The following is a 72,089-nucleotide window of genomic DNA, read 5'->3' as shown; positions in this document are numbered from 1 at the left end:
AGTGGGTTTTACTTGCTTTGTATTAAAGACAAATTTTGTTCAATTAAATTTCTTTATAAGTCTTTGATTAAAAATTTTTATGTATTACTCATTTAACGTAGCTCAGGGTTCGTGAGAATATCTCTTTAAATTAGTTTATTTGTCGACATTTTATTAATACATAACTAATAATGAACGTATATTATTCGTATAGCTTCATTAGTTTTATACTTGAATAACAACTTGACTATACGTTAAGAGCACTTATAAAGTGAAATATTATTTTTTAAAAAAACTCTTAAAAAAATTAATAACAATAATACCTACGTTCAATGGTATTGTATAAAACTAATTGAAGTGTCAATTAAGTGGTATAAAATATTGAAAAAAAAGCTAAAAAGTCTAATATGTACAAAATATTATAACAAACAAATATATAGGAGACAAAAATTACATATAAGTTTACTATATGCATTAGCTATAGATAATATGTTAATTTTTTCAATTGACTCACACAGTTTTAAATTCTATCCAAAAGCAAAACAACATACTTACTTATATCTATACTTTTTTGATAAGGTGCTTTTCATAATATAATTACTTTTTTAATCTAAAATTAAACAAGACTTAAGTATAAAACAGTTTTTAATGAATATTTTGAAAACTTTTAGCATTACTTTTTTTGTTTATAGTTTAAACAAGTTTGTTTCCCTAAAGTACAATTATTAAAACAAACGTCTTAAAACAAAGCTACAAAACCTTGATTTTATTAAAACTATAAAGTTTTAGACTAGTTATGCACTTTAAGTTTGTATATAGACTCTTTGTATTTAACTTTTTTACGAAATCAATTAGAATTTTGAAAACACTAGATTACCCTAATCGCATTTGAAGCAGTTTTGAAGGTTTTTAGTACTTCTTTTATACAGATTAAGAGTTATGGAATTTACGCAGCTATATGCACAAAATGTAATAGCAACTATGTAGGGCAAACTAAAAAAAGCTTTAGTACAAGATGGACGTCACATAGATTTAGTTGGAATAGATCAAAGTCAAATTTTAACCCAAAAGATATAACAGATGAAAATGCCTTATATAGACACTACTATTTTAAACACAAGAACGATCTACAGAGAGTTGGTTTTGATGAAGCGTATGAAGTTGCTTTTTTGGAAGAACCAGATTTTAAGAATCTTGACTATAAAGAATATTTTTGGATAAATAAACTCAAATCAAATATTAATTTAGCTAAAACACAATACAGTGATTTATAGGGGTAGAATAGTTAAAGTACATATTGTTAGATGCATCTTTTTCGTATTTTTTTGTATATATTTGTGTTATTTAGTAGATCATAACATACATTTATATATTAATTACATATGTAATTTTATAAAACAAAACTCTTTTTAATATTATAGGAATAAAGTAAATGTGTTTTTTATTTAGTAAAAAAATCTTTATATAAAATGTTTTGTTTGCTTTTAATAGATGTCATTTTATCAATTAAAAAAATTATCTTATATATAAATTATATACTTTAATTTTAATTTTTGTTTTTACAGCCGTATTTTTGCATTGAAAATGTTCTAAATAAAGGACGAAAGCTTTGCAACTAAAGTGTTTTGGTTATTGTTTTATTAGACAGCTATTTAAGGGCTATTTTTTAGCTTTTTTGTATTTGAAAATTTTAGTATAGCTCTATCTGAAACAATAGTCTATTGGATTTTTTTTTGGACCCCGGAGTACGGCTTACCTGTTTTCTTCTTTTATAGATATATAATTTCTTATTGATATTAAAATATATTTTGATACTAGTGACAAGTTTTCTTGCTAAAAAGTTTAAAATATTTTCTACTAACAGATTTTTATATAAAACTTGAGCCACAAACGTCTTTAAAATAAATATAAACCAAACAATTTATAGCTTTAAAAGTAAAAGGCTAAACATCAGCAACATGATGGCTTAAACTTTGTATTAAAGGTGAAATATAGTATAAGGTAGTTTTAAAAAAATAAATTTATCTCGAACTTTGAACTCGTAAATACATAAACTAATTTGAAATCGTTATAACTATTGTTTTCCAAGTATTTAGCTATAAATTCAAAATCGCTATGCAACTTTTTAAAACTTAATATTTCGAAACTTTATTTACAATTTAAGACAGTTTTTAAACAAAAGAAAAATAAAACATGAATGCTTCGATTTAAACTTTGTAGTAATTTTTAAATAAAAATACAAACTAGTTAAACATGAGTGAGCAGAGAAAATAAGAAGTGTTTTAATAATAAAGTCGTAAGTGTAATATACTCCATGATACAAATCAGATTTTTAATTTTTGTACTATATTTGATTTTTTCAATGGTACACCTTTTTTACATTTTTTTTTTCAGTATTTAAAACTTGTTATCGAATTTTTATTTAAGAAAATATAAAGGCTACTAAAAAATAAAATGATGTTTCGGAAAATGAAAAAAATTAAATTCTTAAACATTAATAAAGTTAATGTTTTTGTTTTATTGTATACGAATACATTTGTCTTATTATCCAATAAAACGCCAATGTGAAAAACTTGTTTTATGATTTTGAAGCATATCTAACATAAAAAGTGTTATTAACGACTTTCACTAGCTTAATAATACTTTTCAGTTTACTTTGCTTTAGTACTTGAGATAAAATTTTCTAATTTTTGTAGATTAATAGCTGTTTTATAGTCGTTAATCAAAATCTGTGTCATCGTTGTTTTAAATTTCAAAACTTGAGTTGTCGTACTTTTACATATGTATAACTTGATTTGTTGTAACTTAACAAGCATATCTAACATAAAAAGTGTTATTAACGACTTTCACTAGCTTAATAATACTTTTCAGTTTACTTTGCTTTAGTACTTGAGATAAAATTTTCTAATTTTTGTAGATTAATAGCTGTTTTATAGTCGTTAATCAAAATCTGTGTCATCGTTGTTTTAAATTTCAAAACTTGAGTTGTCGTACTTTTACATATGTATAACTTGATTTGTTGTAACTTAAAGTTTTGGAGTTCAAGTTATCGTAACTTTTTAAGTCTGACAGTTTAAATGTCACAAACTAATGTATCAAAAGTTCTGTTCCATTGTTTTAAAGTTTTGACACTTGAGTTGACTGGACTTAATATTTCAAAATCTGTCGTGATATGAAATTGGAAAATTTTGAAACTCCTGTTATAGCAAAAATAGTTTAAGCAACTTGGTTACAACTTTCTGAACAGGATTTCATGGTAATCAATTATTGATGCAGGGAATTTATTGAGTACTATTTGTTTGAGCTTAATTATGTAATGTAAACAAAACCTAACCATGTTTTGTGTTTATTTTAAACAAATAAAAAACCGTTGTACTACTTTTGTTTGAAATAATAACTTACTATTTTGGTTCTTGCTAGTTTTCGATATAAACATGCTATAAACTCTATTTTAAAACTAAAATTTTGTTTTTAGGTATTTTCAAAGCTAATCAAAAATAAAAAAGATTTTTTTTCATCGATCTCGACTTGCATCAATCGTTCAATAATCAAAATTGAAGAAATTTTTCTAGTTTTTTTCCAAAAGTGTCGTTATTAAACACTTAACATGTTTAATAAGTAAGTATGATTAAAATAATGTTTTTTAATAACTATTTTTTTAAGTTTTAATAAATGTTATTTACTGATAAGAAAAACAAATAAACTTAAATGAATTGCATTACGTTTATTGGCAGTGAAAATTAAAAAAACAAATGTGAAATCAAAAATTTATGAAAAATTTGAAAACAAATGAAAAAAATAGAAATCAAAAGTGTAAACATGTTATTCAATAATAAAATAGTGAAGGAAAGTAACGTTTTCTGTATGATTAGCTATCTATTATTTAATGTTCTAGATGTATTACAAAACACAACACAACAATAACACAGTTAAGTAAATTAAAAATTGTTAAAGTATAATTAAGGTTAGTCTTTATTGTTAGATTTTAATCCATCAGGTTTCAGCAAAGAAACATTTTCGCTGAATTTCTCATTATTGTTGTAGTACGTATCGGTACGAGGTAATATCTTCCTCTTCTGAAATTCCAGGTCTTTGATATTGCTGTCCTGTTTTGAAATGTTTTGCTTGGTTAAAACCATAATGATGGTATTGTTGTCTTGTGTTAAATGTTTGCTGTTTTATGTTTTAACACAAACAATTTTTTTTTATGTTATAGAGTTTGTTTAAGTTAATCCTAGAGTAGCTTATCAATGTTTAGAAACATTGATTATTAGCAAAAAAAAATCTAAGCAACTCGTTGTAAAAAAGTACTCAATTACTACATTAATGTTTACAAAGACGTGTGCAAGGAACAATATCCTTAACTTTTACAACTTAATTTGAGCTTTTGATTTATTGTTTTAGTTTTTTTTTCTACATTTTCGTTTACATCAATTTTTACAGCATGAGTAATATTTTATAATATATCTTATACTTGTTACCTGTTTCACGTAATTTCTAATAAGTATTTACTAATATAACAATTTTAATCTTTTTAATTTTCACCTGTTTCGCGTAATTTCTAATAAGTATTTACTAATATAACAATTTTAATCTTTTTAATTTTCACCTGTTTCGCGTAATTTCTAATAAGTATTTACTAATATAACAATTTTAATCTTTTTAATTTTCACCTGTTTCGCGTAATTTCTAATAAGTATTTACTAATATAACAATTTTAATCTTTTTAATTTTCACCTGTTTCGCGTAATTTCTAATAAGTATTGGTGATTTCTTGTGAAACACTTCTTCCAAGCTTGTGGGATGTCTCTTCCTCCAGGAATCTCTCTTCGGAGTTGGCGCTCTGTTGGGAGCCGATTGAGTTCTTTTCTGTGAAAACATTTATTTGTTTGTTAACTATCTTTACTTTTTTCTAAATTGAAAATAAAACAGATTTTTTTACGAAAAGCAGTTTGCTAAAACCAATAGTTAAAAGAAAGAAATGAACAAACAAAAAATATAACAAAACATCGAATTAGTAAAAGAATCTGAATTTTTTAAAAAGTAAAAATTATTAGTTTTAAAAATTTCGTTTTGTTTTTCTATTTTAAAGATAAGTAATCAACAAAAACATGAAGTTTCAAATTTCGCGTAAAGTTGTTTTAATCATGTTTGCTTTAGACATACTACACCTTAAAATTTGAACAAACTTTAGCTTAAGGTAAAAGCTAAGTTATCAACTTTGTAGTCAATTTTTTTACACAACTAAAACAATAGAAATTTAAAATATTACTTACTTTAATGTTAATATTAGGTGAGTTTGTTCTTGATTTCATACTGGCGCGAGACTTAATACTCTGGTGTCTACTCTGTGAATAAAAAATATACATAATATAAATTTATGATCGTTTGAACAAAATAACATAAACTCAAGTATCCTAAACAATTAAACAATAATTTTTAAAATATCATATCATTACGTATTTGTGAATACACTTAAACATTATCAGCTGTGTACACATGTATGCAAAAGCATTTAGTAATGTTTTATGTAAGTTACAAATACATTATAAAAATTCCAACCACTTGGTTGTACAACGGAGAAGACGGAGATTTTCTGCTTGAAATGCTGGAAACTTTTCTCGAATAAAATGAATTCCTGTGAAAATAGTGTTCAGTTATACTTGAGCTTGAGAGAGTGTTAAAACTTCTCAAAAACTTGAACATCTTGTTTTAGAAATACTCCATGTTGACCATATTTGAAAGAAGTATATAGAAAAAATAAATTAATTAATAGTTTAAAACTGAAATTTTTATGAATATGATTAACATATTACATACTAATATTAAAATTTTATTACCAAACTAGTATGAACTATTTATACACAATCATATTTACAAAACTTATAAAGATTAGTGCGCTTAAGTGCATATGTATACTTATTTTTTGAAGAATGGCAATTTAAGCTGTCACTCGAGAAAATAATTGCAACATTTCAAAATGCGTTGAAACATATGCGCTTACGTGAGTTGACTATTAAAAAAATATTTTTTATTTTTATCAAAAAAATAAAATCAGTAAAAATAAAATAAAAGTTTTAGAAAATACTTTTTCACTTTTTTTTATTAACGTAAGCGCGTAAAAAAACACTTAGAAAAAACAACAAAGTTAACATCAAATATAAACATGACGTGGTTTGAGTTTGAGAAAATAATTAAATTGGGTATTTATTTTAAACATGTTCACTTAGAATTCAATGGGTAGTTTTTGAATAAAAGTTTCTAAACTATGTTTAAAGTTTTAAATAAGCAGTTGTGTTATTAAACGCTATACTTAAAAATGCTTAATCTACAACTATGCTTGAAAGTGATTTTGTTTAACTAAAAAATATATATTATACATGAAAGTTAAATACACTCATTACAGTTCACATTTGGAATAATTTAACCATACATTTATTACGGTTCAGAACTTACTATACTACAAAAATAAATCTAAGAAATAATTTATTACATTTAATGAAATAAAATAGCCCTTATCTAAACTGCCATGTTTTACGAACCTGTTAGATAGGGATCCAGATATTTTGTTATGAATCTGATCAGAATCGAACTGTCTCAACTTATCCCTTCCTGAGCATCTGAAAATAATATAGTATATTTATAAAAAAAAATGTTAACTAATATTTGAGTTATATTTTTGTATAATATATATAAAAATTTAAATTAAATTATAAAAAAACAACGTCAGTAAATCTTTTGTTTAAAAGATACAATAAAAGATAAATCTAATTAAAAACAGTTTAAATTTTTTTATTAGTTTGAGATTTAAAATTTAATCAGTTTTCACAAAATATCAGAACTAAATAAGCATATTTATTACATCAGTGCTTATTTATATTCAACCTAACAGACTATTATTATTATTATTCACAAAAAACATTAATTATTAATGTAACTGAGTATAAGATAAGTAAATAGTTTTGACAACTGTTAAAGTTTCTACATTCAAATTGTATTTTTTAAGTTTTTCATGCGTAAATTTAAATGCTTACAGAATTGCTTATTATATTGCTTATTAAATTATAAATTAAGTAGAGAAAAAAAAAATTAACTATTTGCAAATCCAAAACGTTCGATTATTATTATTTATTATTATTTTTTCTATTTAAAACTTAAAATCTCGTACAGAGCAGCTAAATTATTGCAGATTTTTACAACATACTTAAGTACTAAATGGTTTTTTGTATTATAAATATGTTCATTTTATGTATATTGTAACTGTTTAATTTTTAAGTTCTCATCTATTTGCAATTATCTTCGGAATTCGAGTTTATTTGTAATTAATATTTTTTCTGTTTTTTAAAGTTTTTTCATTGCAATTACTTTTTCAAACAAGGAACCTTAAATATCTAACTATTGAAAATTATGGTTAGTAGTACCAATAGTAAAACTGTTTAAGTTTGTTTACACAAATTTTGAAAGATAGTTGAGTTTTAATCATTTATTTAAAAAATACTTAAATCTAAACTTTGAATGTTTTTAAATATTTACAGATATGATTATCAATTAAGTTACATTTTATACAATTGTAAAAGTATATGTTGACTAAAGCTAAACACAACAAAATATACTTTTTACCTTCGAGTAAATTAAACATACATAAACCAACACGGAAGTAACATATAAAAAAAGTATAATAACAAAAGCTAATTTAAAAACATTTTTGTTTTAGTACAACATATGATCTATAAATACGTATGTTTATGTTTACACAGAGAAACATTCAAGCGCTATCAAGTATATAATCAGTACAAGCGAATACTTAACAAGTGGGGACGTAGCTCAGTGGTAGAGCGCAAGCCTTGCATTTTTGAGGCCCCGGGTTAGATCCCCGGCGTCTCCACATTTATGTCATGTTTTATAGTTAATTATTAACCAAATAAGTTTTAACTATTATTGATTAATGTAATTAAAACATATACTTCTATATTATGTACTTAAAAAAAGTAAGCAAACGTTTTATACAAGTTATTAGTAGCCAAATACTACATAGTTGTTATTAATTTATCAACATACGGTTAGTTATATTGAACTGTGTGACTAAAACATTTTATAATATATTATCCTGAATTTATGATAGTTTTATAGTTCATCAATGAAAAAATTGTTCCAAAAACAACTTAAGGCAGTGCTTCTGAAATGGGGTTCCGCGAAGCCTTTCGAAATTTAAAAAAGAAATTTTAAAGAAAAAAAATAAATAAATTATAAAACTTCAAAAAAAAATAGTACACATAAAATGGAAAACATATATAATTATAGCATTCATTGATCTGCTTAGTGTGTATCTAGTGGTAGAAATTTTAATAGGTATTCATTATTAATAGGTGTCCTGATTGCGCAAATTTTTTAAATTTTTTGAATTTCTATTTTTAGTGAAGTCATTAAAATACTGGTGTTATCACAAAAGCAAACAATGTAGGAGCGATCAAAACAAATTCTAAATGTTTACACAGTAAAACTAAATAAAAGATCTTTATCGGAAACTTATTACTGGTATATTATATTGTTTCAAATGCTGTAAAAATGTTTAAAAAGATGTCTATTAGCTTGATTTAAAATTTAATATGTATAAAAGCTTATTTTCTACTTAAAAAATGTTACTATAATGAAATGAAATGTGTCGAAAATTATTTCATCAGCAAGGGTTTAGAGTGGAATAAATGTGTGGGCATTTGTACTGACGGTGCAGCGTCTATGACTGGGTCCAAAAATGGTGTAGTGAGGAAAATAAAGGATAAAGCAGTTGAAGCTAAATGGATACATTGTTTTTTACATAGAGAAAATTTGGCAACAAAACATCTTCCTTCTTGATTACAAGAATTTCTCTCAGCGTCGATTAAAACTGGTAATTTTATAAAGAAAAGTGACACAAAGGCCAGATGTTTCAAAAACTCATGTGAAAGTCTAGATGCTGACCATCTGCGACTTCTTTATCACAACGAAGTTCGCTGGCTGTCGAAGGGGCAGACGCTGGTTCGTCTCGTTGAATTAAAGAAGCAGGTGTTCACCCAGTAAGCAATGGTTAGCAAAGGTTAGCAATGGTAATTTTGCGATGTTTCACCGGTTTGATGAGGTCCATGAAAAATGCATAGAATTCAACTTCTCTGACGAAGTATACAACCATCTTGATCTTTTGTCTATAAAGTTTCAAAGTTATTTTCCTGAAGATGTACGCATCGGAAATTTATGGATTTTGAATCCTTTTATGTGTGATATTGCTTCAGAAGAAGTAAATCTTCCTACAGATACAGAAAACGAATTGCTGCAACTATCTGAAGATAGCAATTTAAAATTGAGTTTCAAAGGGAAGGAGTTTTTAGATTTTTGGATATGTGCAATTTCAAAGTACCCCGTCTTAGCAAAGCGTGTAGTAAAATTTATTTTACCATTCATCACCACTTATCTTTGCGAGTCCGTCTATTCCGCATGTAACAGACATTAAAAAGAAGCAAATAAACTTAATGCTGACTCCAACCTTATCTGTCTGTCTCCGTCCCACTCTATCCAAAATCCAGCCACACATTGACATGCTTGTTGCTAAGAGACAAGTTCAAACTTCGCACTAAATGTTTTTTATTTATTTTTTGTTAGGCATCTTACCCGTTTATTACAGTAATCTGTGAATTTGATTAGGTTCATGTTCATTTCGTTATTGTTTGTAGCTCTCATTTTGTTTTTAGTATGCAAGGAAAGATTTTTATGACGTTGCGATATTATCATGTTTGTTTTCGTTTACTTATTATAGAATCATAAAATACCTAATGCCTCTGGCGCACTTTGAGTTTGACTCGACTTAATACTATTACAATCGGTATGATTTCTAACAATGATATAGTTTTGCTGAAAAACTAGTTTTTCACTGAAATTCTATTGTTTTCTGTAGGTAATATTATATTAAACATTTTATGTAAAATTAAATTAGGGGTTCCGCGGAAAAGTTGAACTTTGGAAAAGGGTTCCGCCACTAGAAAAAGGTTCAGAAGCACTGACTTAAGGTATAACTTTTATAATTAAAACGAAGTATCACTCATTAATATCTTTTATAGTTTTTTATAGCAAAAATTAAAAGTAAAACTAAATATGAAACATATTTTTTAAAAGTTTGTTATAGTATTATTAGCACTTGTAACAAACTATAAAATCTATAAATTACAACGTATGTTTACTATTTATATATTTTGAAGGATGCAAGGTAAGGAAAGTTTTTAATAAAGTTTTGTAAACAATGCTTTAAAAATTAAAAGATTAATTTAACAAAGTTATAAAATTTTCAAGCGTTTTAGACTATGATTTGCATTTAACCAAAGCATGAGACCAGTAGATTAAAAAACACGAGCTAGAAAATGAAATATAAGATAACATAAATAAACAAAATCGTGATCAGTTAAGGAAATACAAAAGCAGTTAAATAAAAAAAAACAGTTAAGTGAAATACTATACCCGAAAAATGAAAAAAAAACGTAATAACTAAAGGAAACATAAACTATTTAAATAATTAAAAAACCCTTAGTTGAAATATGAGACCACTAAAAAAATTTAAAACGTGACTAGTTTTAGTATATACGAGCAGTAAAATTATCAAATAAACGCCAAATATAATACAAGCTAAAAACTTACCATAACTTTTGTGGTTGACTTTAACTTTTATTTTAAACATTCCTTTAAGCAAAAACACTTGAAAAATGCGAAACTTAAGTAAACAGTAAAAAAAAAATATTAGTTCATTCACTGCAACAATTAAATTCATTGTAGTACTTTTTACCCTAAACACTCAACTGTTACTAACTTAAGATATATGGACAATGGTTGATTTTTATAATGTCAAGTTTTCAAACAACTCGAAACTTTATGATTTTAATAGTTATAATACATTTGCGTAAGTTTATTTTTTATGGTTTAGTTTTTTTTCAACCTCGTAAAATAAAGGTAGAGTTTTCAAAAAAAAAAAAAATTATAAGTAACTTAGAAAACTTTATTTTGGCCACGTATGAAGTGTTTCTTTAGCTCGATTTGATTAAATTGTAGTCTAGATTTTTGTTATGTGTTTTTATTAGAAAATTATTTTTTAAAATCAGAACTTGACTTTAAAACTTTAAAAAGTTTAAAAAATAAACTTAGTGTATTACCTATGTAAAAAAACAACTGCTACTTTATAATTTATAGTTTTAGTAGTAACAGCTTTTACAAAAACAATTTATTTATAGATTTAATGGTACACTTATAACAGTTAAAGTTTCAAAATTAAAAATCAACTTTTAAGTTTCATTATTCTTTGGTCAAAACATTAACTTTGTAACAAACTTTTAATTAACGACAATAACATAAAATAAGTGTTGCACATAAAAAAGTTTTTCGTTAACTTTTTTTTTCGAACAAAAAGTTTTTGCTCATGAGTTAAATTAAATTCAGTGGATTATTATAGAAACAAAATTAGCATATAAAATCTTCTTGCAATATAATAAAAAATAGTTCATATCATCTTGGTTGTTTTCTATGTGTCGTATAAATGTATATCTAATTGCCTGTATGAGTTATCATGAACTTTATGTTGTACTTTTTGCAATCAGTTTTCATACTTACTTGCTTTGAATAAAAAAAAGACTATGGTATTTAATTTTATTTTTTTACTAGTTTTCTTTGACAAACTAACAAATTAATGCAAAATTTACATAATGAGGTTTTATTAAAAAAATAGTTATCCAAAAAGATTTTTTTTATTTTAGTCGTTTAACTTTATTCTACTTTGTGAAAAAAAAACTTTTAATTCAAGTTTAAAAACGTTTAAAGTTTATTGTTTTATGCTTACTACGTTTCTATAATAAAAAAATAAAAATTCTATGTATTTAACAAATACTTAGTTGATCCAGAACTTGTATATAAAATTTAGCTTTATATATATATATATATATATATATATAATAAGGTTAATGTTTAAACTTAAACACTTTCAACTGAGCCCACTTGAAGGGCTTTTAAATAATTTATTGAAATGGCGATTTTAAAAATTCTGGAACATATGTTTCATAAAGCTTTAATTTTTCATAAAGCTTTAATCATCAGCCAGTTAAATTCAAAATAAAAAGCACTGTACTAAACAAAGATACAAAAGTTATGCAAAAAAAAAAAAACAGTATGACGTAATATTGTACATTACAAATATTCAGTACAAAAATCGATCTACCTTCTAACTAATGAAACAACTAAAATTAACGAAAACAACAGTTAATTGACTATAAAATGCTTCAAAATTTGTTGTGTTTTAAGAGAAGCTTTTTTATATGTCGACAAGACGATATAAATTCGCTCCTCTTATTTAAACAACCTTCCTTTTTTAACGCATACATAACGGCTGTTGATTCTTTTAAGCACAGCCTACAAACAGGGTTGTTACCATCTGCTATTGGCTGTGCTCTTTTTATCACCTCCCAAGTTAATTTAAAATCAATGTTTTTGCGCTTAAGGCCGCAAACATACTTCGAAAGCTCAGTTTCATTTTCGTATACACCACCTTTAAAGGATTTTTTATGGTTGGCATACCGAAATCTGAATTGAGTGGAACATAAGCTGATGTAGAACTTCTTTTCAAAGTCAGAGTTAACTGTTGCCTTGTAAATAATGTTCTCTGACCGGCAATTGCCCCCCTTCAAATTGTATTTACAGCCACCGGCGCAATTACACTGATTTTTGATTGAATTACTTTTGTTTAAAATCCTTTGATTATGTGACTTAATTAATCTCTCCAAATTCGCCATACATGAATAACTGATTCGCATATTATGTTTGTTAAATATCTTTGATAATGGGTTATTTTTGTTGAAATGTTTTTTTACTAGATTTATAAATTCTCTGCCGATGTTTGTTTTAACTGAAGTACAGAATGGGGGATTATACCAAATTATATTTCGCTTTCTTTTACTTTTTTTGGTCGTTTTGTTTTTTTGCTCCGTTGTTTCAAAATTAAGTTTATCATTGTAACTGCATTTTTTCATTATTAGTTTGTAATCTTGTTTGGTCTTTAAAAAGTTTTCTTCGTTGCTTGATCTTTTATTTAAACGTTTATTAATTATTTTTGGTATTTGGTTTATAATATTTTTTGGGTGGCTAGAATATTTATTTATATACATAATTTTTGCGTTTTGCTTTTTATAAGGCATATAGGAGAGATCATGCAAGTTGAGCTTCACATCCAGGTAGTCAGTCGTCAACATTGGTGATTCAATAGTGACTCTTAACCCCATAGACTTGAAAAAGGCGTGCGTTTGTTTTTTTAGCCTTTCAACTATAAAGCTAGAAGAATTGGGCAGTACAGCTAGACCATCGTCCCTGTACAACCCAACTCTTTCTAAACCAAAGATATTCTTCAACCCATCTAACAAAAAAAGACCTACTAATTCACATAGCTCTGCACCCATGAACGATCCCTGCGCTACATCAAAAAGAGAGCTCAAGTTATTTGCTCTCTTCTTTTGCCACAGGTTTCCTTGTTCATAAAGTACTGATTTACATGCGTTTTTTATTAGACTTAAGTCTTCAGTAGGTACTTAGTATAAATACCAGCAAATTTTAGTGATTTTATTACCAATTCTTCGCTGATAGAAGGATAAAAATCGACTACATCAAACTTAAAAAAGCTGTACGTTTGTTTTTCCAAACCAGTGAACCAATTTAAGACTTGGTCTGTATCAGTCCACTGCATAAGTTTAGATTTTAAACGCACAGACTTATTAATGCAGTGAATCTTAACCTTAACTATGCGACCTACGTCGGACTTAGAAGTATTAATCAATCTACATTTGGGATGTGTCAAAAAAATAGTATATATATATATATATTATGGTTAGTAGTACCAATAGTAAAACTTTTTAAGTTTGTTTACATTAATTTTGAAAGATAGATGAGTTTTAATCATTTATTTAAAAAATACTTAAATCTAAACTTTGAATGTTTTTATATATTTACAGATATGATTATCAGTTAAGTTACATTTTATACAATTGCAAAAGTATAAGTTGATTAAAGTTAAACACAACAAAATATACTTTTTACCTTTTGAGTAAATTAAACACACATAAACCAACACGGAAGTAACATATAAAAAAAGTATAATAACAAAAGCTAATTTAAAAACATTTTTGTTTTAGTATAACATATGATCTATAAATACGTATGTTTATGTTTACACAGAGAAACATTAAAGCGCTTTTTAGTATATAATCAGTACAAGCGAATACTTAACAATTGGGGACGTAGCTCAGTGGTAGAGCGCAAGCTTTGCATGTTTGAGGCCCCGGGTTCGATCCCCGGCGTCTCCACGTTTTTGTCATGTTTGTAGTTAAGCATTAACCAAATAAATTTTAACTATTGTTGATTAATGTAATTAAAACATATACTTCTATATTATGTCCCTATAAAAAGTAAGCAAACGTTTTATACAAGTTATTAATAGCTAAATACTACATATTTATAGTTCTTATGAATTTATCAACATACGGTTAGTTATATTAAACTGTGTGACTAAAACAATTTATGATATATTATCCTGAATTTATGACAATTTTATAATTCATTAATGAAAAAATTGTTTCAACAACAACTTATGGTATAACTTTAATAATTAAAACGAAATATTTATAATTAATATCTTTTATAGTTTTTATAGCAACAATTAAAAGTAAAACTAAATATGAAACATATTTTTTTAAAGTTTGTTATTCTATTATTAGCACCTGTAACAAACTTTAAAATCTATAAATTACAACGTATTTTTACTATTTATATGTTTTGAAGGATGCAAGGTAAGGAAAATTTTTAATAAAGTTTTGTAAATATTACTTTAAAAATTTAAAGATTAATATAACACAGTTATGAAATTTTCAAGCACTTTAGACTATGATTGGCATTTAACCGAAGCATGAGACCAGTATAATAAAAAGTACAAGCTAGTAAAACGAAATATAAGATCACATAAATAAACAAAAACGTGATCAGTTAAGGAAATACAAAAGCAGTTAAATAAAAAAAAAACAGTTAAGTGAAATACTATACCCGAAAAATGGAAAAAAAAACGTGATAACTAAAGGAAAAATAAACCAGTTAAATAATTAAAAAACCCTTAGTTGAAATATGAGACCACTAAAAAAATTTGAAACGTGACTAGCTGAAGTATATACGACCAGTAAAATTATCAAAAACACGTGAAATATAATACAAGTTAAAAACTTACCGCAACTTTTATGGTTGACTTTAACTTTTGTTTTGAACATTCCTTTAAGCAGAAGCACTTGAAAAACGCAAAACTTAAGTAAACAGTAAAAAAAAAAATATTAGTTCATTCACTGCAACAATTAAATTCATTGTAGTACTTTTTACCCTAAACACTCAAACTATTACTAACTTAAAATATATGTACAATGGTTGATTTTTATAATGTCAAGTTTTCAAACAATTCGAAACTTTATGATTTTTTTAGTTATTATCATTTGCGTAATGTTATCATTTTTTATTATATCATTTGCGTAAGTTTATTAACCTCGTAAAATATAAGGTAGAGTTTTCAAGAATAAAAAACATATATAACTAACTTAGAAAATTTTATTTTGGTCACGTTTGAAAATTGTTAGCAAGTGTTTCCTTAGCTCGATTTGATAAAATTGTAGTCTAGATTTTTGTTATGTGTATTTATTAGACAAGTATACTTTTAAATCAAAACTTGATTTAAAACTTTAAAAAGTTTGAAAATAAGTTTATTATATTAGCTATGTAAAAACAACTGTTACTTTATAGTTTTATTTTTAGTAAGAACAGCTTTTACAAAAATATTTTATTTTATAGATTTTTCGCTACTTTTGTTTAAGTTTCAAAATTAAAAATCAACTTTTAAGTTTTATTATTCTTTGGTCAAAACATTAATTTTGTAAAAAGCTTTTAACGAACGACAATAACATAAAATAAAGTGTTGCACATACTTTAACACAAAAACGCTTTCCATTAACTTATTTTTTTCGAACAAAAAGTTCTTGCTCATGAGATAAATTAATATGCACTGGATTACTATTAAAACAAAATTATCATATAAAAGCTTCATGCAATTAAATAAAAATTAGTTCATATCATTATGGTTGTTTTCTATGTGTCGTATAAATGTAGTATCTAATTGCCTGTATGAGTTATCATGAACTTTATGTTGTACTTTTTGCAATCAGATTTCATACTTACTTGCTTTGAATGAAAAAAAGACTCTTTTGTTATGGTATTTAATTTTTTTTTTTTACTAGTTTTCTTTGACAAACAAACAAATTAATGCAATATTAACATAATGAGGTTTTATTAAAAAAACAGTTTTCCAAAAACATTTTTTTTATTTTATTCGTTTAGCTTTGTTCTACTTTGTAATAAAAAAAAAATTAGTTGAAGTTTAAAAACGCTTAAAGTTTATTGTTTTATGCTTTCTACGTTTCTATATTAAAAAGATAAAAATTTTACGTACTTAACAAATACTTAGTTGTATCTAGAACTTGTATATTGAATTTAGTTTTATGTTCTCCTAAACTTAGCAAAACGTTGCATGGCGTTAAAGTTTTCAACTAAAAACGCTACTCATCCCTACTATACAAAAGTAGGCTATAAAAGTTTGATGTAAGTAGTTTTTGCGAGTCAGCTCTGCTACTTTGTTTTAAGTTATTATCAAACTTATTGGCAGTTCCAATTTATTGAGACTGTATGTTGCTATAGTCCTTCGAGTTCCAACGAGTAAAACTAATTTTATTTTCATTTCTTTTTCTTTTTTTTTCAGAGCTTTTACAAAGAATAATTTAGTTTTTAAAATAAACTCTGTTAGCTGAACAGTAATAATGAAGTTGCTGAACAAAAACTTTCTTTGCGAACAATAAAATGAACTTTTAAATTTGAAGTTATTCCAAAGCGCGTTGGTCCAGCAGATACGTGCATTATTAATGTGATCAAATACTTTTCTACCTTTGTTTTTATATCTAATCTTATTTTTGCTGTTGTGTTTTCTACTGAAGTTGACATGAAAACACCGCTTTTTGTTCCGATCGTAACAAACTATAACTAAGTAAATACTTATTTTCGTTTAAGTAACTTATGATGTTTCTATATTCCAAATATTGAACACTTTCGGATAACACCTGAACCATAAAGTTTAAAATGTTAAAGGCCCTTTGTTAATATAGTAAAACTAAATCATATTAAATAAGTTGAGCTAACAACCAGAATTTTTTGAATTACAATAAATATAAAAATAATAAGAAAGTTTATTCTATTCACTTAGTTCTTGAAAAGTAAGTAGCTTTTAAAAAAGTAGTCTAAAATTTTCTTACAAATAAAAAAATATTAATAAAACTGACTGTATTTAAAAATTAAATATTCTGTTTTAACTGAGCATTCTTGTTTTTGTTGTTATACAAACATAAAACTACAGCTTAAGAATGTTTTTGTAAAGCGTAAAAGTACTTTTTCCCAAGAACTTCTTGCGTTTTTGTTTGTTTTTCTACAAATTTATTTCGCTTAGAGTAGACACAAAGTGTGCCTAGAAAAACTTTGAACTCAGTTAAATGAACGGATATCTAAGTTCTAATCATTTTGTGCTTCTACTAGATATTTTTGTAAAATTTTCATCGTATACAAAAACTTAATAAAAGGTTTTTTTTTCACAGCATCAAGAGTCTCACAAAAAAAATATAGTTGAATAACTTAAGGCGTACTGGACAGTGTACATTAACTACCCTTTCAACGATTAATATCATACTATGAAAAGACTGTTTATTTATTATTAGAATAGTAGCCATACATTTTAGCAGTTTTTGCCCTTATGGTGTTTCATTAGTTATAACGTTGGAGACAAACTAGCCCTTGAACTACTTTTTCCAACAATTATTCATTAGTACAACACTTTGTGATGTTAAATAAAGTTTAGCTTTAAATGAGCACATTGCTAATTTTTAAAGTACAATAGATGGTGATATTTTTTTTTTAATTTACAAGACTATGAAAAACTAAAATAATTATAACTTATTGCGGAAATTCTACAATTTAACAAAAAATGTATTTCGTTTATCTCAGTTGGTTTGACTTTTGTTCATCTATTAGTTTTCCTTCATCTATCAATTGATAATCTTTATACTTAAAATGTTTTACAATTAGGTTCTTTAAATATGCAACTTAAGACTTTTCCCTTCAAATCTGACTAATTCATCCTAATACTTTAATTTTTAAACTTCCGTTTAATGTCGCTACAGAGATTTTAAATCTAAATTATTTAAGAGAGTTTAAAAAAATACTCTGTTAAATTTTTAAACGACTGTATTTAGATAAAAGGGTTAGTTGTCTTTTCAGAGCGATCATTATAATGCTGTAATTTTTTCTTTATACTCCATAGATAAAATGCATTATAAATTATTTGCATAGAAGCTATTAAAGTTTAAAACTAAATGATAAACACCAAACACTTAATTATATTTTTTGAATATAAATCATCGTAGTACTTTACAAAGTCAGTTTATTACCTATCAAACAACAGTAAAAAATGACAAAGTACAATTTTATTAAGAAAATGAATTTCGTTCATTCAGCTTTTTGTCGTTGGACCTCCGGTTCTGAAAACGGACCTAAAATGTTTATTAAATTTTATTAAAATATAAAATAAACAAATAAAATATTCATGTTCTATATAAAGTCATATTAGTACTTCTACTAAAAACATAATAACTATACCATACTATTTTTTTTCTTTTGATTGAGTTGTTTTACAAGTTTTGAACTAAATTAAAACAAAAATCAAGCTTAAACCATTTTAGTTCAATATAAATAGTTCAAGAAGTTAAGTAACTTAATGTATCTAACAAAAAGCAAAGTAGATGAGTTAGTAACATCCTCGTACTCTCACAATAAATATGATCTAAAATTCAAAACTCTTTACAGTACCAACACTTTTTGTTGTTACTATAAAAACATCAACTGTGTTTTGAATAATAATCTTATAGAAACTTAAACATATTTGTTTATGTTGTAACCTACAAGCAAATAGACTTTAAAGTTTAAGAATTTTTGTTTAAAATTGCAAAATACCAACCCTTATAGTGTTTTCACTCAAACCAAGCTGATATGACAAATATTTTAACTCATCGTTAGATGGAGTTGTATTTGTAAACTGGTAGTAGTTGTCCATCGCCGCTGTCTGCCAGCTAGTAAATATCGTGCGGGTTTTCCTCGGTTTTTTATAAATTTTCCCTATAAATAATCAAAAAAATTATTTGAAGTTTATTTTAAACATATACAATTTACTACAAAGCAATCCAGGTAAATACTTAAGTAATTATTTGTAGACTTTAAAAATAAATTTACTTATTTGGAATTGTTAACACACCGTTAAAAGTCTTGTGACGTTCGCTCTGTTCAACTACAGTATGTGAACTACTCTGTATTGGTTCTCGTTCAATTTGTTGTACCCGACTTGAAGTGCTAAATTGGGTTAGTTCCTGTACATCCTGATCTTGTTGTTTTTGAGTGGTACTCTGTTGTAATTCCTGCGCAACATTTTGTACATACTCCATTTTAACGCTCCTGTTTTCCACATCTTTAGCATTCGTTTGTCCTACAAAGAAAAGATGAGTCATGAAGTATTTTTAATTGAGTAAATGTGAGTTGTTGAAAAATAGTAATAAGCAAAAACTCAAACAAACCATTTGTATTATTGGACCTCATTTCGGCCGTGTTGCCCTGGCTTTCATTACTGGTTGATTCAACTCGAGGTTGGAGCTGGATAGTTGTTGGTGGATTCTCTAAGATTGTTGGCCTTGTTGGGTTGCGATTTTTTGTGGGTGGCTTTAAAAAGTTGTAAGCTGCATTGTAGGGACCAAATCTTTTTGTTTTCTGAAAGACCTGCTAAACAAAAAGGTTAGTTAAGATATTTAATAACATTTTTATATTACTTAGTTTCCCTACAAAAACACTAAAAAGTTGTAAAACATAAAAAACTAACTAAACAGATTTAGACAAAAATTATTAACGCTTACCTTAGAACTAGACGGGAGTAGCGGTCTTTGCCTGCTAATCAGATCACTGAATGTAGATGCTGATGGATCTTTTACCAATGGGCGAGCTGGAGCTGTTGCATCCTTTTCCGTGTTTTGCCTGAAAACTGGTCTTTTTATTCCGTAAGATGGTCTGGTCACTGGTAAAATATATTGAACAATTAAAAAACGAAGTAATTTAATCTTTGATACAGATTTAACTTCTAAAAGTCTTTACAACTTGAAGCAATTGTGTATAATGTAATTGTAAACCGTTAAATGTCTTGCGAAGTTCACTGGTTGTTCGATTTTGTGAACCAATTTGGATTGAACCTTGTTTATTCTGTTCTTGTTGGTTCCGATAGGCACATTGGTTTGGTTCTTGTTTTATTTGCATGTTTCCGACTTCAGTAGAAATTGCTTGTCCTTTAGAATAAAGTTTAATGAATTACTCTAGGTATATAAACTAAAACTAGCAAAAATATTATACAAAAATTGAAAAAAGCAAACATACCTTTTTGACTCCTGGAGCTCAATTCAGACACATTACCTGGATTAGCATTACTGGCCGGAGCTTGAGACTGGCTAGTTGATGGTGATTTGTTTAAACCTGTTTTACCCTTATATGGATGTGGATTTAAATTGCTATTAGATTCATTTGAAGAATTGACTCTCACACTTTGGGATTTTGGTATGACCTGTCAAAGTATCAACAGTTGAGTTTTGGTTTGTATGTTACACGATTTCTTTAGATAACATTCATTAATAAGACAGTTAAACTTTAAAGGTTAAACTCTAACCGGTGAACTGGAAGAATGTAGGTGATGGTTTGGTAAGCTGATTGGACCACTAGAAGTTGGTGGTCTGGTCACTGATCGTTCAGCACTGCTTGCTAGTTCTACTTGAGCTTGAGACTGGTCAGTTGATGGTGACTTGTTTGAACTTGTTGGTGTTGGTGAGTTGCGATTTCTCGTGGATGGCTTCAATGTGCTGTTAACTGCATCGCAAGAACTGACTCTCTTACTCGGAAGTTTTTGAACAACCTGTTGAGTGTAAGTATTAGAAAATAAAGCTTATGAAATCTGCATTTTACATGGTATGTTTACAGAAATAGTTTAAAACATAAAAAAAACTAAGTAAGTTCAGTATAATAAGAAGTAATAATGATTACCTTAAAACTAGACTTGGGTTGGGGTCTAATCGTTTCTCGTTCAAGTTGTCGTTCTATTTCAGCTGGACTCGCTGAAGCCGTTTTGTTTTGCTGACTGGACTTTTCTTGCGTGGTCAATGGTTCTCTTCTTCCGTTAAGTTTGCTGGTCACTGTGTAGTAATATAATATCAATATCAATACATCATATAAGATACTGCTAGTCATATAATATAAATTCAATATGCAGTAAGTAAAATCCTAAACACATAATAATTTCTAAAAGTCTTTAAAATCAAAAATAACTGTTTATATTTTACAATGTACATACCGTTTAAGGTCTTGTGGAGTTCACTCTGTAATTTTTGATTTCGTGAATTATTTTGAGTTAACCCGTGTTCACTATGTTCTCGTTGATTTTCAGGGTTACTTTGGTTTGGTTCTTGCTTTATTTGCCTGCCTGCGTTTGCAACATTATTTTGTTGTGTAAATAGAAATTGAACCAGGTGATGAACTACTTTGAGTTTTACAACTAACAGAAAGTTAAACAACAAGTAAAAATTTCAAACAAACCGTTCACATTTTTGGTGGTAGTTTCAGTCACATTTCCTTGATTTTTATTGCTCTCTGATCTTGTTTCAGCCTGAGACTGAATTGCTGATGGTGACTTGCTTAAGCCTGTTTCAACTGAAGGAACTTCCACTTCAAGCGATGACTTTAAACTGCTGTGAGCTGCATCAGGATGACCGCCTCTCTCACTTGGATGTTTTTGAGTGACCTGCTAAGCACAAAAATTAGTAAATAAGTTTAATGGCATTTGAGTATGGTTTCCTTAAAAATAAATAGTTGTAAAACATAAAAAGCTAACTGAGCAAAATTCAATAATAACTACTAACACTTACCTTAGAACTAGATCTTGTCAAGTCAATTATACCGCTGTTTGACGTTGACTGTTGTTCTTTAACAAGGGGACTTCCCGAAGGTGATGAGTTTCTCATCACTTGTCTGGAAGCTTTTGGACTGGTTGTTTTTCCACGCCTAGCCAGTTCTTGTCTCTCATTAACCAGCCTGATTAATTCTTTCGGACTTGCTGGAGCTCTGTTTAATAAAATAGGAAGTGGCGACTGTCTCCTCATTCGTTTTTTTCTTCTGAACCCGGTTGGTACCCTAACTGCCTGGCCTACCAGCATACGTTGTGGTGGTGGCCTCATTCCTTGGCCTCCGTGTCTTGGTGGAATCATTCGTCGTTGTCTGTTAAGCATAAGCTGGTTAACAGGTCCTTGAACAACTGGTGGTACTTGTTGCATGTTAGATGGTCCTGGTACAAGTCCTTGAGCTGTTGGTGGTACTAGTTGCATACTAGAGGTTCCTGGTACAAGTCCTTGAACTGTTGGTGATGTTTTGTGAATATTAGATGGTCCAGGTAAAAATCCTTGAGCAACTGGTGGAACTTGTTGCATATTAGAGGACCCAGGTATAAGACCTTGAGCTGGCGATGGAACTTGCTGATTTACAGGCATGCTTGGTGGTACTTGTTGTATTGGCTGTCTGTTGGGTTGTGGTACGAAAGTAGGTAAAGCTTGGTTGCTATTTATCATGTTATTGGTCGCTGGTTGCATGTTTTGGTTTGCAGTTAGATGGGCTTGTTGCATTCGCTGAACGGTCATTGGTAATGGTTGACCATTTAACGGATTAACAAGGCAAGAGGTTGGTGGTATGTTAGGTTGAAGAGGTCCATGCATTGGCTGCCCGAGTACTTGTCCATTGACAGCAGGTGCAACTGTTTGATTTGTTGTTTGTAGAGTCACTGGAACTGGTGGAAAGTTAAACGGGTGAAAATGTTTAGAGGTCGGTGATCTCTGCATAATAAACGGAAGAGGTACAGGTCCAGGCATTGTCGGTTGTCCTTGTTCATGGTTCATAGGTGGTGCAAGTAGAGGTGGCACTACCGGCGCTAGAACCGGTGCTACAGCTTGCAGAAACTCTCCAGCGTTGCTACTTTTATCGTAAGCGTCTTGAATGAATTGTGTTATGTTAGGCATATGTGACGTCATAGCCAGTTTCCTTAAAAGATTGTTAGGGTTCGTGTTTTGTACTTTGGAGAGCATAGCGTTAAGTTGAGCTGGATGAAGGTTTTGGAGACATGGAGGAAGGTTGTGAGTTGGAATGTTTGCTTTTCTTCCTTTGCCTTAAAAAAAAATTAAGTTTCTTTGACCAAAAGTAAAAATACTGTTTTATAAAAGTTAATCAGCACATTTGTTTTGTGCATTAGAGCTGTAAAAAATTAAACATTCCATTTCAATATTTTTTTCTTGTCAAATATTTTATTAAATTGTTATCTGAGCCAAAAAGAATTAAGTGAAATTGATATTTTTTTTTTAATGCTTCAGTCAGGTATTAAATAAAAATGTAAAAAGAATAGCCTGTCCAATGCTTTAACTTTTTAAAATATAAAAAATAAAATTATGATTATATTATTATAAGAATAAATAAATATTTGATTTGTTACCTTTGTTTTTTTCTTGTAGAGAAAAGTTTTGAAGGCACATCCAAATGTACAACTGCTATAATTTATTTGATTTTATGAAAATTTGTAAACATCTGAAGTTTTTTATTTTGTACATTGACATTAAAATTTCTTTTAAAACCATGGTTTTTTAAATATAACACCAAGTCTATCAAGTCCTTACCAAAAAATATATGAATAAAAACAATTAATAATATTTTTTCGAATACACTCAGCATAAATAGGAAACAATTTTATCAGAAGTATAATTAATAATTAACATAAACCTACTAGTAAAACTTGCGCAGAGTATACAAAAGCGACATTTAGTGTTATTATTATCGACTAAAAAAATTTAGTTACAAATGTAACTGCTCAAGCTTGATAAGCTTAGTAAATAATTTGACAAATTTTTAAGTTTATACAGTTGAATAGTATTTTTTAATTGTAACTTTGATCGAAGTGTTAAAATATAAAACACGAGATTTAGTATTATAATTGTTCACAAAAAACATTAATTATTAATGTAACTGAGTATAAGCTAAGTAAATAGTTTTGACAATTTTTAAAGTTTCTACATTCAAATTGTATTTTTTTAGTTTTTTATGCGTAAATTTAAATGCTTACAGAATTGCTTATTAAATTATTAAATTGCTTATTAAATTATTTGTTAAGTAATGAAAAAAAAAATTAACTATTTGCAAATCGGAAACGTTGATTATTATTATTTATTATTATTTTTACTATTCAAAACTTAAAATCTCGTACAGAGCAGCTAAATTAATGCAGATTTTTACAACATACTTAAGTACTAAAATGGTTTTTTGTATTATAATTATGTTCATTTTATGTATATTGTAACTGTTGTAATTTTTAAGTTCTCATTTATTTGCAATTATCTTCGGAATTCGAGTTTATTTGTAATTAATAATTTTTTTGTGTTTTAAAGTTTTTTTCATTGCAATTACTTTTTCAAACAAGGAACCTTAAATATCTAACTATTGAAAATTATTGTTAGTAGTACCAACAGTAAAACTGTTTAAATTTGTTTACATTAATTTTGAAAGATAGTTGAGTTTTAATAATTTATTTTAAGAATAGTTAAATCTAAACTTTGAATGTTTTTAAATATTTACAGATATGATTATCAATTAAGTTACCTTTTATACAATTGCAAAAGTATATGTTGATTAAAGCCAAACACAACAAAATATACTTTTTACCTTTTGAGTAAAGTAAACACACATAAACCAACACGAAAGTAACATATAAAAAAAGTATAATAACAAAAGCTAATTTAAAAACACTTTTGTTTTAGTATAACATATGATCTATAAATACGTATGTTTATGTTTACACAGAGAAACACTCAAGCGCTTTTAAGTATATAATCAGTACAAGCGAATCCTTAACAAGTGGGGACGTAGCTCAGTGGTAGAGCGCAAGCTTTGCATGTTTGAGGCCCCGGGTTCGATCCCCGGCGTCTCCACGTTTTTGTCATGTTTTATAGTTAAGTGTTAACCAAATAAGTTTTAACTATTATTGATTAATGTAATTAAAACATATACTTCTATATAATCTACTTACAAAAAGTAAGCAAACGTTTTATACAAGTTATTAGTAGCTAAATACTACATATGTATTTATAGTTGTTATGAATTTATCAACATACGGTTATTTTAAACTGTGTGACTAAAACAATTTATAATATATTATCCTGAATTTATGATAGTTTTATATTTCATCAATGAAAATATTGTTTCAACAACAACTTAAGGTATAACTTTAATAATTAAAACGAAATATCACTTATTAATATCTTTTATAGTTTTTCATAGCAACAACTAAAAGTAAAACTAAATATGAAACATATTTTTTTAAAGTTTGTTATTCTATTATTAGCACTTGTAACAAACTATAAAATCTATAAATTACAACGTATGTTTACTATCTATATATTTTGAACGATCCAAGGTAAGGAAAATTTTAAATAAAGTTTTGTAAATATTCCTTTAAAAATCTAAAGATTAATTTAACAAAGTTTAGAATTTTCAAGCACTTTAGACTATGATTGGCATATAACCAAAGCATGAGACCAGTAGATTAAAAAACACAAGCTAGTAAAATTAAATATAAGATAACATAAATAAACAAAAACGTGATCAGTCAAGGAAATACAAAAGCAGTTAAATAAAAAAAAAACAGTTAAGTGAAATACTATACCCGAAAAATTGAAAAAAAAACGTGATAACTAAAGGAAACATAAACCAGTTAAATAATTAAAGAACCCTTAGTTGAAATATTAGACCACTAAAAAATTTAAAACGTGACTAGTTTTAGTATATACGACCAGTAAAATTATCAAATACACGTGGAATATGGTACGAGCTAAAAACCTACCACAACTTTTATGGTTGACTTTAACTTTTGTTTTAAACATTCCTTTAAGCAGAAACACTTGAAAAATGCGAAACTCAAGTGAACAGTAAAAAAAATATTAGTTCATTCACTGCAACAATTAAGTTCATTGTAGTACTTTTTACCCTAAACACTTAAACTGTTACTAACTTAAGATATATGGACAATGGTTGATTTTTATAATGTCAAGTTTTCAAACAACTCGAAACTTTATGATTTTTTTAGTTATAATACATTCGGTAAGTTTATTTTTTATGGTTTAGTTTTTTTTTAACTCGTAAAATATAAGGTAGAGTTTTCAAGAAAAAAAAATTATGAGTAACTAAGAAAAACTTTATTTTGGCCACGTAATAAAATTGGTAGCAAATGTTTCCTTCACTCGATTTGATTAAATTGTAGTCTAGATTTTTGTTATGTGTATTTATTAGAAAACTTTTTTTCTAAATCAGAACTTGACTTTTAAACTTTAAAAAGTTTAAAAATTATATTTAGTACACTGGCTATGTAAAAAAAACAACTGTTACTTTATAATTTTTTTTTAGTAGTAACAGCTTTTACAAAAGTGTTTTATTTTTTATGTTCACTGCTACACTTATAAAAGTTAAAGTTTTAAAATTAAAAATCAACTTTTAAGTTTTATTATTCTTTGGTCAAAACATTAATTTTGTAACAAACTTTTAATTAACGACATACAACATAAAATAAAGTGTTGCACATAAAAACGTTTTCCGTTAACTTTTTTTTCGAACAAAAAGCCTTTGCTCATGAGATAAACTAACATGCACTGGATTACTATTAAAACAAAATTAGTATGTAAAAGCTTCTTGAGACTAAATAAAAATTAGTACATATCATTATGGTTGTTTTCTATGTGTCGTATAAATGTATATCTAATTGGTCTGCATGAGTTATCATGAACTTTATGTTGTACTTTTTGCAATCAGCTTTCATTGTTTTCATTTTCAGACTATTTTGTTATGGTATTTAATTTTACTTTTCTACTAGTTTTCTTTGACAAATAAACAATCTAGTACAATATTACATAATGAGGATTTATTAAAAAAGATAATTCCAAAACCTTTTTTTTTATTTTAGTCGTTTAACTTCGTTCTACTTTGTAATAAAAAAACTTTTAATTGAAGTTTAAAAACGCTTAAAGTTTGTTGTTTTATGCTTTCTACGTTTCTATATTAAAACATTAAAATTTTACGTACTTAACAAATACTTAGTTGATCCAGAACTTGTATACTGAATTTAGTTTTATGTCTTTTTATATTTCTACTAAACTTAGGAAAACGTTGCATGGCGTTAAAGTTTACATTTAAAAACGCTACTCATAACTACCATACAAAAGTAAACTATAAAAGTTTGGAGTAAACTGTATGTTCCTGTATGAGACTATATGTTGCTATAGTCCTTCGAGTTCCAACCTTTCTTTTCAGAGCTTTTACAAAGAACAACTTAGTTTTTAAAATAAGATCTGTTAGCTGAACAGTTAATAACAAAGTAACTAAAAAAACTTTTGCAAACTATGAAATGAACTTTTAAATTTGACGTTATTCCAAAGCGCGTTGGTCCAGCAGTTATGTGTGCATTATTGATGTGATCAAACACTTTTCTACTTTAACCTTTGTTTTTGTATCTAATATTATTTTTGATTTTCTGTTTTCTACTAAAGTTGACATAAAAAAGTAACTTTGAAAAGTTTTATTCTAACAGTAACAATAACTAAGTTAATACTTATTTTAATATTTTATTTGATAGTTATTTTATTATTTTCGTTTAAGTAACTTATGATGTTTCTATGTTCCAAGTATTGAACACTTTTGGATAACACTTGAACCATAAAGTTTAAAATGTTAAAGGCCCTTTGTAAATATAGTAAAACTAAATTATATTAAATAAGTTGAGCTAACAACCAGAATTCTTTGAATTACAACAAATATAAAAGATAATAAGAAAGTTTATTCTATGCACTTAGTTCTTGAAAAGTAAGTAGCTTTAAAAAAATGTAGTCTATAATTGTTTTACAAGTAAAAAAAAACATTACTACTTTTTGTTTATTTGTTTATTTAACTGTCACTTAGTTTAAAATGAGATTCAGAAAAAAAACTGGCTAAATAAAAAAAAAACTTACACAGTTAAACTGACTGTATTTAAAAATTAAATTTTAACTGAGTTTTAACTGAGCATTCTTGTTTTTATTGTAAAACAAACATAAAACTATAGCTTAAGAATATTTTTATAAAGCGTAAAAGTACTTTTTCCCAAGCACTTCTTGCGTTTTTGTCTATTTTTCTACAAATTTATTTCGCTTTGAGTAGACACAAAGTGAGCTTAGAAAAACTTTGAATCCAATTAAGTAAACGGATATATAAGTTCTAATCATTTTGTGCTTCTACTAGATATTCATGTAAAATTTTCATCGTATACAAACACTTGATGAAAGGTATTTTTTCACAGTATAAAGAGTTTCATACAAAAAGCCATAATTAAATAAGTGAAGGTGTACTGTATAGTGTACATTGATTGCTCTTTAGACGACTAGTTTTTTTTCTATTAATAGACTATTTATTTATTTATCATTAGCTGTCATGATTTTAAGCAGTTTTTGTTCTTATGGTGTTTCATTGTTAAAATATTTTGTATAAATTGTCACTTTAAACTACCTTTGGTAAATGTGATTCATTAGTACAGCACATTGTGAAGTTGAACAAAATTTAGCTTTTAATGAACCTTTTGATCAGTTTTAAAAGTACAATACGCGGCAATATGCTTCTTAAGTTTCACAAAAATATGAAAAGCTAAAATAAAAAAAAATAATGCGGAAAGTTGAACGTTTTAGTAAAAAAATGAATTTTGTTCATCTCTTCATACTTAAAGTGTTTTACATTAGCTTCTTTATTAATACTTCTTTATTGATAAGACTTTAGAACTTTTTCCTTTTAAATTCACTAACTTAACCTAATACTAACTATTTTCAAACTTCCGTTTAGTGTCGCTACAGAGATTTTTAGTCTTTAAACGTTGAGATAATTATTAAAAATATTCTACTAAATTTTTAAACGACCGTTTTTGTATTAAAGGATTAGTTGTCGTTTCAGAGCAGTTTATTATAATGCTGTAATTTTTTTCTTATACTCCATAGATAAAATGCATTAGAAAATTAATTGCACAGAATCTACTAAAGTTTAAAACTAAAAGATAAACACCAAACACTTAATTATATTTTTTGAATATTAATCATCGTAGTACTTTGCAAAGTCAGTTTATTACATATCAAACAATAGTCAAAAATGACAAGCTACAATTTTATTAAGAAAATGAATTTCGTTCATTCAGCTTTTTGTCGTTGGACCGCCTATTCTGAAAACGGACCTAAAATAATTATTAATTTTTATTAAAATATAAAATACACAAATAAAATCATTCTGTTATATATAAAGTCATATTAGTATTTATACTAAAAATATAGTAACTATTAAATCATATTATTATTTTTATCTTTTGCTTGAGTTATTTTTCAATTTTTAAATTAAATAAAAGAATAATCAAGCTTAAACCATTTTAGTTCAATATAAATGGTTCAAGAAGTTAGGTAATTAAATGTATTTAATAAATAAGCAAAGTAGGTGAGTTAGTAATATTCTCGTACTCTCACAACAAATATGATCTAAAATTTAAAACTCTTTATAGCACCAACACTTTTTGTTGTTACTATAAAATCATCAGCTGAGTTTTTAGTAATAATATTAAAGAATTTCATATATTTGTTTATGTAACCTAAAAACAATAAACTTTAAAGTTTAAGAATTTTTGTTTAAAATTACAAAATACCAACCCTTATAGTGTTTTCACTCAAACCAAGCTGATATGACAAATACTTTAACTCATCGTTAGATGGAGTTGTATTTGTAAACTGGTAGTAGTTGTCCATCGCCGCTGTCTGCCAGCTAGTAAATATCGTGCGGGTTTTCCTCGGTTTTTTATAAATCTTCCCTATAAATAATCAAAAAAATTATTTGAAGTTTATTTTAAACATATACAATTTACTACAAAGCAATTAAGGTAAATACTTAAGTTATTATTGGTAGACTTTAAAAATAAATTTAGTTATTTGGAATTATTAACATACCGTTAAAAGTCTTGTGACGTTCGTTCTGTTCAACTATGTTGTGTGAACTACTCTGTACTGTTTCTCGTTCAATTTGTTCTACCAGACTTGAAGTACTAAATTGGGTTAGTTCCTGTACATCCTGATGTTGTTGTTTTTGAGAGGTACTGTGTTGTAATTCCTGCGCAACATTTTGGACATGCTCCATTTTAACGCTCCTGTTTTCCACATCTTTAGCATTCGTTTGTCCTACAAATAAAAATTGAGTCATGTAATGAAGTATTTTTGATTTAGTAAGTGTGAAATGTTTACAAAATAGTAACAAACAAACCATTTGTATTCTTGGACTTCATTTTAGCCATGTTGCCTTGGTTTTCATTACTGGTTGATTCAACTCGAGGCTGAAGCTGGATAGTTGTTGGTGACTTTTCTAATATTGTTGGCCTTGTTGGGTTGCGATTTTTTGTCGGTGGCTTCAAAGCGTTGTAAGCTGCATTGTAGGGACTAAACATCCAACTTTTTTGTTTCTGAAAGACCTGCTAAACAAAAAGGTTATTTAGGATGTTTAATAACATTTGTATATTACTTGGTTTCCTTACAAAAACACTAAAAAATTGTAAAACATAAAAAACTAACTAAACACATTTACACAAAAATTATTAACGCTTACCTTAGCACTAGACTGGAGCAGCGGTCTTTGCCTGCTAATCAGATCACTGAATGTAGACGCTGATGGATCTTTTACCAATGGGCGAGCTGGGGCTGTTGCATCCTTTTCCGTGTTTTGCCTGAAAACTGGTCTTTTTATTCCGTAAGATGGTCTGGTCACTGTTAAAATATATTTATAAATTTAAAAATAAGTCAATTTAGAACCTAGATGCACATTTAACTTCTAAACTTATTAACAACTTGAGAAAAAATATTTATAGTTTTACTACTAACCGTTAAATGTCTTGTGAAGTTCACTCTGTGCTTTTTGACTTTGTGAAACAACTTGGGCTCGTTCTTGTTTATTCTGTTCTTGTTGATTTTTAGTGCAAATTTGGTTTGGTTCTTGCTTTATTTGCATGTTTCCGACTTCAGTAGAAATTGCTCGTCCTTTAGAATAAACTTTAATGAATTACTTAAGCTGCATATATCTGAACTAGCAAAAAATTTTTACAAGTGAAAAAATCAAACATACCTTTTCGGCTCTTGGAGCTCAATTCAGACACATTACCTTGATTATCATTACTGGCCGGAAATTGAGACTGGCCAGTTGATGGTGATTTGTTTAAACCTGTTTTACCCTTATATGGACGCGGATTTAAACTGCTATTAGATTCACTTGAAGAATTGACTCTCACACTTTGGGATTTTGGTATGACCTGTCAAAATATCACCAGTTGAGTTTTGCTTTGTATGTTAAATTGTTTCTTGAAATAACACCCATTAATAAGACAGTTAAACTTTAAAAGTTTAACTCTAACCGTTGAACTGGAAGAATGTAGGTGATGGTTTGGTAAGCTTATTGAAGCACTAGAAGTTGGCGGTCTGGTCACTGATCGCTTTGCAGTGCTTGCTAGTTCTACTTGAGCTTGAGACTGGTCAGTTGATGGTGACTTGTTTGGACTTGTTGGTGTTGGGGAGTTGTGATTTCTCGTGGATGACTTTAATGTGCTGTTAACTGCATCGCAAGAATTGACTTTCTTACTCGGAAGTTTTGGAACAACCTGTTAAGTGTAAGTATTAGAAAATAAAGCTTATGACATCTGCATTTTACATGGTATGTTTACAGAAATAGTTTAAAACATAAAAAGCTAAGTAAGTTCAGTATAAGAAGAAGTAATAATGATTACCTTAAAACTAGACTTGAGTTGGGGTCTGATCGCTTCTCGTTCAAATTGTCGTTCTATTTCAAATGGACTCGCTGAAGCCGTTTTATTTTGCTGACTGGACACTTCTTGCGTGGTAAATGGTTCTCTTCTTCCGTTAAGTTTGCTGGTCACTGTTAGTAATATAATATCAATATCAATACATCATATTAGATACTGCTAGTCATATAATATAAATTCAATATGCAGTAAGTAAAATCCTAAACACATAATAATTTCTAAAAGTCTTTAAAATTAAAAATAACTGTTTATATTTTACAATGTACATACCGTTTAAGGTCTTTTGGAGTTCACTCTGTAACTTTTGACTTTGTGAATTATTTTGAGTTGATCCGTGTTCACCATGTTCTCGTTGGTTTTCAGGATTACTTTGGTTTGGTTCTTGCTTTATTTGCCTGCTTTCGCTTACATTCTTTTGTCCTGTAAAATGAAATTGAACCAGGTGATGACCTACTTTGAGTTTTACAACTAACAGAAAGTTCAACAATAAGTAAAAATTTCAAACAAACCGTTCACATTTTTGGTGTTAGTTTCAGTCACATTTCCTTGATTTTTATTGCTCTCTGATCTTGTTTCAGCCTGAGACTGGATTGCTGATGGTGACTTGTTTAAGCCTGTTTCAACTGAAGGTACTTCCTCATCAGGCGATGACTTTAAACTGCTGTGAGCTGCATCAGGATGACCGCCTCTCTCACTTGGATGTTTTTGAGTGACCTGCTAAGCACAAAAAATCAGTAAATAAGTTTAATGGCATTTGAGTATGGTTTCCTTAAAAATAAATAGTTGTAAAACATAAAAAGTTAACTGAGCAAAATTCAATAATAACTACTAACACTTACCTTAGAACTAGATCTTGTCAAGTCAATTATACTGCTGTTTGACGTCGACTGTCGTTCTCTAACAAGGGGACTTCCCGAAGCTGACGAGTTTCTCATCACTTCTCTGGAAGCTTTTGGACTGGTTGTTTGTCCACGCCTTGCCAGTTCTTGTCTCTCATTAACCAGCCTGATTAATTCTTTTGGACTTGCTGGAGCTCTGTTTAATAAAATAGGAAGTGCAAGTGGCGACTGTCTCCTCATTCGTTTTTTTCTTCTGCACCCAGTTGGTACTTTGACTGACTGGCCTACCAGCATACGTTGTGGTGGTGGCCTCATTCCTTGGCCTCCGTGTCTGGGTGAAATCATTCGTCGTTGTCTGTTAAGCATAAACTGGTTAACAGGTCCTTCAGCAAGTGGTGGAACTTGTTGCATGTTAGAGGGTCCTGGTAGAAAACCTTGAGCTGTTGGTGGTAGTTGTTGCATGTTAGATGGTTCTAGTACAAGACCTGGAACTGTTGGTGGTAGTTGTTGCATGTTAGATGGTCCAGGTACAAATCCTTGAAATGTTGGTAGAACTTGTTGATTTACTAGTATGTTGGGTTGTGGTCCGAAACTAGGTAAAACTGGGTTTTTATTAAGCAAATTGCTGTTCGTTGGAGCAATCATGTTATGGTTAGCAACTAGTAGGTCATGTTGTCTTAATGGTATTTGATTTATTGGTTGAGATGTCATTGGTACTGGTGGAAACTGGTTAAAAATTCCAGGTGGTGGTATGTTTGATAGATGAGGCATAGCCGGCTGTCCATTGTTCGCAGATGTAGGTACAACTAGTGGTCCATTTGGAAGAGGTACAGTCATTGTCAGTGGTTCTTGTGCATTTTTTGAAGGTGTTATAGGCACCATTGGTGGTTGAGTTGCAGCCAGAACCGGTGATATAGTTTGAAAAAATTCATCAGCGCTTTTGCTTTGATGAAAAACTTGTTGGATATACTGTGCCATGTTGGGCATCTGTGATGTCATAGCCAGTTTGTTTAAAAGATTGTTAGGGTTCTTGTTTTGTACTTGGGAGAGCATAGCGTTAAGTTGATTGGGATGAAAGTTTTGGAGACATGGAGGAAGGTTGTGAGTTGGAATGTTTGCCTTTCTTCCTCTGCCTTTATAAAAACAAGTATAAATAAAAGTTTCTTTGACCAAAAGTAAAAATACTGTTTTGTAAAAATTAATCAGAAAATTTGTTTTGTGCATTATAGCTGTAAAAATTTGGTCATTGCATTTCAATATTGTTTTCTTGTCAAATATTTTATTCAACTGGTTATTTGAGTCAAACAAAATTAAGTGAAGTTAATAGTTTTTTTTAAATGCTTCTGTCAGATATTAAATAATATGTAAAAAGAATAGCCTGTATAATGATTTAAGATTTTACAATATAAAAATAAAATTCTGATTATATTATTTAAAAAATAAATAAATATTTGATTTATTACCTTTGTTTTTTTCTTGTAGAGATAAGTTTTGAATACACATCCAAATGTATAGCTGCTATAATTTATTTGATTTTATAAAACTTTGTAAGCATCTGAAGTTTTTTATCTTGTACATTGTCATTAAAACTTCTTTTAAAACCATAGTTTTATAGATATAACACAAAGTCTATCAAGTCTTTACCAAAAAATTATATGAATAAAAAAAATTAATAATATTTTTTCGAATACACACAGCATAAATAGGAAACAACTTTATCAGAAGTTTAATTAATAATTTTTATAAATTATATATTTTTGACTAAATTAATAATCTACTAATACAAAGGGTCCAAAATAAATTTTGACTAAAATGATTTTTCAAAGCAGTTTTAAACAAACTAATTGAGTATATTTATATGTTTGCCTTATTCACACCAAGGGCACATAATCTTTAGTTACTATTTAAACATATATTTTGTTGAATTCTCTTTTTTACCTTAACAAGTGTAACAAAAGTAAAGTTTTATAGTTAAGCGATATGGCTAGAAACAAAAGTATAAAAAAATAATTAAAAAATGACAATTCTGACGTCACTGATCAATACCAGCAAACGGTTAGTTGAAACACCAAAAGTACATAGTCTTTAGATATGCTTAAAATTTTATTTTGTTTAATTTTTTTTTTGTTACAAAGTGTAATGAATTTAAATCTATTAGTTTAGTGTTATGGTTAAAAACAAAAGGTTAAGAAAATATAAGAGGTACAAGTCTAAATGGAAAACCTATAAAGCTCTTTCAACATTTAAATCTAAATATATAGCATTAAAATTTTTCAAACAATATTATTTTTAATTTTAGATTTCAAATGTACTTTAGACATTGTATTTCATGAAATTCATATTTAATATTACACTTTTAAATTCATTTATACAGCCAAGTTTTAGTTAAATTATTAAATGTTAAGGGTAGTGTATTTGATAAAATAAAACTTAGTACAAAAGTTAAAAATTAACTTGAACTTCTCTTTTTGTGTTTAACAACAAGACAAATTAATTTTACTTATGTAATATCAACAAGCTTTATAAGAATCCTGAAATAAGTATTAAACATTGATTTTAAACAATCACCCTCACTTATGTGCCTGTACTGTAAAGCCTAATATAATTAGGTAATCATCTTAGAAGTTTTATTTTTGCCGGTCAAGATTAAAAAACGCCTCGGCAAAGTTTAACAAGTTCAACATACAAAAACGACTAAAAATGTTTAATAAAAGTGAAAAGTCATCACAAACATTATTACGTCACAATAATCAATCGCTACGTTTTAATGCCCACAAAAGTCACACTCATACTATTTGCCAATCAGGAAATATTATTTTACGTTTAGTGTCAACTAAAAGACATTCAGTATTCTATTTTTTACCCAGAGAGGATTCGAAGCCGCCATTAGTGTCTCTATGACATCAGACCACACAGTTTTTAACATAAAATGATAATATATAAAACAATATAATAGAACATACAAAACAATAATATATACCTGCAGAGGACTGCAAATGTTAAAGTTTTGAAACCGATCCATTTTATTTGAATAAAAGTTCTAAAACAGTTGTTAACTTTATTAAGTAAAGATGAGTGTGTATACTGATTAAATGATTTTAATTAACTTTTTCAACTTCTTAATATAGATTAACTATTTGTAAAACTTAGTTTAAGATAAAATTGAAACATGATATTTTATTATTAAAATAAATTATCCCTAACCTATAAGATTAAAAATGAGTATCAGCGAAATCAAATTTAATTAATTTTAATTTGAAATCATTACTTTTTAACATAGAATATTACAATTATTAGTTAAATATTTATAACTGGTATGTGCTACGGAATAATAACTCTTAACTTACATGCACAATTTATCAAAAGTTTTCTTTAAAGAAAAATTAACTTCGTTCTCAAACTAATATTATAATTTAAATTTTAGTATTAATATTATTTTAGTAACTTGGCTAATAACTTCGTTTCCGTGTACTATTTTAGTTATATTCTAAAAAATTTTTATAAGCTTATAATATAAACTTCTTTGTTGCAGTTAAATTTTAAATTCTTACATTGAAAATTAAGAGACTAAAATAACAAAAAACGCGAAACATTTAAGTTGTTAAGTTCAAACGAACCGAAGTAGAATATATTTCCGAATCAGAGCAATTATAAACTACAGTTCATCAAGAACAGAGAATTTTAAGGAAACATCTTATCTTCTGTACTTTTTTATTAAAAACATCTAATTACAAAAATTAATGTCTTAGCTCCTTGCAACACAAAATTAAATCAGTACTTTAATAATTAAAACACACTATAAAAAATAAAGAAAAATCTTAGTTTACTTTGACTTTTAAAGTCTATAAAGCATTTAAAAAATACTTTTAAGCCACAGTTCCTTTAAGATAAGTGTTTATTAAAAGTAGAATACTAAGAGATAGTTAAAATCTAATACAAGTATTTATAAGCTAAAAGAATACATTGCAGTAACTAGCTAATTTAAAGTAGTTTAGATTATAAGTAGTTTTAAATAGTAAACTAACTGTTTTTTAAAACAAATAAGATAAGTGTTGTTGTTTTTAGGTATTTTCATTGAAATATAGGATGGTTTAAGAAGTTTTAAGTTTAAAGATTCACTGTAACAAATTAAAATTAATTATGTTTTGTTTACGAGATTAGCTTATAACATCAAAATAAATTATTAAATAGTTCTTACATTGTAGTTAAATGTTTTAATTTTTAGTCAATTATTTTTTGTTTTACTAAGTAGTTTTGCTTTTTAGAATAAATTATAAAAGATTGTATCTTTTATGTTGTGTAAGTGGTTGTAATTTTCCGCAGTGCTTTTTATAAAAATTTTCCGTAGTTAATCAATTTTACGAAAAGTTGATAAAATTATAATTTATTGAATTGTCTTATTAATCTGAAAACAAATGGTTAGCTAATTACTTAATATACAACAAACTCATTTTAAACAATGAAAAAGATTATAGTAAACATTTCAAAGACGATAATATGTATTAAAAAATGTCGTATATTATATTTTTCGCCTAATTTAAAGTTTAGTTTTAGAATTTTTAAATCAAAGTTTTTACGTAAAATACACAGAAATATGAAATTAATCGTTTTGGTGTCATAGGAGGTACAGATGACATTTCTTTATTTGTACAAAAATAGTTGTATAAAAACTACCGAAAAAATAAAAATTAAGCTTAATACGTAACTATGAGAGATCACTTTATTCCAGTGGTTGTCAAGCTAATCAATTTCTGTGTACACCAAGCTGCAAAAAATAAAATCAGTGCACTCCAAGATCTAATTTTAATAAGTGCCATTAGTGGTGGGACTACGTAAACACTTTTATTAGTACATTTCTCCTTAAAAGTCATAACTTAGTTTGTATTTACATTAAAACCATTTCAAATTGAAGCTGATTTTTTTTTATTTGATCCTCTCTTTATTGACCTGTTAATTTCTTTTACTTTATTTTCAGAATGATATTATAGTTATATGGCTTTGTCTTACACACTTATTAATTGAACACTTCTCCGCAATTGCTACAAAATCCTTAGTCCAGTATTCTTTAAATACCTTATTAAATATTAACTACATACTTAATCTAACTCTATGTTTTTTTTAATCTCAAAATTTCGTGCACCCATAAATGACTTTTTTGTACTCTAAAAAATTCGCGCACCACAAAAAAAATTCTAGTGTGCACCAGTGTACACCTTGAGGACCACTGATGTATTCAATGGGGTAAACTTACAACTTCACCTGCGATCAATTCAAACCTGCACAATTCTTAAACTTTCTTACTTTATTTATTTTATATTTATTATCTATTTTTTACTTCTTGTTTTTATTTTTTACTATTCCTTTTACCCTAACCCTTGGTTGTTTTTTTTTTTATTAATATATTTTTGTTTTTTATTATATTCTTTTTATAGATTTTACAGTGACTGTTACCCCTAACCCTTACCCTTGGTCAGTAAGCCGTATTCCGATTTTTTGGGTCGGGATTGTGCGGTTACCTTTAATTCAAATGAACTAAAATTTAGTCATAAGTTTTCAAAATAAAAACATTAAAACTTTTTTTTTGCTTTTTAGTAAGTATATAACTGTTTTTTATTTCGCTTGTATGCCTATACATGTTTTCGCTGAATAAAAGCAGTAAGAAGATCGGTAATGTACTTTAACAGTTATGCACTTTATGTAAGAAAAGTTATGCTGACGTCATTGATCAATACTAGCGAATAGTTGCTTTATGCGTGCATGTATGAGTCGTTTGTAGATTGATTATTACAAATTTTTCGGTTAAAACTGACTGACGAGTTCTAATCAGGACAAAACTGGTCTCAGTTTACCGAAGGCTTGTGGTCTAATGATCGAATTGGTATGATCAACCCTTTGTTATGCGTGCGTACCAGCTGTCTTGCCTAGTTGAAAATGTATTGAACGTTGCACGGCAAAAAGCAATGCTGACGTCACTGATCAATGCCAACAAATGGTTGCTTAATGCTTACATGTATAGACCGTTTGTAGATTGAAGACTGCAAGTGAGTCTTAATCAGGACAAAACCGGTCTCAGTCTACCCAAGGCTTCTGGTCTGATGATCGAACTGGTTAATCAAACCTTAAGATAACTTAATGAAATACTAAGGTCAAACTTGAGAGTCATAATATTTATAAAAACAACGATAGTAAAGAAAATAGATAAACTTAATTAATCAACACAGTATCTTAAAACAATTAATGCCAAAACAAAACAAATACTTTTTAGAAAAAAAAATAGATTCAAAACTAATAGAATATACCGTATTTTTATTGCAACTACATAGATATTAGCTACTCAGTATGTTATGGTAAATCTTGCCTTAAAACTAACAGGAACGCTTTTCTTATGCTCAAGGAGAATACCTTATCGAAGTCAATACTCTAGTTTAAATTAATGCATAACATCTTGCATGAGTATATTAATACAGTAGAGTCATCGATAAGATACGCTCTTTATGAATTCGAAAATGTTTCTATTATATATATGAATATATAATGTTTCTATTCTCAAATGAATCTTTTATTTCAAATCAAATGATAACTAACACACACACATATTTTCAAAAAAATAAGTGTGTTTTACTTGCATTATATTACAGTCAAATTTGTTCAATTAAATTTGTTTGTAAGTCTTTGATTAAAAAATTCTACATATTACTCATTTAGCGTACCTTAAACTTCGTGAGAATATCTCTTTAAATTAGTTTACTTGTCGACATTTTATTAATACATAACTAATAATGAACGTATATTATTCGTATAGCTTCATTAATTTTATATTTGATAAACAACTTAAATATAAGTTAAGAAAACTTATAAAGTGAAAGATTACTTTTTAACAAAACTCTTAAAAAAAATTAATAACATTAATACCTACGTTCTATGGTATTGTATAACAACAATTGAAGTGTCAATTAAGTGGTATAAAATATTGACAAAAAAGCTAAAATGTACTAAATATTATAACAAAAAAATATATAGGAGACAAAAATTACATATAAGTTTACTATATGTATTAGCTATAGATAATATGTAATTTTTTTAAATTGACTCACACAGTTTTAAATTCTATCCAAAAGCAAAACAACACACTTACTTATATCTATACTTTTTAAATAAGATGCTTTTTAAAATGTAATTACTTTTTTAATCTAAAATTAAACAAGACTTAAGTATAAAACAATAAAGCTTTTTGTGAATATTCTCAAAACTTTTAGCATTACTTTTCTGTTTATAGTTTAAACAAGTTTGTTTCCCTAAACTAAAATTATTAAAACAAACGTCTAAAAACAAAGCTACAAAACCTTGATTTTACTTGAATTATAAAGTTTTAGATTAGTTATGCACTTTAAGTTTGTCTAAATATTTAACTTTTTTACGATATCATTTAAAATATTGAAAACACTAGATTACCCTAATCGCATTTGAAGTAGTTTTGAAAGTGTTTAATACTTCTTTTATACATATCTAATATCTTATTAATATTAAAATATATTTTAATACTAGTAATAATTTTTCTTGCTAACTAAGTTTAAAAACACTTTTTATATAAAACTTGAGCCACAAACGTCTTTAAAATAAATATAAATCACACATTTTACGTTTTAAAGAAACATCAACAACGTAACTTTTTGGCTTAAACTTTGTATTAAAGGTGAAATAATCTTCAAGGTAGTTTAAAAAAAATAAATTTATTCCCAACTTTCAACTCGTAAATACATAAACTAATTTGAAATCGTTATAACTATTGTTTTCCAAGTATTTAGCTATATCGTTAAAAACGCTATGCAACTTATTTAAAACTTGATAGTTTGAAACTTTATTTACAATTTAAGACAGTTTTTAAACAAAAGAAAAATAAAACGTGAATGCTTCGATTTAAACTTTGTAGTAACTTTTAAATAAAAATACAAACTAGTTAAACATGAGTTAGCAGAGAAACTAAGAAGTGTTTTAATAATAAAGTCGTAAGTGTAATTTACTCCATGATACAAATCAGATTTTTAATTTTTGTATCATAGTTGATTTTTTTAATGGTACACCTTTTTTACATTTTTTTTTCAGTATTTAAAACTTGTTATCGAATTACTATTTCAGAAAATATAAAGGCTACTAAAAAATATGATGATATTTTGGAATAAAAAATAAAATTCTTAAACATTGATAAAGTTAATGTTTTTGTTTTATTGTATACGAATACATTTGTCTTATTATCCAATAAAACGCCAATGTAAAAAATTTGTTTTATGATTTTGAAGCATACATAACATAAAAAGTTTTATTCACAACTTTCAGTAGCTTAGTAATACTTTTCAGTATACTTTGCTTTAGTACTTAAGATAAAATTTTCAAATTTTTGTAGATTAATAGCTGTTATTTTATAGTCGTTAATCGAAATGTGTCTTATCGTTGTTTTAAATTTTAAAACTTGAGTTGTCGTAATTTGAAATATGTATAACCTGACTCGTTGTGACTTAAAATTTACGAGTTCAAGTTTTAATAACTTTTAAAGTCCGACAGTTTAAATGTCACAAACTAATGTATCAACAGTTCTGTTCCATTGTTTTAAAGTTTTGACACTTGAGTTGATTTGACTTAATATTTTAAATATCTGGCGTGTTATGAAATTGGAAAGTTTTGAAACTTCTGTTATAGCAAAAATAGTTTAAGTAGCTTGGTTACAACTTTCTGAACAGGATTTCATGGTAATCAAATATTGATGCAGGGAATTTGTTGACTACTATTTGTTTGAGCTTAATTATGCAAGGTAAACAAAACCTAACCAAGTTTTGTGTTTATTTTAAACAAATAAAAAACCGTTGTACTACTTTTGTTTGAAATAATAACTTATTACTTTGGTTCTTGTTAGTTTTCGATATAAATATGCTACACACTCTATTTTAAAACTAAAATTTTGTTTTTAGGTGTTTTCAAAGCTGATAAAAAATAAAAAAAAAATTTTTTCATCGATCTCGATTTGCATCAATCGTTTAATAATCAAAATTAAAGAAATTTTTCTAGTTTTTTTTTTCCAAAAGTGTCGTTATTAAACACTTAACACGTTTGATAAGTATGATTAAAATAATGTTTTTTAACAACTTTTTTTTATAAGTTTTAATAAATGTTTTTTATTAATAAAAAAAGCGAATAAACTTAAATGAATTGCATTACGTTTATTGGCAGTGAAAATTAAAAAAACAAATGTGAAATTAAAAATTTACAAAAATTTGAAAACAAATGAAAAAAATAGAACTCAAAAGTGTAAACATGTTATTCAATAATAAAATAGTGAAGGAAAGTAACGTTTTCGGTATGATTAACTATCTATCATTTAATGTTCTAGATGTATTACAAAACATAACACAACAATAACACAGTTAAGTAAATTAAAAATTGTTAAAGTATAATTAAGGTTAGTTTTTATTATTAGATTTTAATCCATCAGGCTTCAGCAAAGAAACGTTTTCGCTAAATTTTTCATTATTGTTGTAGTACGTATCGGTACGAGGTAATATCTTTCTCTTCTGAAATTCTAGGTCTTTGATGTTGTTGTCCTGTTTTGAAATATTTTACTTGGTTAAAGCCATAATAATGGTATTGTTGTCTTGTGTTAGATGTTTGCTCTTTTATGTCTTAATACAAATTTTTTTTCTGTTATAGAGTTTGTTTAGGTTAATCCTAGAGTAGCTTATTAATGTTAAGAAACATTGATTATTAGCAAAAAAATATTTAAGCAACTACACTACTAGTACTCATTTACTACATTAATGTTAACAAAGACCTATGCAAGGAACAATATCCTTAGCTTACTTTTATATCTTATTTTGAGCTTTTGATTTATTGTTTTAGTCTTTTTTTACTACATTTTCGTTTACATAAATTTTTACAGTATATATAATATTTTATAACATCTCTTATACTTCTTACCTGTTTCGCGTAATTTCTAATAAGTATTGGCGATTTCTTGTGAAACACTTCTTCCAGATTTGTAGGATGTCTCTTTCTCCAGGACTCTCTCTTCGGAGTTGGCGTTCTGTTAGGAGCCGATTGAGTTCTTTTCTGTGAAAACATTTATTTGTTTATTACCTTAGTTTACTTTTTTCTAAATTGAAAATAAAATAGATTTTTTACGAAAAGCAACTTGCTAAAACCAATAGTTAAAAGAAAAAAAAAACGAACTAAAAATATAACAAAACACCGAATTAGTAAAATACTTTAAATTTTTTAAAAGTAAAAATTATTAGTTTTAAAATTTTCGTTTTGTTTTTCTATTTAAAAGATAAGTAATCAACAAAAACATGAAGTTTCAAATTTCGCGTAAAGTTGTTTTAATCACGTTTGCTTTAGACATACTACATCATAACATTTGAACAAACTTTAGCTTAATGTAAAAGCTAAGTTATCAACTTTGTAGTTTATTTAGTTACAATACACAAACAATAAAAATTAAAAATATTACTTACTTTAATGTTAATATTAGGTGAGTTTGTTCTTGATTTCATACTTGCACGAGATTTAATACTCTGGTGTCTACTCTGTATAAAATATAAATATATAAAGTATAAATTTGTGATCGTTTTAACAAAATAACATAAGCTCAAGTATCCTAAATAATTTAACAATAACTTATAAAGTATCTTATCATTACGTATTGATATATAAAGACCTATTTAAGAATACATCTAAACATTATCAGTTGTGTACACATGTATACAAAAGCATTTAGTAATGTTTTATGTAAGTGACAAATACATTATAAAAATTCTAACCACTTGGTTGTACAACGGAGAAGACTGAGATTTTCTGCTCGATATGCTGGAAACTTTTCTCGAATAAAATGAATTTCTGTGAAAATAGTATTCAGTTATGCTTGACCTTGAGAAAGTGTTAAAACTTCTCAAAAACTTGAACATCTTGTTTAAGAAATATTCCATGTTGACCGTATTTGAAAGAAGTATATAGAAAATATAAATTTATTATTAGTATAAAAATGTAGTTTTTACAACTATGAATATTATTTTTATATTACATAATAGTATTAAAATTTACTACTAAACTAGTATGAAGTATCACACACAATCATGTTTACAAAACTTTTAAAGGGTTAAGTGAATATCGAAAGTCTTTGTTATTTTGAAGAATGCGATTTAAGCTGTTACTCGAGAAAATAATTGCAATATTTCAAAATGCGTTGAAAGGTATGCGCTTACGTGCGTTGACTATTGAAAAAAAAAAATTTAATTTTATTAAAAAATCAAAATTACTACAAATAAAATTTAAGTTTTTGAAAATACTTTTTCACTTTTTTATATTTACATAAAAGTGTTAAAAAAAAACACTTTGAAAAATAACAAAGCTAATGTCAAATATATTATGACGTGGTTTGAGCTTGAGAAAATAATTAAATCAGGTATTTATTTAAAATATATTTATTTAGAGTTTAATGGGTAGTTTTTGAATAAAAGTTTCTAAACTATGTTTAAAGTTTTAAATAGGCATTTGTGTGTTGTTAAACGCTATACTTGAAAATTATTAATCTACAACTATGCTTGAAACTGATTTTGTTTATTTAAAAATTATATATTATAATGAAAGGTAAATACATTCATTACAGTTCATATTTAGAATATTTTAACCATACATTTATTACGGTTCAGAACTTACTATACTACAAAAATAAATCAAACAAAATACCTCGTTACATTTATTGAAATATAATAGTCCTTATCTAAACTGCCATGTTTTACGAACCTGTTAGATAGGGTTCCAGATATTTTGTTGTGAATCTGATCAGAATCGAACTGTCTCAACTTATCCCTTCCCGAGCACCTGAAAAACATAAAGTATTTTTATTAAAAATAATGTTAACTAGTATTTGAGTTATATTTTTGTATAATAAACAGAAAAATCTAAATTGGATTAAATATACACAACGTCAGTAAATCTTTTGTTTAAAAGATATAATAAAAGATAAGTTTAATAAAAAAAAAGTTTAAAAATGCTTATTAATTTGAGATTTTAAAATTAATCAGTTTTCATAAAATATCAGAACTAAATAAACATATATATTACATCAGTGATTATTTATATTTAACTTACAGACCTGAATACAAGGTACCACAGGTTCCTGTAACCTCTGCGGTATCCCTTGTTCATCGCTCCGTAGATGAAGAAGTTTAACATCGAGTTTGTCAGTGCTATCCAGCCCGCTATCTGTTAGGAAAAATATTACACATTATTATAATAACAAATATAAAATATATTTAAATTTAAAAATTTAACATCGAGTTTGTCAATGCAATCCAGCCCGCTATCTGTTAGGAAAAAAAAGTAATGTTTTGTACTAAGAAATTTAACATCGATCTGTAAGCATAACTATCTGTAAGCATAATTGTTATAAATAAAGTATTTTACACATCCATTATTTAAAAAAAGGTAACATATTTACCTTTATTAGCGTACGTTTTTGTAAATAAGCTTAACTTGATTGTGAGTAATAACTTAAATATAAGCAAAATATACAAAAAACAAATACAACACATTAACTGACTTTAAAAGCATTACTTAACAGCTTTAAGTATTTTTACTAATTTGACGATGGTTAGCTTAAAAGCCATGGTTAACCACAAAATTAACCAAATAAATTAATTTAAATACATGCATATTAGCTGCTAGCACAATATTAAAGCTTCACTTAAATGTCAATAAAATCATAAATTTAAAACTTCCTATCAGAGCTACCTTAAAAAGATACTTTTAAATTTTACAGAGAGAATAAACCTTTATTCAAACCGTTTATATAGAAACTATTATGGTTACTAAGATTAATATTAAAAATTATTACAGTTGTAAACATAAAATTTTAAAGTAGTCTTTTTTAGTTCATTATTAACTCTATTTAATTAATTTTTTAATCAATCAAAAGTGTCACGTTATACAGTGCGTAGTAAGAGTTACACAACAACTTGTATGATGATTATGATTCATATATATGCGATATATAGATTTTATAATATAGCAGCTCGTTCACAAAACTATTAAAGTTTGAATTTCAACCAGACAATCCAAACGTGCAGAATAACATGGTAAAAGTAAAAAAAAATAGGGAAAGTTTGATAATATATTATAAGTGTATACATTAATGAGGTTTAGTCTTAGATAGTGATAAAGAAGATTACTTTTACAATCTTTAGTTTTCATTCCCTACTTTATGTGAAAATACTTTTTGTTATAGTGAAGTTAAAGCTGTGTAATTAAAAATTTTTTTATTGTAGTTTAATAACTTACCGTTGTTAATGTACCATAAACAATAAAAAAAATAATCTTAGACCTTTTTGGACATGATTTAGTATAATTTTCTGAAACTGTTTTTGAAATGTTATTATTTAATATTTTATTTTCATAAACTATACAACTTTTCAATAGTTTTCAGTGCATGGTAATGACTAACATAAAAAAATTAAAATAATTTCGTGCTATCATTCTATATGCGTGAAACTCGTATTTTTGACGCAATAAATGTGTTTATATAATTATCATGATTCACAAAGAACAAAGATTATAGATTTTTAGATTTTTGTTGGAGAAAAATTTTAGCTTTATCTATGTATGCATTTCTTACCTGTTTTGTCAATATTTTACGCACACTGGCTTATTTAGCATGCATACTCTAAGTTTACCAATCTTCTAAAAATTTATCGTATGACATCATAAAAAAAAACTTAATAAAACATTTGTGAGTCATGTGTACTAGTATACTTATATTATTCGTATAGCTGTTTTGACAGAATTACAATTGTAATTTGTTTTTATGAAAAAAAATTAATAACCTTTTAAAGATGCAACATTATATATACAAAAACGAAGTAAGTAAAACATTTTTTTTTTGTTTTCATGATGTTATTTAAATTATAAAAAAAATATTTACAGTAAGTAGTTAAGTAAAATAATTACTTTTTACACAAAAGTACCCTGATATTTAACTTTGTTTAAACAAATCATTACGTTGTAACTTAATTAATAGGCTAATAAATAAAGTACAATATTAACATTTGTATTTTTTTAAGAAACAAATCATAATTCTATATGGCGTCCAGCCATATATATAAAAAGAAATTAAAAAATAAGATAAAAAATCACCCTTTTCAAAGATTCGTCTTGACTGTCAACTTGCACGAAACATATCATGATCCCGTAGGGTAACCAGCAAGAGTAGAAAGTACACAGAACCGCCACTAGGGTGTTCAGAAGTGACTTTTCTCGTTCCACACTCCTGAGATTCCTGACCCCGTTCTGCCTGCTCAGCTGTCTGACCCACCGACCCGTTTTCTTTGCTGATCTGTTGAATAAAATATTATAAATATTCTGAGATGTAGTAGTTGACAAAACTTAATTTATTTTAATCTCCCTGTTTTTTTTTTTTGCTAATCTTTAAAAAATAAAAATTTCAATTTTGAAACATAATTATTGATAAATAAAACTTCAAGTAACATGAAAACATTTAAGAACGGTTCATCATTCATGTTTTAAATTTTCATAATGTGACGTGACATTTTTTGATAGTCTACCCGTTTTTTTACTAATTGTGAAGTTAAAAAAACATTTTATTTCTATTTCGAACAAATTTAATAGAGTAAAAGATGTTTAATGGTAAAAAAAATGTGGCTGTTGATAATATATAATAAATTTAATTCTAAATTTTAAATAACATAAAGTGTTTAAATGGTAGTAAAATATGTTTAAAAATACTTTTAGTGAAAACTTATTTTTGCTGCCTTAAAAGTTTAAACATCAAAAATATATTGAGCCTCATTAAATCCAATTGAACACATTAAAAGCTGTAACATTTTATTAAAACAGTAGTTTTTTAATTTTTTTACAACTTAATAAGTAATTATAAAACAACATAACATGCTTATGTAAAAGTCTTAAAGTTTTGTTATTTTAAAAACAACATTGCAAGCTTAGTAACTGAAAAAAAAAGTTAAAAAAAAACTGGTAATTTTAAAATTTTAAATAGTATAAACATTTTAAATTAAAAGTTTCGTGTCACTCAATACAAGTTTCGACATTATATAACGTACTTTACTAGGAAAATAAGAGAAAAATATCAAAGTTATCTTAAAACTTTTTTTCAAAGTGTTTATCGTATTTATGAAATGAAATCTAATACTTAAATACTTTAAACTGTAGATAGTATCACAGGTGCTTTATTTAAAACATTTAACCTAAAAACGCCATAGTAAACGTAATTTACCTTTAAACTTTTATAGCAAATTAAAAATAGTAAACCAGTTTCTTTTCACTTTATACAACTTTCCATGTTTTACATGCCAAGATATAAACTTAAAGGGATTAAGGCGAGATTTATGAGATGTGAAGGATTATGGTGTACGTGTAAAATTTAAAAAGTTTTAATTCGCGTAGCAGATGATTTTAATTTGAGATTTTATTAGACACGCTATTTGAAACTTGTTTTTAAACCGTTTTAAAGGTAATAAACTTTTGGTTAAGTTTTAAAACCACTTTATTACACTTAAACCGTTACTTTATTTTCAAAAACAATTTTCTAACTTTTATTAGAGTTTTCAAAAACTTTTTTTTATTCCTACTTTAAATGTAAATTTATATATTTTGATTAAATCAAATAAACGCTAAGCTGAACTGGTATAAAGCAAAGTTTACTAATGCAAAAATGATAATATGACATTCAAATTACTGGAACTTAAGATTCGCAAGTGCGTAAAGCATATATGTAAGTGTGAAATTTCAAAATCCAAATCTAGTTTATAGACAAAAAAACAAACTAACTGTTTTTCGTATATAAACAAAAACCTAAACACTCGTACAAAGCAAACTGTAAAGGAAACCATAAGAAAACGAATTTCACAAAAACACAAAATAAAAGTATTTGTACATTTATTAAAAAACAAATTTCATAATATAACATATTTCTACAAAATAGTTACCTGAATAATCGAGCGTAGCAAACGGTACTGCATATCATAGGAATACCTAACGCACATATACATAGAAATAAGTGATTTGTAGATATACTAATAATAATATAATGCCTATTTATACATATAATTACCTGAATAATCGAGCATAGCAAACTGTACTGCATATCATAGGAATACCCAATGCACATATACATAAAAAATAAGTGTATGTGTAATCATGACTGTCGTTCCAGACACATATCTTCATCTTTGAATCGTATCTGTAGAAAAAAAACTTTTATAAAAAATAAAACTTACCAAAAAAAACATGTCTTCATTTTAAAACGTATCTGTAGACATAAACATTGTTTAGTTAAAAATTATTTTACAAAAAGTGACGTTTATAATAACTTATAAAACTAGGTTTTAATCTCAGTTATCATCGTTTTAGTAATGTATTTAAACTAAACACGATAATAAAAATAAAAAGTTATTATGTAAAATCAATTGTAAATATATTACAAAATCTTAGTTTTAAACATAACTGTACTATATTATATACTCATATAATTTATTACATATTAGTAATTTATAAAAACTGTGCGATAAATCAAAACTCATTAAGCTACTTAAGGTTGGTTTAAAAAAAAAAAGCTTTAAAAACTTTGAGTATATTTGAAAATAAAAAAAACTTTCAATTTAAACCAAAGGACGAATAAAGTCTACTGTTTCACTTTTCATTAATATTTAATAACAAAATTGAGCAAAGTTTTTTATGTATTAAAAATTCATTACTTCAAAAATCATACAAATTACCACTAGAAAACGTTTCTTTTCTAGTTTAGATACTATATAAATTTGAAATATATTTTACGTTAACATATTAGTTTAAATCATTATACTTTCTTTCCTTTTTAAATTAAATACGACGTTGATTTATTAGTTTTATGCTATACTTTAGTGATTGAAAGTTTAAAAAAAATATATTCAAATAATTTATGTTTATAGACAGAGATAAAATCGCAAATGTTAATAAACAAGTTTGCTTATTTAAATTGTAAAACTAATAAAGCTTCAAAGGTTGTTTTGTAGTAAAGGGAAACAGTTTAATCAATAACTTTTGTGGTTTTCCTTTGTTATTATCGTTCACAGCTTATAGTATTTCCAAGTGACATTTAATTTATTTTTGTTTAAACAAAGATTCTTCAAATCAATAGTAAAGTGAAAGCATTAAAAGTTTTTTTTTTTTTAAGTAATACCCTTGACAAAAAAATGAGAAAGTTCATTAATTTGTTATTAAACAGTTTTTATAAACAATTTTCAAAACAATGAATAATTTAAATACCTAAGAAATTTTATTTTATTTAATGTTTTGAAAATTATATAGAAGTTTTGAACAAAAAAAACAGAAGTTATTTTCTATTTATAAACTAATTTAAAATGATCTTTTTACTTTTTTGGATCAATACTCAAGTTTATCGATAAAAGTGTTTTCAAAGTTTTCCAACAAAAATTGTGAAGAAAAATAAAGACTTTTGTAGTATTAATAACCTTTAACAAAAAGTGAGTACTATCACATTATAAAGTTTTAATCATACAAATATTTTTAAAACTATTTTCTAGTCACTGACTTAAAGTAAATTAAAAACGCTAAACTTTTAAATGTTTATTTCCTTTAAACTAGTTTACTAAGATTTTAGGGTAATGATTAATTTTTTTACAACAAAAAAAAACATGAACTTTATTATAAATTACAAATTACTTGTTTTATTTTTTTAGTTAAGTTTTACAAGAAAAAGGATATAATGATGATAAATAACATACAATTTTTGAAAATACAAGCTTTTAAATTTTAAAATATAAAAGTAGCGTCAAAGTTCAACAAATTTAATTTATTAATACAAAAAATAAAATTATAAATTTACAGTTCAAAAGAGATCTTTTAATCGATATATGATTTTCAGGAGAACTTTAATTTAACCCTGTTTCTTAAGTACTATTTAATAAAATTACTTCTAAAGTAAATTCTTAAAACATTTAGTCATTTTAGTTACTCTATAAGTTAAACTTTTAAGTATCATCTATTTATTTTAACATAATTAAATTTCTTTTCAAACATTATAAATATATAACAAACTAACCTTATATTTCCCCATCCAAGTAATGTAGGTATAACAGTTGCGTTCGAATAAACCCAAACAATTGTTACAATCAAGTATGCTTTTCTGGTACTGAAGTATTTATTGTACGCAGAACTATGCACTATTGCTAGGTATCTGTAGAAAATAGCTAATTTAACTTTATCAAGTACATGTTATACAAGTAATAAGTTTTTCATTGAAACTTGCTTTGAAAGAATATAAAGTGCATAAAATTTTGTCAAAGAGTTAAATTTTATAAACTCAAAAAAACTTTTACTTATCAAACTTTTGTTCTGAAAGTTTTATTTGAAAATTCTATATAAAAGTAGTAAATAAGATAAATAATACCAAAACAATAATCAACAACTAAGTGAGTGAGATATTATGCTATTAAATTTTTCGAGTTCATTTTTTAAATAAACCAACCTATTAAAAGCGATCATCATAAGATTATTAGTTGAACACGTACAAGCGACAGTAACAATGTAACCGGTTAATTGACACAATGGTGTAGCGGATAATTGAATAACTTCTTGTTCGGTTGATGGAGGATACAATACGTTTATCATTACCGTTGGTATTACAAATCCGGTTATCTGAAAAATTGAGATTTTGACTTTGGTTTTTAATAATTAGAGAAAACTACTTTAAGATATTTAATAAAACTTTTTTAAATAAATAAAGGTAAATTTAATTAATTAAAATATTAAATGTTTAGCATCAGATCTTTTTCTGGACTTAAAATAAAATTTAAATTTTTGAGTAAAATTTTATTTAAATTGAAGTACTTTTTGTTAAACAAATGTTAAACACTTACCATCAGATCAGCTATGGCAAGGTTTATGACAAAAATATTTCCTTGTTGGTAAACTTTTTTCATTAGTATAATTGAGAAAATAACTGTCAGATTACCCAAACTACCAACAATCCCTATCACTAACAATATGAACATCTGGAAGTATGAAAAGTTTTAAATGAATAAATAAAAAATTGTTCGAAATTTGGTAGAGCACTAAGTGTACAAGAGCTATTTTAGTTATTACAGATGTGAAATATTGTAACTATTTTACCTAATAACATTTAAAACAACTAAACAACTATAGTAAAATTTGTAACAAACTGTTAAACTTAATGAGTAACTCTATTTATTATAATCCAAAAACAAATAAAATATCAAATTAAAATCAAAAGCTTCACAAGTTTGATTCAATTGATGTAATATTTATAACACTAAAAGACCAATTTAAACACTTGTGTACTAACATTAAAAAAATAAAATTGAAAACTTTACCAACGAACCTGAATACTTTTTCCCAACAAATGTTCATCATCAACTATATTTGAATTGTTTGGTGTTGTGTTTGAAAAAGAATTGTTAAAAGTTAGTGTTGAATTCATCGTTAGTATTTTCTATTTAATTAATTTGCTAAAATATATCTGAAAAATAATATTGTATTTCTAATAATTTGATTTATTTAAATCAGAATAAAATGTATAACTGACCTTAAAATAATAGCATGTAATACATTTTCAAATGTAAGGTACAGTTTTAATACAATTTATTATATAAAAAAAACGTCCTGACATATTTCAAGGATAGATTGAAAAAACTCAAAGTATAAAAAAACAAATGTTTTAGACATTTTAGTTCATTTAAGTCACAAGTTTAAATAGTCTAGTGGTATGACTTAAGCTCACGACGCAACGTTGCTTATAGTTATTAAGTATTTCAAAAATAAAAATAGAAATAAACTCAAACAAGTCTAGGAAATTTTAAAATTAAAAAACTAGTTTTATATAAAGAATTACCACAATTAAACCTAGTAAACTTTGTAAATTAACTTTTTATATACGGAAAAGAAAAACAATTAAACAATACTAAACTCTATAATTTAAGCGTCAAATGTCAACTTTATAAAATATTTTTTTCTGAAAAAAAAAAACAACTAAAAAATACCAAAAAAATTGTAAACTTTATAATTTATGCGTAAAAGGTCAATGCAAGTACTAAACCTATTTATATATACAAATACTGGTTGTATAAGATTAACTTTCTTTTTGAAATGAGAAAAGTTAATTTGAACTAGACTTTTAATAAAGCATCACGTTTTAATAACACATACATTTCAGAAAATTTACTAGCACAAACGAAACTGTTAAATAACAAATGGCATGTGTCCTAACAATGTTTCCGTTATCTATGCAAAGATAATGAATTTAGAATGCAAGAAAAAAATACTTGGAGTACAAATTATCTTGTTTACGAATAATTACACGAAAAAATGCTGCCTTTTATAGTCTCATTCATGAATATTACACGAAGAAAAAGTTGTAACTTAATGCTTTTGAAATGGCCTTTCTGAATCGTAAATGAGCTCTCAGTTATGGTAAATGTGACTTTAAGAAAAAATCTTAAGTCATACGACGTTTGAAATATGTTTAAGCAGCTTTTAAAGAATTTTTTTACTTTTAAAGTTTTCACAAAAAAAAAGTATACTTTAAAAAACACTTGAGGTTATAACGGTGAAAGTAGTTAATTTCCTAAAAGTTTTACAATGTCTCAAAGTCATAAAACAAAAAAAAACCGCATATAAAGTATTTTGAAGTTTTAAATGTGCTGCATTTTGAAAATTGAAGTTAATAAAAATACATTTTATTTAGCTATACAAATTGTTCACTCTTTTTTTTTAAAGTTTTTGCAATAATAATACACAAAAATTAAATATGATTTAAGCACAATTATTAACAAAGAACAAGTTGTATCTGAAACCTAACTAAAATCCGACTTTAAGTTAGTTATAAATATTTAAAGCAACAAAATAAGTATAGATATTTTTATTACTCAGAATCAGTTTTGATGTAAAAAGCTTAGCTTAACCGTTTGTTTTCCAAAACAACAAAAATCCAGCAATTCTGCAACCTAAATATAAAAAACTAACAAATTTTTGATGTAAAGTAAATGCTTAGTTGTTTTAAATTTGTCTAAATCATGTCAAACACGACAGAGTTGTCTTTTATTTCCTCGAAAAATGAATAAGCTTTGCTGATGTCAAAAATTCAAAAGATTGAAATAAAGGCTTGTTACTTGTGTAAAGTCATTCGAACAATTGACAAGTCAAATTATTTCACAGCTATTGTTAAGTTTTGTCGTTTAAACTTCAGTATTGCTTTTATATAACTTAATGCAGAAAAGAAAATACTACGAGTTTATTGAGACTTAAATTTTAACTATAGAAACAGCAATTTTAAAATTTTACAAAAATACTGTTTTTTAAATTTTGTCAATGTGTAGTAACAAACAGTAAAATTAGGTACTAAATAATAAAAAGTGTAAATTTAATGTAAACTTATATACTGATTACGTGAATAGTTTTAACACTAATTCAAAAATTAACTTATATTATAATAACTTGTTAGTTATTAAACTTGTTGTAATAATTATCAGGTGTTAAACAGCAAAAACTAGTTGAACTTAATCGTTAGACTCAATTTGATTATATTCTCAGAAAGTTGTTTTATTAAAATGTTACTAGGCAAACTACAAAAAAAATGATTTAATTTATTATCTGAGGTAACTATTTGTAAGCTCTTGGTGTAACAGAGAAGAAACAAGTTTTTAAAGTAAATATTAAGTTTTACTCACACATAGGTAACATATGCTTAAAACTTTTATAATATGTTATAGTATTTATACTTATAAAGTTATAATTTTAGTTTTGCCTTTCAATCCCCAAGGACAAAATATTTTTATTAAAACTACAGTTTACTTTATAATACCAAAACATTAGCTACGTAAATGAGAGTAAAAGTTTTGTTAGTTACAAACACAAGTTATATTTAGTTCAACCCTTGATTAGTTAGTTTATACTTACATTTTATTTAATTTAAAACTTAATAGCTTAAACGCTATTGATTCCTTTGAGTCTAAATGCTTAATTAGTTTTTTATAGTTTATCATTTTATAATATCGTTTAAACTTTAAAACTTAAAAAACAAACACTTTAATTGAATTGAACTTTATTTTAAGGTACAATATCTAGGGTGGATAGAAAAAGAGATGTAATTAACGTTTTATTAAGATTTATGCTAAATTTTTAGTGAGAAAAATAATAATTATTATGTTTTTATATCACTTTTATTTTTTTCAAATACTTCACTAATAATTTTCAAAGTAATATAAAATACATTTCTGCTTTTACTAAGCTTATCATACTATTTCGGGTTTGTATTATCCTACAAAAGGTGTACGTACAGTTAAAAAAGCCATTCATCAGTTTAAAGAAGCAATACAAAAAAAATTATCTTAGACAAAATACTAACTTTAAAATATTCGTTGTATACAAAATTTATTATTTTTTAAGATTTTAAGAAACTACTATCTAACGTTTTAAGCTTACTATTTTAATTAACCCCAACTAATCCCTCTTAATGCTAATTTGTTTTTTATAAACCTTTGTTACTCAAAAAATAATAGTTTGAATTTGGTTTTATTACGTTTAATGATGTAAAACAATGTTTAAATTAATTTAAGAGTAGTTTTACGAGGCAGCAAAACGTATAGGTTTTTTGTTCAGTTTAAAAACATCCCACACATTTTAAGAGTTTTTTTTTCAATTTATTTTGTATATTTGTATTTAAACACATGTAAAGTGTAGAAATTTCTACTTTTCGAAAAAAAATTAAGTAACAAATACTTCATACTTCAACACTCAGTTATAAAACTATATAACTACTTAATAAAAACAGTTTTTATGCACTACGTTTTATTTGTTCTAAATAATAAAATTGAGGCTCTTTCAATCATAATCCTAAACTTATTGAAATATAATACCTTACAACAATTAAATATTGTAATAATTTCTATAATATCAAAATTAAAACCGAGATAGTAACGTTTCTTATTGAGGTAAATTTTATAAGCTCTGGAACATTAAAAGCTAAATCTAATAACTGTTAGGCTAAAGAAATTCAGTAAACTTAAAAAACAACTAATAATTAATAAATTGATATCATTATTTTCTAAACATAACAATTTTTTAATCTAAAGTTGTACTATTACTTACTTATAAAAGAAACTACAATTTTCTAGTAATAAGCATATAATAGTAATACAAACTAACAAAAAAAAAATTGAAAGTAAAAAAATACGTTGTATTTAGATAACAACATTGAGTAGTTTTGTTTATCACAATTTACTTCGTGTTTTATATTCAAACCACGGTTTGATTAAACAAATCAACCAGTGTATAAACTTGCTTGTAGAAAAGATAAAAACAAGCTGAAACTACAAGTACAAATAACATAAAAAAATAATTGCTTAAAATGCAACAGCTAAACAAAAACTATTATAAAGTATTATCTATTGTTTAATATAACATTCAACTCAAGATAACTAACCAAACTAACTATTTATACCAGAACTAAAAAACAAAACTTAATCATTGTAAAGTAACAATTGCTACATAAATCACTGCTAACAGAAGAAGCATTTGTCTTTTAAATCACTTAACAAGTCACTGAAACCAATACTAACAAAAATAATAGTTGTCATGAAAATCATTGCAAACATGGTAAGTCATTAAAAGCTGAAGTAAGATAAGTCATAGCTTCCTATTTCGAATGCTGTAGCTTTGTACTAACCTCACGTTTATACATAGCATTTACCTTTTTCTTTTTCTAACCGCATTTGTTTTTTGGTTGCCGAAACTGAAATTTTCGAATTAAGTATAAATTATACTTTAATCACAATGAAAATGAACTTATTTCAGCTTGTTTATAAGTTTTTTTAAACTTTTATACTGTTTTTTGACTATCATTTTTAATTGAAACGTTAAACTTGTATTTAATTGAAGATTAAATAATTAGTTTAGTTACTTTACCGAAATGTTTTGTTCAAGTATGAAATAATCAAATAGTGTCTTAGAAAAATTAATTTAACTTACTAATACCTTCAGTAACAAAAGTAAAAATTGTAAGTTTTAATTTTACTGTAAGTTTTAATACTGGTACTACTATAGTTTACGTTTAATAGTGTTTTAATCAAAACCTTAAACAGAAATAAAACGAAACTTAATATTTAACAACATTATCAATTTACAAGCTGCTCAAAAACAAAATTAAAAAAAATTAAAATGTTTCTTTTGAAAAAAAATTGAAACAAATTCAGTAAGCTGAAAACAGGATACAGCTTGAGAAATGTAAACTCGCTTTAACAATAAAACTAGCACTGATGTATTTTATACTTTGTTTTATTTAATAAAGCTATTTTTATTCAAATTTAAATTTCACATGACACAGATGTAAGCTTAAAGAATAACAAAAACATGATAAACTTTCCCATAGATAAGTTTCAAAATATTGTAGTTTAGTTTATATAAATTGTTTTGAACAAAGACATCTTACCACAATCATCTGATTATAATACTACACATCAATTTCACAAAAAAAAATAAAAACTGATTACTATGACGTAATAATAGTCAAAATATGTTTGTATGTGCAACATAGGTGTACAACGTAAATATACGTTTCATACAATTTCTCCCTATTATTGATTTTGTTACCTAATTAAGTTTGATAAATTTATCATTATGCAAAGGGTTGTGACTTTTTTCTAGTTTTTTATTATTCTAATATGGCATCACTTTTGCGATATTTTTAATTGTTTTGAAGTTTTTACATTGTCTTAAATTTTTTAGTTGTTTTTTGTATTTATAGACTTTAAATCTAATCCTGATGAGTTTATAAATAAAAAAGTCTTTAAAAACAAGAAATAGAATTTTTAACTGTATTAAACTTGTAAGTTTTTGACATAAATAAAATATTAAGATAACTTTAAGTTTCAATTATCTGATTAATCTTTCAATTTATTCAAAAATATTAAAACTTTACTAAAAAGGCTATAAGCAAACATACTTCAATAAATAAACTAAATAAAAATTAAATATTAGTTTAACTGAAATAAGTTTATCTATTAACTGAAAATCAAAATTTTTATTTAAATTAAAACTAAACTGTGTAGTATTTGTTAGTTGAATTTAATCTTTGAAGTTCTGTTTTTAATTTTTTTATAAATATTTCTTGTAAATATACAAACTTAATAGATATAGTTTTAGTTCTATTTAAGTGTATTTACACTGAATTCTTATAATCAAATACAAAAGTTATCACTTATTAAATTATACCTACTTTTAATTAAAACATAAAAATGTTATTTTTTACTTTAAAACTATTGTTTAGATTTCTGTAAATTAGAATATAACTTTTATCTAATCTATGTGGTTTCATATGACACATAGAAAGTTTACTAAAAGTTTAAACAACTTTTATGCAAAAGTAATAAGCTAAACGAATATAAATGAGCTTAGAATAAACAAAAAATAAGCATACCTGTCAAGTAAGCTTTTTTAATTTTAAAATTATACATTTTTTTATTTTTGATCTGTTATATCACTATCTACTTCTTTTAGTATTAAAACAAAAGTAGTCTAATTTATTGTGTAAACTATTTTCTGATATATTTTAGTACTAAACTTATATATAATATATGCCTGAAATACATGCCTGAAATTATGTTTGGTAAATTTATTAGCATGCTAAAAATTTATATTTAGTTTAAGTTTAAGACAAGAAAATTTCAAAATTTATCTTTAGTAAAAAGTCGCAACAACAAAATAAAACTTTTTAGACTTCAAGTTCAATTACAAATTGTATCTAAATAATATTTTAAACGCATCATTAGGCACAAAATAAAAACAAAAAACATGCATTTTATATATTAAGAATAACGTAATACGTTTAACAATTGTAACATAATTTTAAAGTGTAAAGTTTAATTGAATATAAGTTTCATTGTTTATTAAATCTTTATGCTTGAATTGAAAACAAAAACAAAAAACTTACGTTATATATTTATAAAAACGTAATACACTTAATGAAAACAAACACAACTTTAAAATGTTATTCTAATATTGTTCTAATTAAATCTTTAGGCTTAAAATTAAAACAAAAAAGTTACGTGACCTTTTTGAAGAATAGCGTAATATATTTTGGAAAACTGTTAGACCATTGATTTATATTATCTCTCTTTATATATTCTCTAACTAATTATGGTTTAAGTGATAAGCAAATTGCATTTATATAGTTTTAAGTGTAAAAATTTAAAATAGAAAATCGTTTACTATTTTAAACTTTACAACTTTGTATTTTCAAATTGTGATGTAACTTTATTTTTATTTATTATTTAGTGACTTAAAATATATTTTTGGATTTTTTGTACTTATATGTTCTTAGGAAGTAGAGCTCTATTTTATAGAATAACTAACTTTTTTCTAAGGTTAACATTGACCTTATACATAAAAAAAAAGTTCCTTCTTTTGCTATTAATCTGTTACATTTGTTACGTTTTTCAAACGTTATAAAAAAGTATTGCTTATAGTTTTAAAAACACTTTTTTAAATATTTTTACTTGTTCAAGTTAACAAAAAAACAAATTTTGGACTTTTATAAAAAACTTATTTAAAATAGATCCTGTTTAAATGAATAAAATTTTTTTCACGGAAACAATAGAAAAATAACGCTAGTCTTAAAATTGTTTCAATTTATTTGTTTAAACACACATTTTGATTGCTTAAAACATTTCAAATACAATAATCGGTTTCCAGATCGGTAAAAAAGCTTTTTGCAAGAAGAAAAACAGACTAATTGCATTAAACTTGAAAATTTTCTGTAAATAATTGAATAAAAATAAATCTACGCAAAACAAAAGATGTCTTATCCGATTAAACTACTTTGGAAATATTGAATTTAAAAAAACCGTCTTTTAAAGCTTTTGAGTTTTCTTAAACTCCAAGTTTAATGGAATTTATACTTAAAAAATTTATCTTAATCTTACTTCTATTTTAATCCGTTTTTTAATTGAAAGTTCAATGACTTTTAAAAGTTAAAAACACATAAATTTTATACTATGAAACTGCTACTTATTAAACTGAATTTTGTTATAATAAAACCGAATTTATTTACTTTTTACACTATAACATTCCCTTTGTTAAAATTTTTTTTATCTAACCACAAACAACAATCAATCATGATTTTTTACGCCAATAATAACATATTTTAGAATTTCTTTACTCTTTATCATAAAAATTTTCGATATTTACTACAGACGAAAAGTTTCTATCTTTAAGTATGCTGATAACAGTTGTATTATTTAGCTTTATAGTTTAAAATATAAAGTATACTTTTTTAGTGTTGTATCAAACATATAACTAGTTGATGATTATTTTAACCGTATTTACACAGTAATTTTATTAATATTAGATTTCTGTTATGAATTTTTTTATAAATTTTTAATATTTAGATACAAAGTTGAGTAGTATAAATTATTAATTCCATAATTAAACAATTCTGGCAATACATATATGTTCAAAGTAGTTCGAAAAAGTATAATAAGGTACAGTTTAAATACCAATATATGAATGTTTAGTACATTTAAGAAAATGCAAACATACATACATAAAACTGAGCGAACAATTCAGAAATGGAAAAAAAATATTAAATCGTTTCTCAAACCACTTATTTAATAATTTGGATTAATTTTGAACTTAATTTCAAATTAAAGCTTTTATCTGTTAAAAACTATTCGAGCGTATGAAATAAAAACATTCCATTTCGGAGAACAATAGAATTTAAAATTGCTCTACCCTTATTTACACATAAATAAAAAGGACTACATACTTACAAATTAAATTTAAAGAATATGAAATGTTAATTAAAACATTGTTTGAGCTTTAAATCTAAGACTTTGTATTAAATATTAGATCAATTTCATATCAAATAAAGTTTTTAAGACGTTAAACATCTGAGTGTTTGTCTAAAAAATATTGACACTTTACTAAACTTACTTATACATTTCTCGAATCTATTTTTAGCACAATTTTACGTCTTATTTCAACGCACGCAATGTTTCTATCAAGTTCAAAAGTGTAAAAATTTTGGCGCGTGATATTAGTTACTATGGAAACCATATGGTAGCGTACGGTAATTCAAAACTAACAAAAATAAATACAATTTTTTAGAGTTACAAATTATTTATTGTTTAAATTTTAACACCTATACATAAACACTTTTTCAAGTAATTCAAACTAATTTAAAACTTATTCAGAAAAACTTTTAAACTAATAAAACACTAAAAAGTAGTTATTAAATTGAGAAACCTAACGGCTGTTCAGTCTAAACACAAGCTTTAAAATAAAAAGTAATACTGACTGTAAATTTTAAATTTTTATAGCTTTTATGTTTTATTTTCTAACACAGAGTTTTGCTAAAGTTAGTACTATTGAACTTTGTCTAAAACCTAGTTATTTTAAAGCATATACACCTTTAAATCACTCTTCAAAAACTTTAACTTACCAAAACAGAGTAAAACTTTAAACAAAGTAGTAAGGCAAATCAAAAACTTAAACTAAACTAAAAAACCTCAAACTTAATGAATCAAACCACTACTAAAGAAATGTATTAATCACTGGTATTTCCTTTATACTGCAATTCTAGCTTCGCACAACTGTTGCTACACTTACAATACAACTTCACTGCAATATTTAAACACTGCTTTACTACAACGTTTGAAAACTGTTAAACTACTTTCAAACACTAGTATTACTACAACATTTAAAAGTTGCTTTACTACAACGTTTCAATCAGTAGTATTACTACATCTGTAAAACTCTCCTTTTTCTTTTTTCATATTTCTATACGTTCAAGTTTCTACAGTTGCTAACAACATTAGTAGTTTTTCCACGTGTGATTGTAGTTGCTGCACATGTATTTAACTATCTTACATGTGTTTTACAAATCGCCACCCTTTTATAACTAGCCGTGCTTCCCTAAAACTAAAACTTTTAATAGTATATTAATTCAGGAACAAATTTTTAATGTTTTGTTTCTTATTAGCATACTAGGAATTTTGTTTCACTTATTAATTATTAACGTTTCCTTTTCTCTTATCAAAAGCTGTTTTGCTTTTTAACGAAAAATCTTCAACAATAAAATAAAATCAGTTGTTTTATAAAATTTTTAATGTTATTTTGTTTGTATTGTTAATATTGAAAGCTCACAGATTGCAAATTTGCAGTTTTATTTAAATGTCTAATTGTGGCTAATAAAAAGTACTTTTACTTCAACTAATGTATCAAGATGTATAAGTTTGATGACACAATACTTAAAAGTAGTAATTTTAACCAATGTTTATGCTAAAAACTGTTTAGCTTAACTTATATAAATGAACTAATTATGAACTACAAAAAATAAATTACTGAGAAACAAACTAAAAGTTTCAAAGTAAGTAATAACAAAAAGTAAGACTGAATTAAAAAATAATTAAAGTTTACTTTGCGTATTAACAAAAATTTAGAGTTTTTATCTAAATAATCATATAGTATTTTTAACTTTTGAATCAAAGTATTCTACTAATACTTGTCTGAATAAAGTTTTAACTATTTGAAAAATTGATTAATACTACATTAGTAAATAAACTTAAAAAAAAGTTTTATAATATAAACAATGTTTATTGTTACTCAAATGCTTTGGTTTAACTTTGTCCAGTTTTGTAGTTTTGTCTTAACGTAAAATAATGTTTACCAGTTCGAAAAACTTCTGACAGTACTAATCCAAAATCAAACGAAATAAATTACATGAAAACATATTTTTTCTGTTACGTCACACATAAATGAGAGCCTAAATGTCTATTTGAACAAAACAAGGTGGCAAGAATAATATTTATTTTATATTAACAACTGTGGTAATGTTTTTTTTTGCATGTATTTGTACACTTTTATTTGATAACAACAGTAGGTATTAGTTAACAGTAGCAAGTTTCTTGATCTAAATTTGTTTATTTATCAAAAATGTTTATTTACTGTCTTTATAATTGTATTCATTTTAATTTTTTAATGGGCTTATACATAAACGGCCATAATAAAACTAGTTAGTATTTATCTTTACTCAACTTTTTAAAGTTATATAACAGAAATATTTTCTCGGCAGAATTTACCATTATGTTCTAACTCCTTCAAAAATTTTTCACCTTAATATCACCCTCGGCTATCATTGAACTTTCGCTTCTAAAAATAATAAAGTTATGTAAAACAAAGATGTGTACATTTTTGAAGCCTGAAATTGCCTTTTTATTACAAAATAATATTCTCAACTTCTTATTTTTATTGAGATAAAATGCTAAGTATAATAAAAAAATATAATTAATGTGTTTTATAACTGAATGCATGAAAAGAACGAATGAATAAAAGTTATAGTGATTCTAATACTGTTTATTCCGAGAAATATACGTTTAAAATTTTATAAGTACGAATACCAACTGCCTATTAAAAAAATGATATGGTTTTAGTTTTAGTACTAAAACAAGTTTAAAGTACATGAAAAATGTACTATAAACAGAACATTGTACCGCTGTGATTAATTTTTACTTTCGAAAGAAATAATAATATATTAGGGGTTGAATTTCACAAAATAGATTAGAATTTCAAAAACTGGGGGAAAGCATAAAAACTATTTAACTTAATGAGCGCATTTTGCAGAAATTTTTAAAATTTATTTCAAAAGTTACAACTTTGTCATTTAATAGAGTTTGAGGAACTTGTATTTAAATTCTTTTTTTTTTGTTTACAGCCATGAATAAACTAAAAAAAGATATAATTTTTCATTGTCTAACTTTTTCAAAAAATATAGTTTTATCATAGTCAGTTAAAAAAAACAGCTTGTTTATCTAAATTGCTTTTTTTTTTTTTTCATTTAAATATTTTACATTACAAATTATATCGGTGAAACTCAAAATTATTTTGATTAATGTTGATAGATTTTTAATGAAATAAACTTAACAAACATAATCTTTGTAAACATTTTTAATTGTAAATACCGTCTGTTTTTAGTTGATTAATTGAACTATATTTTATTAACAGTCAATAAAAACTAAGTTTATTCGTTTACTAACCATATATGCAAGAATTTTATAAACTAAAACTGATTAGATTATTGTCACTTGTATTTTTTCATGTTGAATCATTTAAAATGTATTTGTTCATTAAACGTCAGCTATATTACACTCGGACAAGTTGCATTATAATAAACGTCTTTGAGAACTTCCTATTTATATTTTTTTGATGCTCAATTATTTTGTTGTGATTGAAAAGATTTTTAAGAACAAATAGTAATATTTTTATAAATAAGTATAGTAGATAATTAAAAAAAGAAATATTTGTTTCAAGATTTATTATAACTAAAAAATACCGTTTGCTATATTACTTTTATAGAAACGTAAATATCTGTAAAAGTAATAAATAAATAAATAAATATATTAAAATCTTTTAACTAAAATAAAGGTATATATATGAAAGTTAACAACAAACTGCGACAAAAGAGTTGTATGATTAAAAGTTACAAAAGTAGAAAAAGTTTTCTGTACTAAAATAAAGTTTTACAAAAACAAATTAATTAGACTAAACTTAATTGATTTAAGCTACAATTACCATGGTATAATGTAAAGCTTTTAACCTAGTTATTTAAAAGTCTTATTTAAAAATGTTACAATTTAATTATTTTCTTTCAATTTAATATATTTTAACTTGATGTTAACCGACTTTTAATGAAATAAAACATTAGAATATAGTTTGCTTTTAATGTGTCAAGCTGTCCAACTTAACTTAATTCCTTTTGTATAACATAAACAATATTTATTTTTTGTTAAGTTCACAGTATGAAAAAAACTTGATTAATAAAAGTAAATACTTTTTTTTAACCAAAATTAAAAGTTTATACTAATGTAATATATATAGTTTGCGTTTGTTTACAGCTTAAAACATTTTTGGTAATAGTTAATTTTAATAACTACTAAAAGCTAGCAAAATAAATGAAAAAACAAAACAGTTTTGGTAAAAAAAAGTTCCAGTTTGAATTAAACAGCTCAAAAGTTTACTTCAGTTCATTTTTGGCGCTTTAGTTTGACTATTTAGACAAATTGAAAATAATTATGCCATATGCCATTCTCAAAGAATTAATCTTAATCTTAAGATATATAATTAAAACTAAAACCAAATTCTTATTGCATTAGCTTTTATTAGAACATTATGCTCTGGTTTTAAGCATAAGTTCAACTTTCTTGCAATCTTTAAAAAGTTATGAAACTTTGATAATCAATAGTTCTTTGTATTAGATAAAAAAAGCAGATACCACTAATCAACACAAGTCGATGCTTCGAATTTCTAATAACCAAAATTTGACTACCTCAATTAGTACATGAAACATCTAACAACTAAAAACAAATCAAACATAAATTAAGTCTTTATTTATTTTATCTGTCCAAAATATTAAGAAATTTTGTACAAGTCAATTTTGACAGAAAAACTAAGTTTTGCTTAAAACTTTTTTTAAATAACTTTGTGGTATGGTAATAAAAAACAATTTTTTTTATAAAATTTTTGCTGACATTTTTTTAAATATATAATCAAAGTTTTTGTAGACAAAAAATTTTGTAAAAAAAAAACATTCGTAACAACATTAAAGCTTTTGTTATATCTACTAAATTTCCATTTATCCAGACTCATGTGATATTAATTTAATATCGAGCTAAAATTTAAAAACATTTTATTTTCATTGTTACGCCACAAAAACCGATATTTAGGAGCCAAAATGTCTGATATTTAAATGTAAGTAAATAAAGTCGTAGATAAGTAAAGTTTATCAGTTATAAGTTTAACTATAAGTATTTTAGACTTTTTAAGATAAATATACATGACTTATATAAATTTCCAAAGGTATTATATACAACAAAATATATAATACTATTATAGCATTTAAATTTAAAACAATTTTTAAAATAAAAAAAAACTTTAAGTTATATAAAACTAAAAACTATTGACTATAAACAAACTTCTTAATTAACATTATATAACCTCAGCATATAATTCTTTTGTTTCTAGTACTTATACTAATTTTTTTAACAAAAAAAATACTTAATTTTAGTTTTTGTTTGGATAGTTATAAGAAATACACAACACTATTTTACTGATAAACAAAACACTCGAACTTACTAATTATCTTAACTAAACATTATCTTAAAACGTTTATATTCATCATTGAATTATTTAAAAATAATACGTCTGAGTCTGCTTATAATAAACTGTTTGTTTGATACATTTATTTTCAACGAAACAACCGGAGGCTATAATCAGTTACAATCAGACCATAAACACACATAACTTGCAAATGTTTTAAATTAAGAATATAAAATTTGCAAATGACAATATATAAACCAAAAAATTAAAGTCAAAAAATATTATCTGAATAGAAACGTTTTTAAAATATTATCAATGTTTTATTAAACTTTTTTTAAAATTTGACTTTTTTTCTGTTAATCATTTAAAATGTTAGTAGCCTAGTTATTATTAAATCTTAAAACTACCTTAGCTAAAACTAAAAAATGCATTAAATTTTAGTTATCATATAACTCTAAAAAATTTTGCTTTAGAACTTGTACTTTTTGTTGAGCTATTGTTTTCCATATACTTTTATATAATAGGATAATGACTTTTTAACGTAAAACTGCTTGATTTAAAACCTTTTTTTCATTGTTGTATATTAAAACAAGTTCTAACGACTTTTAGAAGCATACTGTTGTACGATCTTTATGTCAAAAGTAACCTTCAACATTTGTTTTGATGGAGAAAGTTGCAATGACTTTCCTATCAGTCTTAATCAAGTGATAAAACAAGATTAAACATATATGCATGCTGACATTTGAAATGTTATGTACATCAAATATCTTAATTTTTTAATCTTATTATTTAGTTATACTTTTTGAATAAATAATTAAAGTTTTATGTAAACTTCATTTAATATATTTATATGCTGACATTTATAAAATGGTGTCTAAAGTCAAAATAGTCTATAGTTTTCTAATTGTTTTCTTTAAGTAACTAGTTCAAGTTATAAGTGGTCTTCATTTAGTACATAAAATTCATATACTCATGGAGTGCTGCAGACATTAATTGTATAATCTATATGTTTCATTATAAAAGGTTGCAGGTTGTGTATGTCAGAATTCTTATTATTATTAAAGCGTGTTTAAAGGTTTAACACTTAATTTAAATTTCGTTTATGTGTTAATAAAACAAAAACACCAAAGCTATACGGTTAATTTTTAGACTTTAACTAAAACATTATTATAAAAAAGTCAAAAACTTTTTTAAACTAAATATCGCTTTAATTTTTTTTTTAAATAGCATTCTGTTATGTTTATTAACATGTCAAAAGTAAATTACAAGAGTATAAAATTATAGATTAGAATAAGCATAAAAAACAATTCGAATATGAACTTTCTGAAAACAAGCCATTACGCAACAAAGCAGGGGAATACAGACAATTGTGTTTAAATTATTCAGATAAATGCAAAAGTTGTGTTGAATTTTTAAAGCCGTTTGTTTAAAGCTTCGTTTTGTTACACAACCATTCGTTTTGGAAAAAAAAACTTGAAACTTTTTTGATTTATGAGAAACTCACTAATTTTAACAAATCACTACACATTTTATCTTTTAAAATAACATATTAGTTTAACATACATTTCTGCGCTTTTTTATTATTTCAAAGAAACCCTATACAGGCTGACCATTTTAATTTATCAAAAAAAAACTATGTATATACAAAATTTTAGAACTGAATCTACTCTTTCTTTTAAATTAAGTACTTTTTGTAAGTCGGTTAAGTAAATATAACCGTTAGTAAAACCTTTAAAAAAAACTATATTATTAGTCAGTTAAGTTAAGCAAGCAACTAATTTTTAAAATGTAACGGTAGTTTGCAAAAATTGTGTAAATATCTAAAAAAAGAAGAAAACGGTTAGTAAAAAACTTTACAAAACTTGTATTATTAACAATTTTAACGAACTATTAGTTTTTAAAAGACATAAAATAGCAGCAGTTAGGAAAAAACCTGTAAAAATATTTAAAAAAGAAGAAGTTAGTTTTATATAAAAAAACACCTTTAAGATAAAGACAATGACAATTAAGTCAAATAAAAGTAGTTCTGTATGGAGTAGTAAATAAACATTATTTTATACTTTTTAAATAAATATCTTTAACATACAAAGTAATTAATTGCATCCAAACAATATTAAGCTACAATGGATTTTAATAATAGATTATACACTAAGTACTAGAAAAACTACAACAAAAATTAAAATTTTTAGATAGTGTAGTATAAAGAGTTTATTTTTACATTTTTGTAAATTATCAATATAATGAAAAAAAGCAGCTCTCACTTTTAGTGTTTTTTATAGATGTTAGAAAATTTTCTAAAAATTTAATTTGATCATACTTCCTACTACTTAGTGTTTGGAACATGAAAAATATTAAATTACAGTCCACTTCCCTAATACTTTTTTTTAAATTACAATTTCAAATCAAATTACAGTTTAATTTGTTTTATTACATGCAACATTTACCAAGCGTAAGAAACCAAAGGAAATATTTTTAGGAACAATAAATTCTAGTATATTTGCAAAACTAAGCTGTAGCGCTCATTTATGAAATTTTATTAATTAAGTCTATCAGCAAGTAAAAGAACTTCAATTTTAACAAAAAATGGATGAATTATATAAGTTCAAATAAGTTTATATCTGACGCATGTATCAGCTTGAAACGTGAAATTTATGTAAAACTGATGTTACGAAAGTTTATACGTTTAATAAAACTTACTACGCATGAATACGTTAAATATTAATTTTAATATATGAGTTTGATAAATATTTTTTTTTATATTTGTTTAATTTTAGCGCGTTTAAAGTTTTTCAAACAAAACTAATATAAACTTTAACCCAATAGAAGGTTTTTTTTTGTAAATGATACATGAATTTTATTCTTTATTCAATTATATACAATAATTTCGTATAAAAAGTTTTAAACACCTTGTTAAGTTATTAAAATGATAAAAAAAACTGCTCTTCAAATTTATAAGTGAAAAAAAAGTTATCAATTAATATTCTAACTAATTTTAACTATACGCTCTACATTTGTTATAAAAACTTTCTGTAAAATTTTTGAAATAGGATTACACTAAAATTTCTTATTATAAACATAAATTTAATAAATTCAAGCATGGAAGTTTTAAAAAAAAGTTTAAAATATACATACTGTGTGGTTTGTGGTTAACTTTGGTAATTCCAACAAATTTCTTCCTAATGTAAAAGGATTAAGATACCAACTTATATAGTTTGTATATTAGTTTTAACATACATTGCTATGTAAAATTTGAAACTTTCAAGTCAAACAAAACTAAGTTGAAGTTAAAACAAATTAAATTCTTAAGAAAACTGTTTAGTATTCAACAGAAAAAAATATTTGTTTAAGACTTAACAACAAAAACTTGTGATAAATGTGTATATAGCTTTAATCAGTTTAAACATTACTAGTAATAGGTGTATTTTTACAAGTTAAGTTAGTTTACATTATCACATATTATTGAACTAAAATAAGTAACTTGAAACATTTTAAACATGAAATTTGATTTTTTTCAAAGATCAATTGTACTTTAAAAAGTATGAGAAATATTGATTTTAAAGGTTATTAAGACTTTGTACACAAAGCTATAACTAAATGTTTCTAAGGAAAGAATACCCATTAATGCTTTTAAAGTAACAAATAATTACAATAATCCAAATAAAGTTTAGTTGTTTTAATAGCCAGCCTAAAACTTTTGATACAAAAATACGTTTTTTAAAACCAACTAAGTCTTTAAAATATTTATCTAACTCACATTTAATAGTTTACCATTATTGAAGTTAGTTTACTACAGGACTCTAAAAAATGAAAAAATTCCGTACATTATATGCTATTTTTAAACCTTTTGATAATCAATAAAAATACTATAAATTAAGTTTATGTGATAGTTGCTACGAAAAATTAACTTAAAAAGTTATTTTGTAGTGCTTTTCAGTAATAAAAACCAGTAACTTAAAGTGTTTGGTATTTAAGTTGTAAATCATATTCAAACATTAGCTTTTAAAATTTAATATGAACATTGTTTAAGTTTTTTGACAGTATTTTATTTCTCCATTAGATATAAAAGTGACTTAAGCATGTAAAAGCTAAACAAATAGAAAACAAAAGAATAAATTTCGAAATTTATTGCTATCTTTAGGCTGAATTTTAAAACATAATTCCTCTAAGTGCAAAAAGATTAAAGTACCTCATTTGGCGTATTTAGCATATTTAAGTTTGAAATAAATTTAAAAAGTTTTATTTGGCCTTTTTTTAACTTAAGAAATACAATTCGAATAGCAAAATATTTTGATAGTTGTTTACTGAAGTTACAAATTATCTAATCACTTGAAAAAAATAGTATTTCACAAACTCACAACAAAAAGCAATACACTCAAAACGTTTTTCATTAAAATAAATGTTAAGCATACAGTTTTCCATAAAATAATCACGTAAAAATTAAACTCACGATAATTACTTATACTTTTATCTTAAGAATTGTTAAAAGTGATTTTAGGATTTAATTTAACGGAATGCTTTTACGCAAACTCCCAATAGCCTATTAACTATTAAATTACATTTTTACTTGGATTTAAAATTATTTTCAAGAATTCTTGTAATTAAATACTTTTGATAATGTAGCAAATAGTATTTAAACACTTACAACATTTTTTCAAATATTTCTTTATCAATTTAATTAAATTTTACAACATAGTGCGTAATTTCAACTTTTATAATAATTTTTAACTGACGCATTTTTGAAACAGTCATCGATTAGAGAATTTATATTTTATTATATAACTTTATTAAAAATTGATGTTATTAAACGCAACATGAAATATTTTTACATGTTTAATCAATTAATAAAATAGTTATAGCAGTTTTGTAATAACCTAATAAACAACAAACGCTAAATAGAAGTAAACAAAAGTCTTTTAAATAAGGTACTCATTTTGTTAGTAAAAAAAAATAAAATGTGCTTGTCGATCATAATTTCTGTGCTAATTGAATAGTGAATATAATGAGAAAAACTTAACTTTATAAGCATACAACACAACTAAAATATTTATGTATCTTATTTAAATATATTAAAAGTTTTATGTCGCTACTTGTGAACAACATACAAAATAATTTTTATTTTGTTAATATACATTTATTTAAAAAGTTATGTGAAATTCGAACTTATAATAGTGAGATCATAAGCTTTTGTCAGTTTTTTATGGAAACTTCAAAAAACTAAACAAACTAAGTATAAAAGAATCGTAAAGTTGTAGACCTTAGTTAGAAATTAACTTTAAAACTTAAGTTAATGTCTAACTAAGGTCAATATTTAAATCTTATATTCAACAAAAATTTTTTTTTATAAAGCATAATTTTTAAAGACTATAAAAAACCAGATATTAAGTGTTTTATTAGGTTTTTAATATGATAAAAGTTCAAAAAGTTTTTTAGATTTTAAAGAATTCCTAAACAAACAATTTTACTGCATATGAAATTTCTTAAAAGCTGCGCATTGAGACTATACACAAGGTTTTAACATTTTAGTAAAATTATGCAATTAATGTATTTGTTTTTTACAAAACTCTCTTAAGAATACAAAAATGTATTTCTGTACAAAACAAAAGCATTAAACATAAAATATATTTACTTTGTGTGTACAATTAAAACTCATGTTTCATATCAATGTTAAAGGTCATTGTAGTTTTTGAAGGATGTATTTTTTTAACAATTTTTACATGAGCAATGCTTAAATATATTAAAACACATCTAGAAATAAATACATTATAATTAAAATAAAACTACTTTGTTTTAATATGCGCTGTTTTCTTTATGATTTTTCATAACTGCTGTACAGGAATAAGGTATCTTTTTTAACCTTCAAAGTTCAAGACTGTATGAGAATTTTAAGAATTGTTAGTTTGGACGCAGTACAAAAAATAATGTATTTGTTTATTTAAAATATATTTAAGATTAACAAC

General features: G+C 25.5%; 2 protein-coding genes and 3 non-coding genes across 6 annotated transcripts; 4 read left to right on the top strand and 1 right to left on the bottom strand.

Annotated features, from left to right (window-relative positions):
• The first annotated feature begins 7,792 nt into the window (after positions 1-7,792).
• On the top strand, positions 7,793-7,864 carry Trnaa-ugc (transfer RNA alanine (anticodon UGC)). The gene has a single exon. It is a non-coding gene; the product is annotated as a tRNA-Ala (tRNA).
• Positions 7,865-8,631: 767 nt separating this feature from the next.
• Positions 8,632-9,036, top strand: LOC145845230 (SCAN domain-containing protein 3-like). Its single transcript, XM_082952651.1, has 2 exons — positions 8,632-8,785; positions 8,852-9,036. Exons 1-2 carry the CDS (start codon positions 8,632-8,634, stop codon positions 9,034-9,036), a joined length of 339 nt encoding a protein of 112 aa, XP_082808777.1.
• Positions 9,037-14,261: 5,225 nt separating this feature from the next.
• Trnaa-ugc (transfer RNA alanine (anticodon UGC)) lies at positions 14,262-14,333 on the top strand. Its single transcript has one exon. It is a non-coding gene; the product is annotated as a tRNA-Ala (tRNA).
• A 10,788-nt stretch (positions 14,334-25,121) lies between these two features.
• On the top strand, positions 25,122-25,193 carry Trnaa-ugc (transfer RNA alanine (anticodon UGC)). The gene has a single exon. It is a non-coding gene; the product is annotated as a tRNA-Ala (tRNA).
• A 16,959-nt stretch (positions 25,194-42,152) lies between these two features.
• LOC145844235 (melatonin receptor type 1B-B-like) lies at positions 42,153-52,509 on the bottom strand. Of its 2 annotated transcripts, none has more exons than XM_082951608.1 (12): positions 52,370-52,509; positions 51,888-52,022; positions 51,497-51,666; positions 51,071-51,205; positions 49,082-49,210; positions 47,128-47,326; positions 45,092-45,201; positions 44,740-44,817; positions 43,758-43,833; positions 43,452-43,523; positions 42,916-43,047; positions 42,153-42,542 (listed from the first exon to the last, which is right to left on the bottom strand). In XM_082951608.1, the coding sequence occupies exons 1-12, from the start codon at positions 52,466-52,468 to the stop codon at positions 42,402-42,404; spliced, it is 1,476 nt and encodes a 491-aa protein (XP_082807734.1). In that variant the 5' UTR covers positions 52,469-52,509; the 3' UTR covers positions 42,153-42,401. The 2 variants fall into 2 exon arrangements, with proteins under 2 accessions (XP_082807734.1, XP_082807735.1); XM_082951609.1 differs by having other exon boundaries at positions 52,362-52,461.
• Between the last annotated feature and the right edge of the window lie 19,580 nt (positions 52,510-72,089).

The sequence above is a fragment of the Thalia democratica genome, chromosome 9 (genome assembly GCF_965202585.1).
Source record: "Thalia democratica chromosome 9, ktThaDemo2.hap1.1, whole genome shotgun sequence".
Taxonomy (NCBI): Eukaryota; Metazoa; Chordata; class Thaliacea; order Salpida; family Salpidae; genus Thalia; species Thalia democratica.
The sequence above is the reverse complement of the archived record's forward strand: the minus strand, read 5'-3'. Positions and strand labels throughout refer to the sequence as shown.

Bases quoted from the DNA above. Each gene is read 5' to 3' on its own strand.
- LOC145845230 (XM_082952651.1), top strand. From the start codon at position 8,632: ATGAAATGTGTCGAAAATTATTTCATCAGCAAGGGTTTAGAGTGGAAT. The intron at 8,786-8,851 runs GTTTTTTACATA...AATTTCTCTCAG, and splicing joins TGAAGCTAAATGGATACATT to CGTCGATTAAAACTGGTAAT.
- LOC145844235 (XM_082951608.1), bottom strand. From the start codon at position 52,468: ATGAATTCAACACTAACTTTTAACAATTCTTTTTCAAACACAACACCA. The intron at 47,327-49,081 runs GTAATTATATGT...TTTATTCAACAG, and splicing joins TGCTATGCTCGATTATTCAG to ATCAGCAAAGAAAACGGGTC. The intron at 43,524-43,757 runs GTTAGAATTTTT...TATTTTATACAG, and splicing joins CTCCGTTGTACAACCAAGTG to AGTAGACACCAGAGTATTAA.